Here is a 72,089-nt window from a genome sequence, read left to right as displayed (position 1 = left end):
ATGCCAAAGAAAACAAGAAAAAGTTGGACATCTTTGTTGATACGCAAAAGTATTTGACACAGTGGCTCATCAACACCTTCTCTGGGTACTAAGGAAACAAGGTCTGGATGAGCACATCGTGAACCTTATTAAAAACTCTTTTACTGGAGCTACAAGTTTCCAGTGTGGTGACAAACACACCAATCCCATAAAATTAGCAACGGGAGACAAACAAGGTGACCCAATGTCTCCTACCCCATTTAATATTGCAATGGACCCCCTAATTAACGAAATCAAAAAAGACAAGGCAGATACACAATAACGAAAGCAAAAACCTCTGCGATGGTATTCAATGATGACTTAATCATTATCAGCAATGATTGGAAGTCAATGGATCAATCCCTAGAGATGGTGCGCGCATTCTGTGATGTCTCTGGATTGAAAATACAGGCAAAAAAAATGCGACAGCTTCTTCCTTAGTCCTACGAGTGACTCATATGTTGTCAACAACTACCCAAAATGGAGCATTGATACGGAAGAGATCCTGATGGTAGAACCAGGCAATGTTGAAAAATACCCTGGATTTAAGATTGATCCATGGAAAGGGATTATCAAGGAGGAAATCAAAGACCAAATGGCCGAATGGCTGGAGAAGATCGAGCAGGCACCCCTGAAACCTCGACAGAAAGTCAAGTTCATTAACAAATTTGCGATGCCACAGATATTATATATCTTGGATCACTCAGAAGTCAGAACAACCTACCTCCAGAATATCGATGATCTCATGAGATCCACAGTAAAGAAGTGGTTACACCTACCCCAATTGGTAACCAACAGTACTTTACACTCGTGCTAGACACAGTGGAATAGGTGGGATATAGAGCGGCGTTCCAGCGGGACCAATTCGCTTTTGTAACCGACTTTGTATTAAATATGCATAGAATGAGAATGCACATTAGATTATTTGTTGTATTTCTTTGGTTGCAATTCAGGACAGGAAACTTTTAAAAATTTTATTAGCTAATAACCATAATGTTATGTTATTCATTTCATGTTTATTGACATTAGGTTTTTGTTAGTTCTTGAATGTTATGATATTGCTATTTTGCAGCTGTTGTTCACCACCCTGAGCCCTTCGTGGGAAGGCAGTATACAAATTTAATAAACTAAACTATATGCCTGGAAAAAGCAGTTCCGCGGATAAGACCAAGAAGACTGCATAGGTCAACCCAATCTGAGGGTGAAATAATTTGAGAGCTATGCAAAGCTGGATCTCTGCAAGACAAACATAGGAAATTATGGCAAACCCTGGATGGTATCATGGAAGAGATACCTGACATTTGGGAGAAGGTGAAGCCAGAACAAAAAAGCTGGTCCCAAACCAGTTGACCAATTATACTTGCTCCACAAAACTATAGGGATGCAGAATTCGAGAGGTAGACATCACTAAGCTGACAAGGCAGAGGCATAGAGATGTTCAAAAATGATACAATAAGTAACAGATGGCTAAGTATGAGCAAAAGAATGTTGGAAAGACAATATATCACATCCCTAAAACTGAGAGCAAACGTGCTCCTCACAAGGGAATTCAGTGGAAGGGAGATCAAAGATGCCCCAAGAAACTGCAGAAAATGCCCAGGAACAATGGAAACAGCCTCACATATTCTAGGGCAATGTCCAGTTCTACTGGGCAAGAGAGTTTCCAGGCATAATGACATTTGCTCTAACCTGGTATTTTTTTTTTTTAAGTTTTACTCAGTTCAGTTTATAGTTAACGATGGGGTCTTGTTAACATTCCTGCAAGTCATGACATAGTCAAAGAGTCATTAAACGTAATTAAACGTCAAAACGTAATTAAACGTCACAGGTCATTAAACGTAAGTGGACGGGCCATGGTGTGACCAGCCTCACTAACTCGAAACGGAACCCTCGGGTTTCTTTTCAATAGTTACTGGGGTAGTACTGTAGTATTAGAATCGTGGCCCCGCTGGAAACAGGATTATATCCTGGCTTAGTGCGAAGGTATCATAGGACAGCACAATCTGTGGATGAGACAATCTTAGGGGTCTGTAAAGCTGGTGATTTGGAAGAGAAACATAGAAGTTTGTGGATGGATTTGGATGGAATTATAGATGAAATCCCAGGTATCTGGCAACCAATACGGATGGAACATACGGATGTGTTGGATAGATGGTGTATGCCTAGGGTACCAATAAGGGTACCAGCTCCCCATAGTTATAAAGAGGTTGAATTTGAAAGATGGAGTTCTCTGAGCTGTCAAGGAACAGGTATTGAGTTGTTTAAAAACGATACAGTTAGCAATTGTTGGATAAGAAATAGCAGATTTTCAGAATGGCAGTTCATTATGGCTCTAAAACTCAGAGCTAATGTTGTACCCACTAGAGAATTTGTTGGACTTGTATTCTTATGCTAATAGGAGCTGCAGGAATTGTCCAGCTAGATTGGAATCTGCCTCTCATATACTGGGGCAATGCCCTGGTCTACAGAGAATGAGAATTGCAAGGCACAATGATATATGTATTGACTTGGCATTTGAAAGTAAGAAAAGAGGGTGGACAGTGCACCATGAGCCTCATTTTAGGAATGTAAAAGGAGAGTTAAAGAAAACCAGATTTAATTTTTGTGCAGGATAAAAAAGCAGTCGTTGTTGACGTAACAGTTATGAGTATAAGACGAGTGGTTTGGCAGAGGCGGCTATTCAGAAGATTCAGTATTATTCTGTTTTGAAGGATCAGATTTTAGCTAGAATGGAGGTAGATCAAGTTTGGCTTTTTGGTTTTCCTGCTGGTGCTAGAGGCAAATGGCCTAAAATAAACTATAAATTTCTAGACAGTCTGACCATTTCTAAAGAGATCCAGGCTGTGATCACCAAGAGGATCAGTGTGAGATCTCTGTTGAACTCTGCAGCTATGATGCAATCATTTATGACCAACAAGTAACCCTATTGACTTGGAAGAGATCCCTTAGGTATGTATAATGTTTGGCCATTTTTTTCTGGAAGTTTGATTTTTAATATTTTAATTATTTTCATATCATATCATTTTATTTAGTTTATGATTTTATTCATTTATATATACTATTGGTCTTTATAAATTTAATACATCTTAAGATTTACTAAAATTAATTAGTACATTTTATTTAGTTTATTTTTATTATTTTTAATATTTTTATAACTGGTGGTGGTTTCTCAGTTTTAAACCTTTTTATATATGACCAACTAGTATTTAATATTACATCTGGACTTATGGAATCTCATAATGATTACCACCTTTTGTGCACAATTTACTATGGTGCATAACTTATCATGACGCTGTCACATGACTTGACGTGGCTGTAAATGTAGATTGACTGTAAATGTAGGATTGACCAATCCTATTAACTCGAAAGAGGAAGCAAGAGAGCATCAGTTCCAAATAGTTACTGGGGTAGTACTGTAGTACAAGAATCACCGCTGCCTTGTAGCCCCGCTGGAAACAGGATTATATCCTGGCAAAGTGCGATTCTTACTACCCCCTCACAAAACAACATTGTCTTGGCAGAGGCTAGGCTGCAGCATGAATATGATGACCGGACGCTTAGGCATGAATGTGATGACTGAGCGTTTTTCTACATCCTACAATCTGTGCAGATTCTGCTGCCCCTACTATGATATGTGGGGCTCCACACTCTCCCTAAAATGGGAATGAAGTGATGGCCCATACATCCCGACATGGGCATTAAATGTTAATCCCAGACCGATGATCCTCCACAAACCGGCCGACAATGTCAGATCTATTGGCATTCAGGCATTTTGTGATACTGTGGAAGTTTCCTCAACTGAACAATTTGTGGAGCTGCCGAAGTCGACCAGACAATGGAGGACACTGGATGCAACAAGTCCATTAATGGTCATACAGACTTGGACAAAATATCCATTTGTGACAACCTTCCTGGAAGTGAAAATAGAGCTAGAGAGCCAGAGATACCCTCTCAGACAAGCAACACTGAGGTATGGAACAATCTCAAAAACTATCTGCCAAAGACCAAAAAGAGAACAGGAACTATCTAGTGCGGCTACCTGAGGCCGATCCCATATGCCCGATCTGTGGCGAAATTGTGGGGAAACCGACAGCACTAGCACTCCATCTACACGGTTCCCACGGTCCCATTCAATATGCCTTTGGATGCAAAGGGTGTGAATACAAGAACACTAACATCAAAGCCACCCTAATCCATGTTGGAAAATGCAAGGGCAAATCAACTGAAGATGCAAAGAAAGAACATCCTTGTGCCCATTGCAACAAATCTTTCCATACCAAAAGTGGACTATCGCAACATAAGCGGCATGAACATCCAGCCATTGGAAATGAAGAAACTATAGCTAAACTACCAACTAGCAAATCACAAAGAGGACTTCATTCATCCTGCTGGTCAACAAAAGAAGTAGAACTACTGCAAAGTCTTGAAAGGAAATTTGAAGCTAATTGCAACTAAAATGGTAGGCAAGACAGCTAAACAAATTTCAGATAAAAGAGCAGCTCTTAGAAAAAAATACCAAATGAAATAGATATTTATGCCACAATGACGCAACCAAGCACCAGACAGAAACAGGGTTTTAATTTGGCGAACAAATTCAGTTTATTAATACAAGAAAGGAAAATTAACTTTCCAATGCTAGATCCAAATGGCCAGATTATAAAAGCTTGGATTGAAGGAAGCGATAATGTTCAACAATTGGTTGAAGATCTAACAGTCAACTTCCTGATTCAGATGCTACCTGAATCAAATAATAATTCATCACAAACCAATAACAGCAATTCCAAGAAACAATTTGCCAATAAAAAACAGTGGATGTGGAAAAGAGCTTGAAAAAAATACAGTTGTCTGGGCGCGAGCCCCTGCGCGGCGCCCGAACTTGTGAAGCCGCAGGAGGATGCGGCGACGCCTGCTCTCCTGGAGGAGACGGCGCTCGGCGATCCGCCGCCCCTCCTTTCGAGCGGGACGCCGCCTCCCTGCCGCATCGCTGCACCGACCTGGGGACGTACCGGGAGGCCGATCTCCCGATCCGTCGATCCTTCGACAGATCAATCAACCGCCCCGCTGGCACAAACGCACCAGGATGAAGGAGTGAAGGGGCGGGGCTCTGAGCCCAGCCAGGCTCGCCTAGTCCCAGCTGAAGCTGATGAAGAGAATCAGAAGGGACAGCAGCTAGGATGAGGCAGGGGAATTGGAGGGGAAAGGGGATATAAGGGGGTGGGAAAGGATGCTCAGGGGGGTTGGCAGAGGGAAGAGGGTGGAAGGGAAACCTGTGAGGAGGCAGGGAAAGTGAAGTGTTTAGCCCAGAAGGGCAGGGAGAGGAAGGGTCCTGAAGCCCAGCTGTGCAGTAGAACAGGCTGGGAGACCAGAGCTGAGCCCCAACCCTGTGAGAGTACAACAGGGAAGGGGGAGTGGTGGGAAGCCTGGTAGGCAGACCAACCCTCGCTCAGTGAAGTGACAGAGCGAGGGGAGGAGTGCAGGGAGGGTGTAGGAAGGGTGCCAGGGCGCGCCAGAAGCTGAGGCGCCCTGCGGGCAAGACTATTTAAAACATCGTCTGGGGAGGACAGCCCCCAGGTAAAGGGAAGTGGGACGGCACACTCGCCCCAGGGGGACGAGCGGTCAGGGGAGGCGCCACAACAGTTATAAGAAAATACAGGAAATGTATAAACATAGGCCATCAAAGCTAACTAACTTTGTCTAAGATGGAGCTATAGAGAAAGAATGCCAAATCCCAGCATCTGAAATTTTTTAAGCCTACAAAAAGAAATGGAACACAGAATAAGAATTCACTAGTCTAGGGCTATTTCAACCATTTGAAATGGACGATAACAGCTGCTTTGAAGATCCTATTTCACAAGAGGAACTTTGGATGCACATTGAATCCATGAAAGAAATCAGTGACATAGGCCCAATGGAATATCAGTCTGCGATGTTAAACGCATGGGAAAAGATTAGCTGAACTTTTTAATTTATGGCTAATCACAGGAATAATTCCTCAAGCGAAATAACGGTGCAGGTCAATATTGATCCCAAAAGTTCAGAAGACCAAAAACCAAGATATTGGAAACTGGAGACCATTAACTATCAGTTCCACCATCTTAAGACTATTCTCCAAAGTCATTACTAAAAGACTGCAAGCAGCATGCCTTGTTCACCCTAGGCAATGAGGTTTCATTGCAGCCTCAGATTGCTCTAAAAATCTAGAAGTTCTTCAAGCATTAATAAGGGATCCTAAGAATAACAAACAAAAATTGGGAGTTGTGCTTGTAGATATAGCTAAAGCCTTTGATAAGGTGTCACATCAACACCTCTTTTGGGTACTAAGACAAAGAGGCCTAGATGATCATATAATAAAATTACCAGATCTTTAACCAGGGCAACCATTAAATTTAGGTGTGGAGATAAATATACAGGTCAGATTAAACAAAACACAGGAGTTAAGCAAGGAGACCCTATGTCCCCCATCCTATTTGACATAACGATGGATCCCCTTATTAGTAAAATTGAAAACATTAAAAATTGTTATTCGATAGGAGGAACTCTGGTGTCAGCAATGGCTTTTGTTGATGACCTAGCTATAGAAACCTAGCTATAGAGTTTGGATTTATATCCCCCTTTTCTCTCCTGTAGGAGACTCAAAGGAGTTTACAATCTCCTTGCCCTTCCCCCCTCACAACAAACACCCTGTGAGGTGGGTGGGGCTGAGAGAGCTCAGAAGAACAGTGACTAGGCCAAGGTCACCCAGGTGGCGTGTGTGGGAGTGTACAGGCTAATCTGAATTCCCCAGATAAGCCTCCACAGCTCAGGCTGCAGAGCTGGGAATCAAACCCGGTTCCTCCAGATTAGATACATGAGCTCTTAACCTCCTATGCCACTGCTGCTCCTGTTAAAAAGGGGATCCTGTTAAAAAGGGGGTCCTGTTAAAAGCCCTTAAAAGTCCAAACAAATAGTCTAATTTCTATCCAAGCAAGAGATGGAGGAATAGGACTCCCCTGCTTAGAAAAATTAATACCCCAAATGAGATTTAAAAGAATCCACAGAATTGCACAGTCAGATGACGAGGTTATTAGAGATATCTGCCAAACAAACTCCCTGTAAGACAGGCACAAAAAACTCTGGAAAGAACTTTTCCCGAGGAAAGGCCCGATATTTGGGCAACGCAAATAAAACAAAAGAAATTGGGCTGACAATAGTAAAACAAGAATACCAACAACGCGACACTATAGGGATGCGGAATTTGAACGTTGGAAATCGCTGGCCTGCCAGGGCAAAGGCATCCGGGCTTTCAAAAATGTTGCTGGCTAAATAGGAAAGGCCGGTTATCAGAGAAAGAATACATCACCTCAGTAAAGTTAAGAGCAAATGTCATGCCCACTAGAGAATTCATAGGTAGGAGAATAAAACAGTCTGCATAGGAATGCAGAAGGTGCCCAGCTAAATTAGAATCTACCTCACTCATTATTAGGACAGTGCCCAGCTACGCAAAAGATGAGGATAGTTAGACTCAATCACATCTGCTCTAAATTAGCAGAAGAGGGAAAGAAAACTGGTTGAACTATCCACCAGGAACCGCACTTTAGCACAGAAAAAGGGGGACTTAGAAAACCTGACTTGATATTTGTTCAGGACAAAAAAGCAGTAATGGCGGATGTTACAATCAGATACGAGTTTAAACAAGGTTGTCTAGAAGAAGCTACAAAAGGAAAGGTAGAGTATTATGAAAAACTGAGTGATCAGGTCAAATCAAGAATGGAAGTTGACACAGTGTCATTCCATGAACTCCCAATAAGAGTGAGAGGCAAATGGCCCTCTATTAACTATAAATGCCTTGATGAACTAAAGATTTCCTAGTCAACCATCCATCGCTAAAAGAATTTCTACCAGAGCTCTGCTCAACTCTGTGAACAAACACTAAGATGACACCCCTTTGAATACTGAAGATACTGGCACTTTGTTAATTTATTATAATATCACCTACTTCTGTTAAGCCTGTTATTTATTGGCAGTTGTGTTATTTAAATAAATAAACTAGGTCAGTGGATCTCTTGATGATTACATATATAATGACACTGTCACAATGATGCCTGGTCTTTAACTAAAAGTGGACAGGCCACGGAGGTCTGACCAGCCTCAGTAACTCGAAATAAGATCTTTCTTTATCTGGGTTCTCAATTCTTGATAGTATTATACCTTCTGCTCGACGGCCTTCTGTAGGCATTCTTGTTTTAATTCGTATCTTACAGTCACATCAACAACCACTGCCTTAAAGGTCAGCCAGTCGTTTTCCTCCCGGGTCCATCTTTTTGATATCTCGAACTGAGATCCTATCTGGGTCTTATGCGCTCTTCTCGTTCATAGCGTCAATGTGCATCCACACTTCTTCTGCAGAAATCAGTTCCTCAAAGCAAGTGTTGTCTACTGTACCGTACGGTTGGAATTGACCCAGATCTTTGATAGATTCGCAGCGGTGACTTCAGTCGATGCCGACCCTGCCAGTGAGGACATTATGACAAAAATGAGTGCGACAGGTCACTCAACAAACTTACCGGACATGACATAGATCCCCAAGAGGCTACCGAGAGCACTGAGGCGATAGTGGAACAGATAGAGTACAACCCCCCCGGTGCCACATCACCAACAGTAGAAGAGCAGCAACGGGCCCCAGAACAACCTAGAGAATTGACAGAGATGGGACAATGCCTAATCTTACTGCCAGAGGAGCGTCCTCCCTGTCCAGTCTGTCAAGAAATTGTGGGAAAGCCGATCACTTTGGAGAAACATCTGATTGGTACCCATGGAAGCACAGCTAGAAGATCTGGTTGCAAAAACTGCAACTTCAGAGGTATCAAGGCCATGTCGGTCCTCACCCACATTCCTAAATGCAAAGGCAAGGCTGCCAATGAAATTAAGGGCGACCATCAATGTGAATTCTGCCAAGATAGATTCACTTCTAAGATCAGGCTTTCTCAACACAAAAGAAACGCTCATCCTAGCGAGCGCAATCAGGAGAGAATGGCCGCAGAGAAAAAAGGGCCTACCAAAAGAGGAATGCACACTTCATGTTGGACGCCAGCTGAAGTGCAGCAACTACAAAGACTGACGGTAAAATACAATGGGCGAAAGGACATCAATAAGTGCACTGAGAAAGAGATGTCCAGTAAAACTGCGAAGCAGATAAGTGATAAGAGAGCCGCTCTTAGAAAACAAGAAGTCAAGGAAAGAGCAGAGGAAAAAGAAGACACAGACCTATATTCGACAATGATTCAGCCTTCAAGCTGTACGGAAAAAGTTGAAAAGCTGCCGGCCCATTATAGAAATTTGCTAAATGAAGGGAGATTGTCTGACATCAATCTCGATAATGCAGAACACATCCTTAAAACATGGAGTGAAGGAGATCAGGATGTTCATAAGCAGATAGAGGAATTGACGGTCAATTTCCTGATTCTGTTTCTAACCAAACCGAGAAACAAAGCTTTTCATAAGAGAAAAGGAAAGCAAAGATCTTGGATGCATAAAAGATCACAAAGAAGATACGATTATAAACGAGTTCAGCAACTCTACAAAACCAACCCCAAGAAAGTGGCAACCTACGTGTTGGATGGAACAAACGAGAAAGAATGCGATCTCCCAGTAAACAAGGTATATGAGGTATACCGAAGGGAATGGGAGGATGCCAGAGAAGTCAAAGATCTGGGTCAATTCCAACCGTACGGTACAATAGACAACACTTGCTTTGAGGAACTGATTTCTGCAGAAGAAGTGTGGATGCACATCGACGCTATGAACGAGAAGAGCGCATCAGGCCCCAATAGGATCTCAGTTCGAGATATCAAAAAGATGGACCCGGGAGGGAAACAACTGGCTGACCTTTTCAACCTTTGGTTGATAACAGGCATCATCCCTCCAGCGGTGAAAAGCTACAGGTCTATACTGATCCCAAAAACGGAAGATAATGAAAAACTAAAGGAGGTTGGTAATTGGAGGCCCCTAACGATCAGCTCCACCATCCTCAGATTATTCTCTAAAGTTCTCACCAAGAGACTAATGGCCGCATGTCTAGTAAACCCAAGACAAAGAGGATTTATCGCTGCCTCAGGCTACTCTGAGAACCTAGAAATGGTGCAAGCGATATTAAGAGATGCCAAAGAAACCAAGAAGCAACTGGGCATCGTCTTTGTCGACATCGCGAAAGCATTCGATACAATGGCCGACCAGAACCTTCTCTGGGTACTGAGGCAACGAGGCCTGGATGATCACATCCTGAGCCTTATTAAAGACTCCCTTACTGGGGCTACCACAAGCTTCCAGTGTGGCGATAAAAGGACGAACCCCATAAAGTTGGCAACGGGAGTAAAACAAGGAGACCCGATGTCTCCCATCCTATTTAACATTGCGATGGACCCCCTAATAAATGAAATTGAGAAAAGACAAAGCGGATACACAATAGGCAAGGCAAAAGTATCTGCAATGGCATGCGCTGATGACTTAGCCATCATCAGCAATGACTGGAAATCAATGGATCAATCCCTAGAATTAGTGCGTGCATTCTGTGATGTCTCGGGATTGAAAATACAGGCAAAGAAATGCTACGGCTTCTTCCTTAGCCCCACGAGCGACTCATATGTGATCAACAACTGCCCGAAATGGAGTGTTGATACGGAAGAGACCCCGATGGTAGAGCCAGGAAAGATTGAAAAATACTTGGGAGCTAAAATTGACCCATAGAAAGGGATCATCAAGGAAGATCTCAAAGACCAAATGGCCGATTGGCTTGAAAAAATCGAAAAGGCATCCCTGAAGCCTCGACAGAAAGTCGAGTTCATCAACAAATTTGCGATCCCACGTATATTATATATCTTGGACCACTCAGAGATCGGAACAACCTACCTCCACAATATCGACGATCTCATAAGATCAAAAGTCAAAAAGTGGCTATACCTTCCCCAGTCAGTAACCAACAGCTTGCTTTACACTCGAGCTAGGGATGGAGGCATAGGTGTGATATGCCTGGAAAAAGCAGTGCCAAGGATGAGACGGCAAAGCCTCCACAGGACAGCCCAAACCGAAGATGAGATCATTCGTGAAATCTGCAGAGAAGGAGGTCTGCAAGAGAAAAATAGAAAATTGTGGCAAACCCTGGATGGAATCATGTAAGAGATACTGGACATCTGGGAGAAGGCAAAACCAGAACCCAAAAGCTGGTCCAAAACCAGCCGCCCACAGACACCTGCCCCCAAAAATTATAGAGATACGGAATTCGAGAGATGGACATCACTACGCTGTCAAGGCAGAGGCATAGAGATGTTCAAAAACGATACGGTAAGTAACAGATGGCTAAGTATGGGCCAAAGATTGTCAGAAAGACAATATATCACCTTCTTAAAACTGAGAGCAAACGTGCTCCCCACAAAAGAATTCAACGGAGATCCTCTGGCTTGGTCGTGGGGGGGAGGGTGAGAATTTCCAGCCGCCGGTGTGGGAGGGGGCCTCATTGGCACCGGCCCCCTCAGTCCGCAGCCTGGTGGTCCACCTGGATTCGTCTCTTTCGATGGAGACCCAGGTGGCCCATATAACCTGGGTTGCGTTTTTCCATCTTCGGCAGGCCCGGCGGCTGGTTCCCTTTCTCTCCCACACAGACCTGGCCACTGTGATCCATGCAACGGTCACCTCCAGGCTGGACTATTGTAACTCGCTCTACGCGGGCCTGCCCTTGCGGTTGATCCGGAGGTTACAACTGGTCCAAAATGCAGCAGCCCGGCTACTCACGGGGGGCTTCTTCCGTGATCATATTCAACCAATACCGCGCTCTGCATTGGCTCCCCGCTGACTTCCGGATCATCTTCAAGGTATGGGTACTTACCTTTAAGGCCTTTACGCTGCCTAGGACCCCTCATACCTTCGGGACCCCAGACAATTCCATATGTCCCTAATACTTCAGGGCCTCTACACCAGCTGAGGCCACCGGTTGGTAGTCCCTGGCCCCTCATCGACGCGGGCTGGCTCTCCACGCTGCCGTGGACTTTTACAGTCCTGGCCCCTGCCTGGTGGGAACACTCTTCCTCCAGTTGTCCGGTCTCTTAAGGGATCTTGGTGAGTTCCGCAGGGCCTGCAAGACGGAGTTATTCCACCGGGCCTTTGGAGTGTCCAGCCGCTGATATAAGTGCCCCCCGCCTCCTCCTACATTTTGGGCCCATTAACATCTATGGGCCCACTCTTTTTCTCCCCTTCTGGGAGAGTTTAACAGGGATTGTTGCGGGCATTGCTGTTATTAGTCGTTCTTAATTGCTGCATTTTAACTTAAATTATTTACAGTCTATTATGTAACTGTTATTTTATGTTGTTCACCGCCCAGAGCCCTTTGGGGGTTGGGCGGTCTATAAGACTGAGAAAGAAATATAAATAAATAAATAAAATGGAAGGGGGATCAAAGACGCCCCTAGAAACTGCAGGAAATGCCCTGCAAAAATGGAATCGGCCTCCCATATACTGGGGCAATATCCAGTCCTACTGCTCAAGGGAATCACTAGGCACAATGAAATCTGCTCCAAGCTAGCAAAGGAAGCGAAACAAAGAGGATAAGATAATAAGGCAGTGGTCGTTGATGTGACTGTAAGATATGAATTCAAACAAGAATGCCTACAGAAGGCCGCAAAGCAGAAGGTACAATACTATCAAGAATTGAGAACCCAGATAGAGAAAGATCTTAACGTGAAAGTAGTAGTATTCTTTGGCTTCCCAGTGGGTGCGAGAGGGAAGTGGCCAACCTCCAATTATCAATGCCTCAGCAATCTCAGTGTTTCCAAAGAGGATCAGAAGAAAATTGCTAAAAACATCAGCATTCAAACACTGCTCTCATCTGTCCAGATGGTGCAGTACTTCATGAATGACGGACGTAAGTATAAAGTGGCGACAAACAATCCCAAACTGACAGTTCCACTAGCACGTTATTTGTTGGTTCCAGTTTATATGTTCTCTATGTTGTTGTTTTTTAAAAAGTTAACACAGTTCTGTTTACAGTTCACAGTGGGGTCTCGTTACATTCCAACGAGCCATGACGTAGTCACAGAGAGATGGTCATTAAACGTAAGTGGACGGGCCATGGGGGTTTGACCAACCTCACTAACTCGAAATAGGAAACCCTCGGGTTTCTTCTGAAATAGCCAAATGCCTCATCATCTAATTAGTGACGCGCATGAATGGATGAACGAGATTCCCACTGCCCCTACCTACTATCTAGCGAAACCACAGCCAAGGGAACGGGCTTGACAGAATCAGCGGGGAAAGAAGACCCTGTTGAGCTTGACTCTAGTCTGGCACTGTGAAGAGACATGAGAGGTGTAGAATAAGTGGGAGGCCTCTGGCATGTTAGAACAATGTAGGTAAGGGAAGTCGGCAAGCCGGATCCGTAACTTCGGGATAAGGATTGGCTCTGAGGGCTGGGCCGGTCGGGCTGGGGCGCGAAGCGGGGCTGGGCGCGAGCCGCGGCTGGAAGAGGCGCCGACCCCCCCCGCCCGGGGGGGGCGCGGCGGCGACTCTGGACGCGAGCCGGGCCCTTCCTGTGGATCGCCCCAGCTGCGGCGGGCGTCGCCCGGCCCTCCCCCTCCGCGGGGACGGGGCGGGCCGGCGTTCCGCCTCGGCCGGCGCCTAGCAGCTGACTTAGAACTGGCGCGGACCAGGGGAATCCGACTGTTTAATTAAAACAAAGCATCGCGAAGGCCCGCGGTGGGTGTTGACGCGATGTGATTTCTGCCCAGTGCTCTGAATGTCAAAGTGAAGAAATTCAATGAAGCGCGGGTAAACGGCGGGAGTAACTATGACTCTCTTAAGGTCTGGTTACTGAGGTAGTACTATAGTGTGGAATCACCGCCTCCACGTGGCCCCGCCGGGCAACAGGATTAAATCCTGGCTAAGTGTGATTCTTACTACCTCAATCAAACTTCCCTTGCGACGGTGTTGCTGGATAGAGTGTTGTGACCTGTGCTCCGTTGACTCCTGGTCAGAAATGTTTGGGTGGTGTGATGTTGAGTGCGGCGCGACCGCTTTCAATCTATGCAGCCCTAACTGCCCTTATTTTACCGTATGGGGCTCTACACTCTCCCTTGAATGGGGTAGAAGTGATTGCTCAAGACAATTGTACCTCCATAAGTTGACTAGTACTAAGAGATCAGTTGGTATTCAGGTCTCCGGTGAGGCTGAGATTGAGGTGTATAACGTCAATTCTAGTGGAACTGTTGAGTCGGTACCTTCTGATGATATAAGAGAGACAAACGATATCGGACATGACTCTATTTCGGATCCAACAGAAGGTAAAGTATTGGATTGGACAATAGGAAAGAATGAGATAGAGGATGTTATCAGTTGTGCTGGTGGTGAGGAAGGGATAGAAACTGATGTCGTTAGCGATGAGCAGGTTAATAGTGAGGAGAACATAGAAGTGGTTGATGGCAGCCAGGGTCTGTTGATTAATAATATAGATGAAGGCATCATACTGTTGCCTGAGGAGTACCCTGAATGTCCTTTTTGTGGGGACGTTTTTGGTAAGCCTTTAGCCCTGGAAAAACATCTTAAAGGCGCCCATGGTGAGGTAGTAATAGAATTTGGCTGTAAGAACTGTGAATTTAGGAAGGCTAGTGCTCGGTCTGTTCTGATTCATATCGGTAAATGTAAAGGCAAGAAAGAAATAGACAATAGTGGAAAGTATCAATGTGAGATTTGTCTGAGTAAGTTTGCTTCTAAAAGTGGATTGTCGCTGCACAAGAGGCATGTGCACCCAATTGTGCGTAATCAAGAGAGAATTGTGGGTAGTCAGAAAGGCCCATCTAAGCGTGGTGCACATAAGAGTTGTTGGTCAGAGGCGGAAGTCGAGCAGCTTAGATCGCTTGAGGTTAAATATGCGGGTAATTATGCCATTAATAAATTGATTGGGCAAGAGTTGCCAGGGAAAACAGTGAAGCAGATTGCGGATAAACGAAGGTTGTTAAGAGATATTGATAGAAAGATAGAAGTTGCTGAGGTTGATCTATTTTCCTGGATGGTTGAATCTGGTGCAGCTTGCAATAAAATTGAAGGGATCAAAGATAAATTTAGGACATGGATTCAGGAACAAAAAGATGGTGGTTTTTTGACAGGTTTTAGTGCTTGTGTGCTAGATGCTTGGTACTTGGGTAGTGATAAGGTTGAGAATTTGGTGGAGGATTGTACAGCTGACTTGATGATACAGTGTCTGGAAGAGCCGACAATGAAGAAGAGGGCGGATAGGAAGACCTTTCGAAAAAAATTTGTGAAGAAGATGCAGAATTGGATGCGAAAGCGTGCCCAGGAAAGGTTTGGTTATCGGAGAGTACAGCACCTATTTAAGACTGATCGGTCCAAGTTAGCAACATATATTCTAGATGGCATGACTGGAAAAACATGCGAGTTAAGTGTAGCCGAGATTATGAAGGTGTATCAGCAACGGTGGGGTGTTGCTAGGAAATTTGATGATCTAGGTCAGTTTCAACCTTTTGGAAAGGCAGATAACGGTTGTTTTGAAAAATTGATTACAGCTAAGGAAGTGTGGTTACACTTGGATTCAATGAAGGAAAGAACAGCCACTGGGCCCGATGGTATTTCAGTGAAAAAGTTGAAAGAGATTGATCCAGGGGGTAGCAGATTGGCTGAGTTGTTTAATATATGGTTTATAACTGGATCAATCCCCAGTGTGGTGAAAGCTTGTGGATCTAACTTGATCCCCAAAGTGGAGGATGAGAATAAATTGCAGGATATTGGCAATTGGCGGCCCATAACTGTTGGTTCGGTGTTGCTAAGGTTATTCTCAAGGATAGTGACCAAGCGGCTGGAAAGTGCCTGCCCGGTGAACCCAAGACAAAGAGGTTTTATTGTTTCTTCAGGTTGTTCTGAAAACATGGAAGCTCTTAAGATGGTAATTAAGGATGCTAAGGTTAGGAGAAAGCAATTAGGCGTTGTATTTGTTGATATAGCAAAGGCCTTTGACACTATCGCTCATGATCATATTATATGGGTCCTTAGAAATCGGGGACTGGACGAACATATAATAAATCTGATAAAGAACTCCTCGTCTAAAGCCACTACTTCCTTTAGATGTAGGGAAGGTAGGACGGATCCCATCGAATTTTTAACAGGGGTTAAACAAGGAGACCCCATGTCCCCGATTCTGTTTAACATAGCTATGGACCCTCTAATTAATCAAATAGAGAAATTAGGAGTTGGTTATGAGATGGGGAAGACTACTGTCTCCTCAATGGCCTTTGCTGACGATCTAGCAATTATCAGCAAGGATTGGAAGTCTATGTGTCAGGCGTTAGAAGTGGTAAGGGCTTTTTGTTTTGTCTCGGGTCTTAAGGTTCAAGTTAAGAAATGTTTTGGCTTTCTTATTAGTCCCACTACGGATTCTTATGCTGTTAATAATTGTGATGCCTGGAAAATTGGGGAGGAGTTGCTTGTAATGATTGAGCCGGGAAGTATAGAGCGATACCTAGGGGTTGGAGTTGACCCTTGGAAGGGTATAGTTAATGATGAGACTACCCTAGGGAAAATGGTTACCTGGTTAGATAAGATTGATAAGGCTCCTCTCAAACCTAGACAAAAGGTATGTTTAGTAAATAAATTTGCAATACCTAGGATATTGTACGCTGCAGATCATACCGAGGCTAGGAAAGGATTTTTGCGAACCATCGATGATAAGATTAGAGCCAAAGTGAAAAAGTGGTTGCATTTGCCAGCTTCTGTAACCAATGGAATACTGTACTCTCGCTCTAGAGATGGTGGTATAGGGTTGCTTTGTTTGGAGAAGTTAGTGCCAGAAATGAGATTGAGAAGATTTCATAAAACTGCTCAATCAACGGATGACACGACGGTGGAGATTTGTAGAGTAGGTGGTCTGGAGGAGAAACATAGGACATTGTGGATCGAGTTGGATGGGGTGGTTGATGAAATACCAGACATTTGGCAACCACTACCCAGAGTTATTGAAGAAGGTGTAGATAGATGGTGTCTGCCCAAGGTACCAATGGCGATAACCACACCACGTAGTTATCGGGATAGTGAATTTGAGAAGTGGTGTTCATTGAACTGCCAGGGTAGAGGAATTCAGTTGTTCAAGAATGATCCTATCAGTAATTGTTGGTTGAATAATAGTAGGTTGTCAGAACGCCAGTTTATAACGGCCCTTAAGTTGAGGGCCAACGTGGTGCCCACTAGGGAGTTTGTAGGACGTGGCGTCCCAAGGGCAAATAGATCCTGTAGAAAGTGCTCCGCCACGTTGGAATCTGTTTCTCATATACTGGGACAATGCCCAGCTTTACAGCGAATGCGGATTAATAGGCATAACAATGTATGTGCGTATTTGGCTGGTGAAGGCAAGAAGAGAGGGTGGACGATTCATCATGAACCCCATTTTAGAAATAAAAAGGGTGAGCTTCGGAAGCCCGACTTAATTTTTGTGCGAGACGGAAAAGCCGTGGTTGTAGATGTGACAATAAGGTTTGAGTATAAAATTGGAGGTTTGGAAGAGGCGGCTGCTCAGAAGGTACAATATTACTCACTATTGCGGGATCAGATTATGGAGAGGATGAAAGTAGATCAGGTCAGTTTCTTTGGTTTTCCGATAGGGGCCAGAGGGAAGTGGCCATTAATTAATAACAGTTGTCTTGGTAGCCTTGATATATCTAAGGAGATGCAGTTGTTAATAGCTAAACGACTGAGTATAAAGACTCTGGCAAGTTCGGTGAAGATGTTACAAACCTTCATGAGCGAAAGGTAACGACTTGACACGCGACCCACCGTCCGGTCATGACGTTAGGTCCTTAGTTGGATTTTTTCTTATTCTACTATAAGGGTTATTTCGTTGGTAGATCACCGATCTTGGTTGTTCATGTAACTAGTTGTTTTCTGCATATGGAGTTAGGGAAGGCCCTTGCTTGGGAAGTTTGACTTTTAATTATTAAAAAAAAATTTTTTTATTAAATTACCACTGATAGGTCCTTTCTTCTTGTTTAATTCTAATTTTAAAACATATAAATTCTATTTTGGTATTATATTTTTTAGTAATTTTAAGGTATATTTCTATTTTTGATATAAATTTTAATTATATTTTAATTTTTAAATTTTAGTTAAACCTGGACTTGTGGAAATATCTCGTAATGATTACCATCTGATATGCACAATACACAATGGTGCATAACTTCTCATGACGCTGTCACATGGATTTGACATGGTCTGTAAATGTGATGGACGGGCCATCAGGGTCTGACCAACCCTATTAACTCGAAAGAGGAAGCCGGAGAGCTTCAGTTTCCAATGGTTACTGTGGTAGTACGATATTATGGAATCAATGCCTCCTCGTGGCCCCGCTGGAAACAGGATGACATCCTGGCTAAATTTGATTCCTACTACCACCTCTCAAACACTAATTGATGGCTCAAATAGAGATAAAGCTATGGCGATGGATTTGTTATACCTGAGTGGTATTACGACTGAAGTCGCCGCTGCGAATCTATGCGGGCCATGCTGCCCTTATTATACCGCATGGGGCTCCACACTCTCCCTTGAATGGGGACGAAGTGATTGCCTGAGACCTTACCTTACTGAAAAGGGAACCGGCCATATCTCCGCGTGGGGTTGTGGAGGCCTCCCAAGACCCATGTTCCTTAATAAGCTGGCAAATGATCGTGTGTCGATTGGGGTGCAGGCGTCCGGTGGAGCTGCAGAGGAAACTCCAGAGAAATCTGTAGTGGAGACTGCGTGTGGAACTGTCGATGCCGACCCCGCCAGTGAGGACACTGATTTTGACAAAAATGAGTGCGACAGGTCACTCAACAAACTTACCGGACATGACATAGATCCCCAAGAGGCCACCGGGAGCGCTGAGGTGATAGTGGAACAGATAGAGTACAACCCCCCCGGTGCCACAGCACCAAGAGTAGAAGAGCAGCAACGGGCCCCAGAACAACCCCGAAAATTGACAGAGATGGGCCAATGCCTAGTCTTACTGCCAGAGGAGCGTCCTCCCTGTCCAGTCTGTCAAGAAATTGTGGGAAAGCCGATGGCTTTGGAGAAACATCTGATTGGTACCCATGGAAGCACAGATAGAGTGTTTGGTTGCAAAAATTGCAACTTCAGAGGTATCAAGGCCATGTCGGTCCTTGTCCACATTCCTAAATGCAAAGGCAAGGCTGCCAAAGAAATCAAGGGCGATCATCAATGTGAATTCTGCCAAGAAAGATACACTTCTAAGATCGGGCTATCTCAACACAAAAGACATGCTCATCCTAGCGAGCGCAATCAGGAGAGAATAGCCGCAGAGAAAAAAGAGCCTACCAAAAGAGGAATGCACACTTCATGTTGGACGCCAGCTGAAGTGGAGCAACTAAAAAGACTAATGATAAAATATGATGGGCAAAAGTACATCAATAAGTGCATTGAGAAAGAGATGCCCAGTAAAACTGCCAAGCAGATAGGCGATAAGAGAGCTGCTTTTAAAAAACAAGAAATCATGGAAAGAGCAGAGGAAAAAGAAGACACAGACCTATATTCGACAATGATTCAGCCATCAAGCTGTTCGGAGAAAGTTAATAAGCTGGCGGCCCATTACAAAAATTTGCTAAAAGAAGGGAGATTGTCTGATATCAATCTCGACAACGCAGAACACATCCTTAAAACATGGAGCGCAGGGAATCAGGATGTACATAAGCTGATAGAAGAATTGACGGTCAATTTCCTGATTCCGTTTCTAGCCAAACCGAGAAATAAAGCTTCTCATAGGAGAAAAGGGAACAAAAAGAAAGGAAAACAAAGATCTTGGATGCGCAAAAGATCACAAAGACGATACGATTATAAATGACTTCAACAACTCTACAAAACCAACCCCAAGAAAGTGGCAACCTACGTGTTGGATGGAACAAATGAGAAAGAATGCAACCTCCCAGTAAACGAAGTATATGAGGTTTACCGGAAGAAATGGGAGGATGCCAGAGAAGTCAAAGATCTGGGTCAATTCCAGCCATACGGTGCAGTAGACAACACTTGCTTTGAGGAATTGATCTCTGCAGAAGAAGTGTGGATGCACATTGACACTATGAACGAGAAGAGTGCATCAGGCCCAGATAGAATTTCAGTACGTGATATCAAGAAGATGGACCCAGGCGGGAAACGACTGGCTGACCTTTTCAACCTTTGGTTGATAACAGGCATCATCCCTCCAGCAGTGAAAAACTGCAGGTCTATACTGATCCCAAAAACGGAGGATAATGAAAAACGAAAGGAGGTTGGTAATTGGAGGCCCCTAACGATCAGCTCCACCATCCTCAGATTATTCTCTAAAGTTCTCACCAAGAGACTAATGGCCGCGTGTCCAGTAAACCCCAGACAAAGAGGTTTTATCGCCGCCTCAGGCTGTTCTGAGAACCTAGAAATGGTACGAGCGATATTAAGAGATGCCAAAGAAAAGAAGAAGAATCTGGGTACTGTCTTTGTTGACATTGCGAAAGCATTTGATACAGTTGCTCACCAACACCTTCTCTGGGTACTGAGGCAACGAGGCCTGGATGATCACATCCTAAGCCTTATTAAAGAGTCCCTTACTGGAGCCACCACAAGCTTCCAGTGTGGCGATAAAAGGACGAACCCCATAAAGTTGGCAACGGGAGTAAAACAAGGAGACCCGATGTCTCCCATCCTCTTCAACATCGCGATGGACCCCTTAATAAACGAAATTGAGAAAAGACAAAGCGGATACACAATAGGCAAGCCAAAAGTATCTGCGATGCATTCGCTGATGATCTGGCCATCATCAGCAATGACTGGAAATCAATGGATCAATCCCTAGAATTGGTGCACGCATTTTGCGATGTCTCTGGATTAAAAATACAAGCAAAGAAATGCTACGGCTTCTTCCTTAGCCCCACGAGCGATTCATATGTTGTCAACAACTGTCCGAGATGGAGTGTCGATACAGAAGAGATCCCGATGGTAGAGCCAGGAAAAATTGAAAAATATTTGGGAGCTAAGATCGATCCATGGAAAGGGATCATCAAGGAAGACCTCAAAGACCAAATGGCCGATTGGCTGGAAAAAATCGAACAGGCTTCCCTGAAGCCTCGACAAAAAGTAGAGTTCATCAACAGATATGCGATTCCTCGCATATTATATGTTTTGGACCACTCAGAGGTCGGAACAACCTACCTCCACAATATCGATGATCTCATAAGATCAAAAGTCAAAAAGTGGTCACACCTTCCCCAGTCAGTAACCAACAGCTTACTCTACACTCGAGCCAGAGATAATGGCGTAGGTGTGATATGCCTGGAAAAAGCAGTGCCAAGGATGAGACTGCGAAGGCTTCATAGGACAGCCCAAACCGAAGATGAGATCATCCGTGAAATCTGCAGAGAAGGAGGTCTGCAAGAGAAACATAGAAAATTGTGGCAAACCCTGGATGGAATCATGGAAGAGATACCAGATATCTGGGAGAAGGCAAAACCAGAACCCAAAAGCTGGTCCCAAACCAGCCGCCCGCAGATACCGGCACCCAAAAATTATAGAGATGCGGAATTCGAGAGATGGACATCACTACGCTGTCAAGGCAGGGGCATAGAGATGTTCAAAAACGATACGGTAAGTAACAGATGGTTAAGTACGAGCCAAAGATTGTCAGAACGGCAATACATCACCTCTTTAAAACTGAGAGCAAACGTGCTCCCCACAAAAGAATTCAATGGTAGGGGGATCAAAGATGCCCCTAGAAACTGCAGGAAATGCCCTGCAAAAATGGAATCAGCTTCCCATATACTGGGGCAATGTCCAGTCCTACTGGGCAAAATAATCTCTAGACACAACGAAATCTGCTCCAAGCTAGCAAAGGAAGTAAAACAAAGAGGATGGACGGTCCACAACGAACCACACTTCCGTAATGCAAAAGGAGAACTGAGAAAGCCAGACCTGGTTTTCGTGCAATACAATAAGGCAGTGGTCGTTGATGTGACTGTAAGATATGAATTCAAACAGGAATGCCTACAGCAGGCAGCAAAGGAGAAGGTACAGTACTATCAAGAACTAAGATCCCAGATAGAGAAAGAACTCAATGTGAAAGAAGTAGCATTCTTTGGCTTCCCAGTGGGTGCGAGAGGGAAGTGGCCAACCTCCAACTATCAATGCCTCAGCAATCTCGGTGTCTCCAAAGAGGATCAGAAGAGAATTGCTAACAACATCAGCATTCAAACGCTGCTCTCATCTGTCCAGATGGTGCAGTACTTCATGAATGACGGACAGTAAGTATAAAGTTGCAACAACAATCCTGAAATGACAGTTCCACTAACACGTTATTTATTGGTTCCAGTTTATATGACTTGTATGTCTCAAAAAAAAAATTGTTAACTAACACAGTTTTGTTTATAGTTCACAGTGGGGTCTCGTTACATTCCAACGAGCCATGACGTAGTCACAGTGAGATGGTCATTAAACGTAAGTGGACGGGCCATGGAGGTTTGACCAGCCTCGCTAACTCGAAATAGGAAGCCCTCGGGTTTCTTCTTAAATGATGGTTACTGTGGTAGTATGATAGTATGGAATCAATGCCTCCTCGTGGCCCCGCTGGAAACAGGATGACATCCTGGCTAAATTTGATTCCTACTACCACCTCTCAAAAACGAATTGATGGCTCAAATAGAGAAAAAGCTATGGCGATGGATTTGTTATACCTGATTGGTATTACGACTGAAGTCGCCGCTGCGAATCTATGCGGGCCATGCTGCCCCTACTATACCGCATGGGGCTCCACACTCTCTCTTGAATGGGGACGAAGTGATTGCCTGAGACCTTACTTTACCAAAAAGGGAAACACCCACATCTCCACGTGGGGATGTGGTGGCCTCCCAAGACCCATGTTCCTCAATAAGCTGGCAAATGATCGTGTGTCGATCGGGGTGCAGGCGTCCGGTGGAGCTGCAGAGGAAACTCCAGAGAAATCTGTAGTCGAGATTGCGTGTGGAACAGTCGATGCCGGCCCCGCCAGTGAGGACACTGATTATGACAAAAAATGAGTTCGACAAGTCACTCAACAAACTTACCGGACATGACAAAGATCCCCAAGAGGCTACCGAGAGCGCTGAGTCGATAGTGGAACAGATAGAGTACAACCCCCCCGGTGCCACAGCACCAACAGTAGAAGAGCAGCAACAGGCCCCAGAACAACCTGGAGAATTGAGAGAGATGGGCCAATGCCTAATCTTACTGCCAGAGGAGCGTCCTCCCTGTCCAGTCTGTCAAGAAATTGTGGGGAAGCCGATCGCTTTGGAGAAACATCTGATTGGCACCCATGGAAGCACAGCTAGAACATTTGGTTGCGGACTAAACAGTTGGTTCCGGTCGGGCTGCCGCACTGATCGGACGTTATCTGTGGGGCTCCTCCATCTTTTTAAGATAAGTTCTACATTTTACTCCTTAGTTTTTATCTCTTGGTATTTCTTTTTAATCTCTGGGATGTTTTGTTGTTCCAAGGGGAGAGCCTTTTAATATTTGAGTGTGGAGCTGAGCATCCTCCCAGCTGTTTTTTTTTTCCTCACTGCCTAATTCAGAATGCCTGCTGATAAGGAGGCTTGAATTGACTATATTCTTGGAGTCTGAATTGCAGAGAACTCAGGCCGTAATTTGTGAGCTCGTTTTAAATCTTGTTTTAACTGTATTTTAATGGGATTTTAACAGGGTCTTATAGGATTTTAAGAGGTTTTAGCAGAACTAACAGATTTTAACTCCCCCCTTCTAGGACCATTTTCAAGATGGCGACGGGACTGGACTGGTGATAACACAGTTCCCTCAGATACTTCCTCTGGAGTGATAAGAGTGACTCCAGCAAGGAACATAGGACTGCTTAAACACAGTCGGGGAATTACAAACATTTCCTGACCTGCAACAACATTAAAGGCTTCTATGTCAACACTCAGGAGTTTCTTTCTATTTTGGAAATAGGCTGTGATAATAGGGTCATAAGTTAAGTTCAAGGTTTTAAAGACTATTGTTAAATTTTAATTGTGATTTTTGGTTACTCTCTTGCTGTGGGATAGAACTGAGTGGGGGTGGCTGGAAATAGTTGCAAACTGCCAGCAGGCATTGGAAGGTTTTGTAAATGACCTCCAGCAAGAGGCAGCGAGAGATTGAAGACAGCTGCTCTCCACCGGCCAGCAAACAACTTAAGATAAATGACTATTTTACAACCAGAAATGTAAGAGATGCTTCAAGTGATGAGTTTAACGTGCCAGTGTCAAACCGCTATGCCCTACTTGACCAAGAGCTTATGGAGGAAGGGGCAAATGCAATGGAGGATACTGCTCCTACCCCCTACCCCTTCAAAAGCAGAGAACAAACAGAGCAACTACCTGACAGCATAACGGACCCCTCAAGGCTTTGCAATCTGATAGCAGTCTCCCTCCAAGAGATATTTAAGCGCCTAAATCACCTTAACAACAGAGTGGACTCGTTGGTGGACTTAATTAAGGGGGAGAACACAAGAGGTAGAAAGCAATCCTAAGTGGTCCCCAACGAACCAGAGAACCAGGAGGAAGGGATGGTACTGCAAGCAGAGCCGAGACACTCAGCCGGTAAAAGATACCCAGGAAACAACCTATTCACAAGATACAGTGAATCCTATTTTAAATCCCCAAACCTGCAGCCTCAGGCTGTCTGATAGACAGATTTGCCTCTCAGCATATCAATACAAGGGAACCCGACCTGTATGGAATACAGTAGCTTCAGTTATAAATAACTTGGCCACCTACTCCAGGCGCTGAAAAAAGCAGCCTTGATCTGATATCGGGTGCAGGTGTTGGACTCAATACGCTTTCTCTCTCATTGGCTCCCACAAAGATTGCTACTAACTTTTTTGGATCATCTCAAAAGCCCCATCTCAAATTTTAAATAGGTATAATAAGGAAAACTGGAAAAGAAAGGGGTCTTTGTTACCAGAGTTTTCCAGGATATTCGGATAAAGGCACTTCTCGACTGCAAAGTCAGCCAGGTACAAAAGCGATAAAACCCTCCAGGAAAACAAACAAGTCAGCATGGCTAATTCTAACCAAGCCAATTCCTCAGTAGCCTTGGGAGCTCTTGCTACTGGTGGAAACTACAGCACAGCTTGTAAATTCAGAAGTTGTCCCACAACGCACAGCTAGTGACTTCTCATTTTACACCCAGATCCCTATCTGATGTCCCATGAGGTAGCATGTATTACCTCTTCCCCCATAGAAAGGAGAGACACTCTATCAATGGTGAGGAGCCTTTCAGCCAAGGACACAGCCAAGCAAAACTCCTGACAAGTTCAGAGTCATATGAAAACGGCCACCACTAGTATCCACTGAGGTGTCAAACTGCATGCAGATTAGCATAACCCAGGAGGCCTCACGCATGAACTTCACCCAGGATCTAAAAGGAGGAGGTGAGCTGGAGCTCGATCCACCAGCACTTAGAGCTATCTACAACCGCTCATCTCCAGCTGGTCCAACCTGGGCCCAAGAGTTACTCAGAGTTGAAGCAGAAATAAACATCACCCCAAAAGAGATCAAATATAGACCCTGAGGGAACTGACTTACTGCCAACATGGCGCAAATTGGGACTGATAAGTGCTCAAGACGGCTGCATGTTACAGACTCTAAGGTCTGCTTAACCAAATGGGGTTAGCTCTCACCAATCATCTCCATCTGAGCAAATCGCCATAGCCCCTAGCCTTGGAATACAAACTGCGCTTGGAATACAGCTACCAAAAGCTAAATGACTAAATACAAGTGCAAAAACTCTGTTCATATCGTGGAACATAGCTGGTTGGGGTGGGAAAGCATCAAATTGCTACTTTTTAAAATATCTTAAAAGTGCATCGGTCATTGCTCTCCAAGAAACTTGGGCCTTAAAGGGTGTTGACATTCCCGGGTACTGTACATTTAACCTATTAGCAACTAAATCTAGGACCTTGGGTTGCCCCGGGGGGGGGGGGGGGTTGGCCATCGCTGTTTCTCCCAATATAGCTGTCTCTAGTTTATTCAACCTTTCGCCACTGGCACAGGCTGTCCTGCTAACCTTTACAAATAGGAAAATAGTGTTTGTCAACACCTATATCCCAGGCAGCCTGGGAAAAAATGCAACAGCTGATCATTGGGATAAACTAACATCCTATATACTAGATCTTAAGGCCGAGTACCCCTCTTGTGATTTCATTTTAGTGGGTGACTTCAATGCTAGGGTAGGTACTAGCTTGACGAACTTGATGAGAGAAGAGGGTCTGGACGAAGACCCCTTCTATTCCTTATTGACACCAGAAGCCCGTCACTCCAAGGATCAAATATGCAACCAAGCTGGGTAATGCTTGATCAGGACGGCCACACAGCTTAACCTGTTCTGGCTAAATGGGCTCATTCAGTTTCCAAACTCTGGAGAATACACCTTCACTTCATCAAGGGGATCCAGCGTAATAGACTACATTTTGATCTCACCCCTCACAGCAAGCTGCATCGATTCATTTGTTGTAGACAATTACTTGCTGAGCGATCATTTACCCCTTCTCCTTACCCTGGATCTGGATAGAAGCAACACTTCTGCACTTGAACAAATTTACCCACAATACATTAGACTGAAGTGGAGTGCAAGGCTGGAGGGGGTGTGCCTAGATATACTTGGCTCTCAAGAAGCTTTGACCTTGAAAGATAAGATAATTGAGAACTCAGTCCTGGAGGAGGCGATCACTGGGTTTGAATCTCTTGTACAATCTATTTTCTCAATACTGCATGATTGGCAAAGAACGATGAGAAAATCCAGTGTCAGGCAAGCTGATTCGATAAGGGGGAGTGCATAATAATAAACAAGCAGATCCGCTCTCTCTCTACAAGGACTATGCGCTACACACATAACAAACTCCTCTCCTCACTTAAAAATTGAGAATCCAAACAACAACTCCAATTACTTATGGGTAAAAACATAAAATCGCATCATAGCGACTGGGAACTGCTGCTAGGAGGTCTCCCAAAAAACAAATGATGCAAAGGAAATTCTGGCCAATAGTTAACAGGACAAACTACCCCCAGGGACCATCCAGGGTAGATATCACCTTAGAGAGATGGAAGTACTTTTTTTGAAAGTGTTTGCTAAAACAAAATCCCACCCAAGCAAATGGTGATAGCGAAGCCCAGTGGGACCAAGCTGGGATCCGTGACTTACCAAGAGATCATCCCTTGATACAAAACCTGAAGTCAAATATAAGGCCCCAGGCAGCGATGCCATCATCCCTGAAATTCTGAAAGCAAACCCTCTATGGTGGGCAAATTTACTAGCTAATCTTTTACAAGGATCAATGAAAGGGAATAATGCCAAAGGCATGGACTTCCTCCGTGCTGGTCCCAATATTCAAAAAAGGAGACCAAAATGAACCAGCAAACTATCGACCCATTAGTCTGCTTTCTATCATTGGGAAGATTTATGCCAAAACTTCTCCAAATCAGACTAGAGACATGGGTCAAGCAAAACAATATTATTGGTCCCGAACAAGTGGGCTTCTTCAAGGGGAAATCAACATTAGACCAGGTTCATGTTCTGGCCCACTTAGCTCTACTAAATTAAGTGTGGCCTTTTTGGATCTTAAGGGGGCATTTGACTCTGTGAACAGAGAAAAGCTCTGGGGAAAACTTGCTGCCCTTAATATCGATCCAAGACTTCTTTTTCTGATAAAACAACTGCACACCCAAAACTCATGCCAGGTAAAAGACCACAGGGGATTTTTGTCAAACCCGGTCCAGGTAAAGGGGGAGTCAAACAAGGCTGTGTACGAAAGCACCCTTATTATTTAACATTTTCTTTACATGACCTCCCCATAGCCTCTGGCCTCGAAAGGTGGGATGGTACACAGCCCCTAAGATTGGCCCAAAGCACAAGCTTGTCCCTCTCCTTGTTATTTTACTGCAGTGATGCAGCCCTCCATTATCCCTTCTCACCGTGTGGGTCTAACAATAAGACTCCTGCATGGATTCATTGGACTTTTGTGGGGAGACAAAATGATCTGCAGGTGAATTATGACAAACCTTAAGATCCTGGTTTTGGAAAAAAAGCAGTAAAAAAAAAAAACAAGTCTGGAAGATAAAGAGGCCACTACATTTCTGGAAGTGAAAAATTTCAAATATCTAGGACTCTGGTTTAGCAACAACATGTCTGTCGGTCCACTCCATCAAAAAATATATATTGGCTCGGGCCCAGTCAAAACGCATAAATGCCACTAGGAGGTTCTATCAATCTCTAGGGGCAACCAATATATTCCCCCAGCTCTGCAAGTTTTCAAAGCAAGGGTGAGAGCACAACTGCTTTATGGAAGTTTCCATTTGGTTAACTTACAATTCCAGCTTAACAGTACCATCAGATCATTCCACTCTAAATTTCTGTGTATAAATTATTTACGCGTGCAACCAAACATCGTCCCATTCCATATACAGTTCTATGCCTAGAATCATGGCCAATACTTCTATAGAGGGCCTACTATCTGGTTAAACATCATAAAATTTTTGGCTGCTGCATGTTCATTATCAAAGTTCCGACAACTCACTTGATGCTAACTCACCCAGAGAGAACTCCATCACCTCTAAAATGGTGCAACACTCAGTTATAAATAAAAGATTGAGGGAATTGGGCTATGATAGTGACCCTCTGGACATGCTAACCCTTACTGAGACATTTGCCCTCACCAAAGAGCAGCTACTAGCAATGGATTATCAACAACTGCAGAGCTTGGCCAACAAATCCTTGTTAAGCCAAATGAGCCATTGGTAATTCCATTTGTGCAGGGAAACCCAGCCTACTATATTGCGGAGTGCTTACCAACCCTATATATAGGAGAGAGCCTACATGCTGGCTAGATTTAACATTATGCCATCCCCACTCCATAGAGGGAAGACTCAAGGGTCTTACCAAACGATAAGAGGCTTTGCCTCCCTGCAGTCCAGGGCAGTTGGGATCTCCATTAGCGCACATTCTCCTCCACTGCCCACTTTTACCTTAGAATCCAAGATCCAGCTTATTACAAATCATTGACTCTATGAAAACCCTTACAGAGCTTGATAAAGTAAATATGCTCTTAAACTGTAATGGTACCTTTGACTGTTGTCCTCTCGCAGAGTGGCAAAGTTTTCTGGCTGAGGTTTAGAACTGATGATCCAGTGTGGAGTTTTATCTAGTAATTTTAATTGTATTTATACTGTATGTTCTGTATGCCAATAAAGGCTTATTGAATTGAATTGAACATTTGGTTGCAAAAACTGCAACTTCAGAGGTATCAAGGCCATGTCGGTCCTTACCCACATTCCTAAATGCAAAGGCAAGGCTGCCAAAGAAATTAAGGGCAACCATCAATGTGAATTCTGCCAAGATAGATTCACTTCTAAGATCAGGCTTTCTCAACACAAAGAAACGGCTTCATATCCTAGCGAGAGCTGCAATCAGGGAGAGAAATTAGCCGCGAGAGAAAAAAAGAGCCTACCAAAAAGAGGAGGAATGCGTACACTTTCATGTTGAATGCCAGCTGAAGTGCAGCAACTACTAAAGACTGTGACGGTAAAATGTTACAATGAAGGCTTAAAAGGACATCAATAAGTGCATCGAGAATGAGATGTCCAGTAAAACTGCGAAGCAGATAAGTGATAAGAGTGCCGCTCTTAGAAAACAAGAAGTCACAGGAAAGAGCAGAGGAAAAGAAGACACAGACCTATGATGGAAAGAGCCAATGATTCAGCACTTCAGAAGCTGTCTGAAAAAAAAAGTTGAAAAGCTGGCGGCCCATTATAGAAATTTGCTAAAAGAAGGGAGATTGTCTGACATCAATCTTGATAATGCTGAACACATCCTTAAAACATGGAGTGAAGGAAATCAGGATGTTCATAAGCAGATATGGAGTGAATTATTGACGGTCAATTTCCCCTGATTCCAGTTCCTAACCAAACCCGAGAAACAAAGCTTTTCATAAAGAGAAAAGGGAACAAAAAGAAAGGAAAAGCAAAAGATCTTGGATGCGTAAAAGATCACAAAGAAGATACAATTATAAAATGAGCTTCAACAACTCCTGGCCAAAATCCAACCCCAAGAAAGTGGCATCCTACGTGTTGGATGGAACAAACGAGAAAGAATGCAACCTCCCAGTAAATGAGGTATATGAGGTATAAACGAAGAAGGAAATGGGGAGGATGCCAGAAAGAAGTCAAAGATTCTGGGTCAATTCCAACGATGACGGTACAAGTAGACAAAACTTGCTTTGAGGAACTGATTTCTGCAGAAGAAGTGTGGATGCACATCGATTACTCCACTATGAACAAGAGCGATCCAGGTCCCGGGAGCAGGGATCTCGAGTTCGATAGCAAAGGAGAATGGACCCAGGAGGAAAGCGACATGGCTGACCTTTTTCAACCTTTGGTTGATAACAGCAGGCACTTCATCCCTCCAGCGATTGAAAAGCTACAGGTCTATACTCTGGATCCCAAAAAACGAGGAAGATAATGAAAAAACTAAAGGAGGTTGGTAATTGGAGGTTCCCCTAGCGATCAGCTCCACCATCCTCAGATTATTTTCTAAAGAAGTTCTCACCAAAGAGACTAATGCAATGCGTGGTCCAGTAAACCCAAGACAAAGAGGAAGGTTTTGTCGCTTCCAGGCTGCTCTTGAGAACCTAGAAATGGTAGTGAAATGGTTTGTATACCAAGAGGATGCCAAAGAAACCAAGAAGCAACTGGGCATCGCCTTTGCTCGAAGGCATCAGCGAAGCAAAAGTATTCCGATACAGTGGCCCACCAGCACCTTCTCTGGGTACTGAGGCAACGAGGCCTGGATGATCACATCCTAAGCCTTATTAAAGACTCTCTTACTGGAGCTACCACAAGCTTCCAGTGTGGCGATAAAAGGACGAACCCCATAAAGTTGGCAATAGGACAACCCTATAGAAAGGACAGCCCAAACCAAAGATGAGATCATTCGTGAAATCTGCAGAGAAGGAGGTCTGCAAGAGAAACATAGAAAATTATGGCAAACCCTGGATGGAATCATGGAAGAGATACCGGACATCTGGGAGAAGGCAAAACCAGAACCCAAAAGCTGGTCCCCAAACCAGTCACACACAGAGATAACACCTGGCCCGCCCCAAAAAAAACTATAGGGATGCTGGAGTTCGGAGAGGATGGACATCACTACTGGCTGCTAAGGCAGAGGCATAGAGGATAAGTTCAAAAAACGAGCACGTGTGGCAATAGGATGGCTAAGTATGAGCAAAAGAATGTCGGAAAGACAATATATCACATCCCTAAAACAGAGAGCAAACGTGCTCCCCACAAAAGAATTCAATGGAAGGGGGATCAAAGATGCCCCTAGAAACTGCAGGAAATTCCCAGTGGGTGCGAGGGAAGTGGCCAACCTCCAACTATCAATGCCTCAGCAATCTCGGTGTTTCCAAAGAGGATCAGAAGAAAATTGCTAAAAACATCAGCATTCAAACACTGCTCTCATCTGTCCAGATGGTGCAGTACTTCATGAATGACGGACAGTAAGTATAAAGTGGCGACAAACAATCCCAAACTGACAGTTCCACTAACACGTTATTTGTTGGTTCCAGTTTATATGTTATCTATGTAAAAAAACACATCCTTAAAACATGGAGTGAAGGAAATCAGGATGTTCATAAGCAGATAGAGGAATTGACGGTCAATTTCCTGATTCCGTTTCTAACCAAACCAAGAAACAAAGCTTTTCATAAGAGAAAAGGGAACAAAAAGAAAGGAAAGCAAAGATCTTGGATGTGTAAAAGATCACAAAGAAGATACAATTATGAACGAGTTCAACAACTCTACAAAACCAACCCCAAGAAAATTGCATCCTACGTATTGGATGGAACAAATGAGGAAAGAATGCAATTTCCCAGTAAACAAGGTATATAAGGTAAACCGAAAGAAATGGGAGGATGCCAGAGAAGTCAAAGATCTGGATCAATTCCAACCATACGGTACAGTAGACAACACTTGCTTTGAGGAACTGATTTCTGCAGAAGAAGTGTGGATGCACATCGACGCTATGAACGAAAAGAGCGCATCAGGCCCCGATAGGATCTCAGTTCGAGATAGCAAAAAGATGGACCCAGGAGGAAAACAACTGGCTGACCTTTTCAACCTTTGGTTGATAACAGGCATCATCCCTCCAGCGGTGAAAAGCTACAGGTCTATACTGATCCCAAAAATGGAAGATAATGAAAAACTAAAGGAGGTTGGTAATTGGAGGCCCCTAACGATCAGCTCCACCATCCTCAGATTATTTTCTAAAGTTCTCACCAAGAGACTAATGGCCGCCTGTCCAGTAAACCCAAGACAAAGAGGTTTCATCGCCACCTCAGGCTGCTCTGAGAACCTAGAAATGGTGCAAGCGATATTAAGAGATGCCAAAGAAACCAAGAAGCAACTGGGCATCGTCTTTGTCGACATTGCAAAAGCATTCGATACAGTGGCCCACCAGCACCTTCTCTGGGTACTGAGGCAACGAGGCCTGGATGATCACATCCTAAGCCTTATTAAAGACTCCCTTACTGGGGCTACCACAAGCTTCCAGTGTGGCGATAAAAGGACGAACCCCATAAAGTTGGCAACGGGAGTAAAAACAAGGAGACCCGATGTCTCCCATCCTATTTAACATTGCGATGGACCCCCTAATAAACGAAATCTGAGAGAAGAAAAGACAAAGTGGATACACAATAGGCAAGGCGAAAGTATCTGCAATGGCATTCGCTGATGACTTGGCCATCATCAGCAATGACTGGAAATCAATGGATCAATCCCTTGAATTAGTGCGCGCATTCTGTGATGTCTCGGGATTGAAAATACAGGCAAAGAAATGCTACGGCTTCTTCCTTAGCCCCACGAGCGACTCATATGTGATCAACAACTGCCCGAAATGGAGTGTTGATACGGAAGAGACCCCGATGGTAGAGAGCCAGGGAAAGTATTGAAAAAATACTTTGGGGAGCTAAAAATTGACCCACATGGGAAAGGGATCATCAAGGGAAGATCTCAAAGACCAAATGGGCCGCATTGGCTTGAAAAAAAAAAAAAAATCGAAAAGGCATCCTCTGAAGCCTCGACTAGAAAGTCGAAGTTCATCAACAAATTCCATGGCGCATCCCCACGTATATTATATATCTTGGACCACTCAGAGATCGGAACAACCTACCTCCACAATATCGACGATCTCATAAGATCAAAAGTCAAAAAGTGGTTACACCTTCCCCAGTCAGTAACCAACAGCTTGCTTTACACTCGAGCCAGAGATGGTGGCTTAGGTGTGATATGCCTGGAAAAAGCAGTGCCAAGGATGAGACTGCGAAGGCTTCATAGGACAGCCCAAACCAAAGATGAGATCATTCGTGAAATCTGCAGAGAAGGAGGTCTGCAAGAGAAACATAGAAAATTATGGCAAACCCTGGATGGAATCATGGAAGAGATACCGGACATCTGGGAGAAGGCAAAACCAGAACCCAAAAGCTGGTCCCAAACCAGCCGCCCACAGATACCTGCCCCAAAAAACTATAGGGATGCGGAAATCGAGAGATGGACATCACTACGCTGTCAAGGCAGAGGCATAGAGATGTTCAAAAATGATACGGTAAGTAACAGATGGCTAAGTATGGGCCAAAGGTTGTCAGAAAGACAATATATCACATCCCTAAAACAGAGAGCAAACGTGCTCCCCACAAAAGAATTCAATGGAAGGAGGATCAAAGACGCCCCTAGAAACTGCAGGAAATGCTCAGCAAAAATGGAATCAGCCTCCCATATACTGGGGCAATGTCCAGTTCTACTGGGCAAGAGAATCACTAGACACAATGAAATCTGCTCCTAGCTAGCAAAGGAAGTGAAACAAAGAGGATGGACAGTCCACAATGAACCACACTTCCGTAACGCAAAAGGAGAACTGAGAAAACCAGACCTGGTTTTCGTACAATACAATAAGGCAGTGGTCGTTGATGTGACTGTAAGATACGAATTCAAACAAGAATGCCTACAGAAGGACGCCGAGCAGAAGGTACAATACTATCAAGAATTGAGAACCCAGATAGAGAAAGATCTTAACGTGAAAGAAGTAGTATTCTTTGGCTTCCCAGTGGGTGCGAGAGGAAAGTGGCCAACCTCCAACTATCAATGCCTCAGCAATCTCGGTGTTTCCAAAGAGGATCAGAAGAGAATTGCTAAAAACATCAGTATTCAAACGCTGCTCTTATCTGTCCAGATGGCGCAGTACTTCATGAATGACGGACAGTAAGTATAAAGTGGCGACAAACAATCCCAAACTGACAGTTCCACTAACACGTTATTTGTTGGTTCCAGTTTATATGTTATCTATGTAAAAAAAAAAAAGTTCACTAACACAGTTCTGTTTATAGTTAACAGTGGGGTCTCGTTACACTCCGACGAGCCATGACATAGTCACAGAGAGATGGTCATTAAATGTAAGTGGACGGGCCATGGGGGTTTGACCAACCTCACTAACTCGAAATAGGAAACCCTCGGGTTTCTTCTGAAATAGCCAAATGCCTCGTCATCTAATTAGTGACGCGCATGAATGGATGAACGAGATTCCCACTGTCCCTACCTACTATCTAGCGAAACCACAGCCAAGGGAACGGGCTTGGCAGAATCAGCGGGGAAAGAAGACCCTGTTGAGCTTGACTCTAGTCTGGCACTGTGAAGAGACATGAGAGGTGTAGAATAAGTGGGAGGCCCGCCCGGGCCGCCGGTGAAATACCACTACTCTTATTGTTTTTTCACTTACCCAGGAAGGCGAGCCCCAAGGGGCTCTTGCTTCCGGCTCCAAGCACCTGGCACAGGCTGGGTGCAACCTGCTCCGGGGACAGTGTCAGGTGGGGAGTAATTATGACTTGTTGTATGTCTGGTTATTGAGGTAGTACTATAGTGTGGAATCACTGCATCCACGTGGTCCCGCTGGGCAACAGGATTAACATCCTGGCCAAGTATGATTCCTACTACCTCAATCACACTTCCTGGACTTGTTGTGGTATTGCTAGAAGGACTATTATATTGCACTCCGTTGTCTCCTAGCTAGCAAGACAGAGAGGATTTATAGCCTCTTCGGGATACTCTAAGAATCTCAAAATGGTGCGATCTATATTAAGAGATGCCCCCCAAAAAAGTTGGGCATTGTCTATGTAGACATTGCGAAACCATTCGACAAAATGGCTCGTCAACACCTACTCTGGGTCCTAAGAAAGAATTGACTGGATGAACACATTCTGAACCTATTAAAAGACTCCAATGTGGAGACAAATACACCGACCCCATAAAATTAGCAACAGGAGTGAAGCAAGGTGACTCAATGTCTCCTTATCCTGTTTAATATAGCAATAGACCCCCTAATCAAGGAAATCGAAAAAATGCAAGGTGGATACACAATGGGCAAAGCAAAAATCTCTGCGATGGCATTCGCAGATGACTTGACCATCATCAGCAATTATTGGAAATCTATGAATCAATCCCTAGAGATGGTGTGTGCATTTTGTGATATCTCTGGATTGAAAATACAGGCCAAAAAAATGCTACAGCTTCTTCCTTAGTTCCACTAGTGACTCATACGTTGTCAACAACCGCCCGAAATGGAGTGCTGATACAGAAGAGATCCCAAAGGTAGAAACAGGAACTGTCAAAAAATACCTTGGATCTAATATCGGTCCATGGAAAGGAATGACCAAGGAGGAAGTCCTGTGGCCGATTGGCTTGAAAAGATTGATATGCCTGGAGAAAGTAGTACCACTGATGAGATTTAAAAGGCTTACATAAAACTGCTCAATGCAAATTTTCGTACAAAACAAACCAGACTTGGTTTTCGTACAAAAGAAAAAAGCAGTGGTTGTAGGTGTGACAGTAAGATACGAATTCAAAAAAGACTGCCTAAAGAATGTCGCTGAAGGGAAAGTACAATACTACCAAGAACTGCAACACCAGATAGAGAGAGAAATGAATGTGGATGAGGTATTGTTCTTTGGCTTCCCAGTGGGTGCGAGAGGAAAGTGGCCTGCCATCAACTATCAATGCTTTAGCCATCTCGGTGTTTCCAAAGAGGATTAGAAGACAATTGCTAAGCACATCAGCATACAGAGACCGCTCACCTCTGTTACGATGGTGCAGTATTTCATGAATGACAAACAGTAAGTATACAAGTTGTGACAAACTTTACACACGACTGAATTACTAACATATTCATGTTTTGTTTTACTGTTGGTTCCAGTTTGTTAAAAAAATTAACTCAGTTCAGTATACACTTAACAGTGGGACTCGTTAACACTCCTATGAACCATGATGCTGTCACAGAGGTGGTCATTAAACGTATACATCCCAGGAGACCTCGTGAGCCCCAAGGTCTCCTGGGAACTGTAGTTCCACAGGCTGTTTTTGAGCCTGAACTGTAAATAGGCCGCTTTTTTCAGCCTAAAAAAAGTACTAGAAAAAGAAAAGGAACTAAGGTAAATGTGGGAAGGGGGCGGGGGCATCGTTGGGGGCTGCGGAGGTCGCAAGGAAAAAGGGAGGGGCCGGGGAGCGATTTTCCGCCCCCCAAGTGTGCGCCTGGTGCGCAACACACTCCAGCCCCCTTGCCGCTCTGCCACTGTCCCCAGCCCTGTAAAATAGTTTCTGTCACAGCCAGCATTCCGGTTCAGTCCACCAAGGGACAACTCGTTTGCAGCCTACTGCTAAACAACCATCACTGGAGATCTCACCAAAGAAGTTTTATGTAGCAGTTCAGACTTTCAAATCCAGAATGGCATGAACATCCTCGTTCCTCTTAGGAACTAAGAAGTGAATGAAATATCTTTTGGTCCTCAAGAACTGGCTCTATAGTCCCTATTGCCAGCAGCTTTTCTATAGCTGACATCCAGAACCACTGTTTGAGAGGACAGCAATGCTTTGGAAGCTGTAAAAATCTGCTTGAAGGAGATTTAGCTTCAGGATGGATCACCAGTGGAAAGTTTCCATGGGCTGGTGAAGGACTTCAGATGCTCCCCTATGCCTCTGAAGATCTGAAAAAAGGGCTTACTGAAGATAGCACTGGAGTTTTCAGTTAAGTTTGCTGTAATCAATTTTCCGCATTGGATTTGAAAGATCTGACATTAGAATTAGGTCAGGATGCTTGAAAAGAGTGTAACCTATTTTGGGGTTTAGTGTCCCTTCTTGCAAGTGAGAAGTGCCCTTTTCTTGTCCCTCACAAAGTATTTATCGATGCTGTCTCCCAAGAGGCTTACATCTCTCAGCTATGGGGGCAAGCATTCCTCCGGCCATCAGTACCAAACGATCCAATGCCCAGAAATATTCTACCCTGGAGAAAAGGGAGCTTGTCTGCTGAAGTCTACAGCATCATTGCCAAGACACTGCAGAGGCAAATATATCCTGTTGTCCCAGGGGCCCACAGAAAGCTCTGGCTTCAACATGGATCAGTATGTTGGAACTTAGTTCAGCCTCGGCAGCATCTACCACAGCAAGCTTGAAAAATCCACCAACAGAAAGCACAGGAAGCCATAGGGTAGCTGCCTTTTGGTGTAACTGGAACCTCCCAGTCTGCTTTGACCATCTTACCAACTACAGAAGGGAATGGTATTCCTAGAGAGGAGGTGCCCATATAAGGGAAGGTGTATGCTGTTCCCATTGGACAGGCCAGATTGTGTTCCTCCACCTTTTTCTTGTCGTGGGAGATCTTAAGGATGCACCAAACAATGGGGGGGAAAGGCATACTAGTCGCAACAAATTCTTCTGCCTCTGAAAGTTCCCCCTCTCTGGCCAAGGAGGAGGTGGGAAGCCCCATCAGGGGACCATGACACCTGGATTTAGATGTCGGTGGGGATGCACTGTCATGATCTAGCCCTGTTCTGGCTGATCCTGTCATGTTTCTCAGGCAGGATTCTCTCTGGAACTGCTACCTCTTCCTTGCTCTCAAGTTTTGCTTTTAGGCACAGGCTAATCTGCTCTTTTCGCACCCGCTGGCTTCTACACTTCAAAGCAGTGGGGAGTATGGGTTGTTTTTCTTTGGCGAAGGCTGTGCCTTCTCCTTCCCATTAGAATGGACGGGTGCCATTCCCCTCTTAGGAACTGGCACCAAAAGTTGCTGTCAAGTGATGTGGCAGGGAATGGAGTAGGGTATAATGGAAGCTGCTTTGGCGCTTAATCTTTAGCTGTGTCAATGGAAGTCTAAATGCTCAATCCTGATGCTGTTTTCAATAAAGGAAATCATTTGAACATGAAGTCTCATTATTGAACAGTCCAGGGGCTTAACACTCACCCCTCTCCCCAGCCCTAGCCACTGACCCTCTAACCACCCCAGCCAAGTCTTGGAGCAACTGGGGAGGTTCCTGGCCTAGGAACAGGTTGGCTAGCCCTCTTCCCCTTTAAGGAGTACTGGGGGGGAGGAGGGAATCGACTCTGGAGGAGGTGACCCTGCCTGAACTCAGGCAACAAACATGAAGTGCAGAAAACCCTCTCTGACAACACAGGAGGGAAGAGGAGGAAGAAAAGGTTAAGAAGTCACCATAAGAAGGGCTGAGGACAACCTGCCTGCCACCCAGAAGGGCCCAAACTGGGTGATTGAGCAAGAAGGCCCAACCATCAGAAGTCTTTCTTTGAGAAGGGCTCTTTTGATTAGTGAAGACAGTCCCATTCTAGACCACCAGAGAACATTCACACTAAACATTCTGAATACAACTTTGCCTTTCATTTCAGTTATTCCAAAACACTGAAAGTCAAAACAGGGTGTTTTTTTCCCTGTATTCCCAAAAATTCAGTTTTTCTCCCAGTAGGAAAACAGAAGAGATCCTCAGTCTTCCTCACCCTATATGTTTGAAAGGTATGAAATACAAAAAAAAAAAAGTAGTATTGCGTAGGTTTACTTTTTTTTCTTCAGTGTTTCCACAAAGTTCCTCCAAGAAAAACTGAAAAACGTACTCAATGAAAAATGGGGGATATTTCCTGCTCAGGCGTTCATATCTCTTGAAGCAGATGCACTGCAGCTCCCTTGCTCACAATGAGAACAATTGCCAAAAATAATTCTTTAACTTAGCTCCATACGGTTCCAGTTAGTACTTCATACAGGCTCAACTTTCTTTACTTGTGTCTCAAAGAACATCATGACTGGAACAGTTAGCAGAATTCCTGCAAGGGAAAAAGGCTGTGTAAGTGTGTGTCACAATACTCGCATCCCAACCTGATAAGATGAAACAGAAGCTAGCAATCTAATGGGGAGATAAAACTACAACCTTTACTTGATACCAAGATATTCAGAGAGAGAGAAAGAGGCAAAGGGAACCCTAGCCCAACACCAATTTTAAGAGATTCCTGTTAAAAGTCCTTCCCCCTTGCAGTGGAGAGGTGAGCACCAACCAGGTCCTTCTCCAGTGTTGGCACTTTGCCCATGGAATGCCATCCCACCCCACTGCAGGACCAATATTACAGTTGCCTTGATGAGTCAAGCCAAAACTTTGTTGCTTCTTAGTTGTTTTGTGGTCTCATCTGTGTTTCCCTTGCGATTTTTTCAGGACAAGTCATGTTTTTAAAGTCTTTGTCTTGTTTTTAGAAGCTTGTTTTATTTGTAAGATCAAACTGGAGTCTGGAATGGCAGCAGCCACACTTTCTGAATTAATCTCACATCTAAATCATTCCATAGAGCTGTTTAAAAAGAAAAATGAAAGGAGGGGCCGGTCCAGAAACACACCCCAGCCGAATCACCTTAGACTAGCTGACACATGCACGGGTATTAGAGAGAAAATGGTAGTGGCCTTCCTTTCAGAGCTGGCGTGAGATTCAGTGAGGGGAAAGAGAACTATACAGACCAGCACATTCTCCTGAGCTGCACTGAGGCTTTCAAAGCAAGTGTAGAGTTGACTTCACAAATCCTTTGGAGAACTACAACAAAAAAATCCCTTAAATCTAACCTGTCTAACCTACTTCCTACATGATAGCATGTTATGTCAGGCCTTAGCCAGTTTTTTGTCTAAGGCAAAAAAGAATTCTTTGCTGTTGGATTTTTATATATTGTAATTCATATTAAGTCACAGTCTGAAAGGCAGACCATAATAAATGAAGCAAATAAACCAGCTGCAAGTAACAACCAAGAAAAACATTTCACGTTCTCCCAGGCCCATTAGAATTTGAAAGAGAGCATTCAAAATGCCCTACTCTCCCACCTCCAGCATTTTGTTAAAATGGTTCAGCAGAAACAGCAACCAAGGAAGACAGTGTGAATGGGGTTCACAGAGACCACTTTTAAAGAGTCAGCAGCTGTGTTGGGGATGGCACCTAGTTGACTGAGATGCATTCCTAACTCCACGGCAGAGTACCTATGACTAACGTTTGTTACTGGGTATGCACGATAATGGAATTGACGCCTCCACATGCCCCCTCCCCAGTAAACAGGGGGTCAGCTAAGTGTGATTCCTGCTGCCCCACCAGAGGTAATGTGTACAACACTGCCTTTCTACCAAATTTTTATGCTAGGTGGCTTACCACAGATTATAAAGTTAAAACCATCAACTCATACACAGAAATTACACTTTAGAAATTTCAAAGCACCAGAACAAAGATCCTGAAAGCAACACCTCTCAAAGGGCAGTATCAAACACCTAAATTAAAAGACACCCCCAAAACAATACAGATTAAAAGTATCCCAGTCTACTAAAAAACAGGAGCACTAGTTCAACTCCCAAAGACTTCTAAGAATTATCAAAAACAATTATCAAATTTTCTTTTCCTATTATTTCCCACCTCTCAAGAAGAAGAAGAAGAGTTTGGATTTATATCCCCCCTTTCTCTCCTGCAGGAGACTCAAAGGGGCTTACAATCTCCTTGCCCTTCCCCCCTCACAACAAACACCCTGTGAGGTAGGTGGGGCTGAGAGAGCTCTGAGAAGCTGTGACTAGCCCAAGGTCACCCAGCTGGCGTGTGTGGGAGTGTACAGGCTAATCTGAAGAGATGTGAAGATTGTGCCCAAAAGTCAAATGTAAGAATAGCTGTACATTTGCTATACAGAAAGGGTACTCGAGTTGAAAAAACATACACAAAGTATTATTGGCATATATGGTTGGATCTAAATTCCTGCTTTCCTTCCAAAAATATGCAAATTGGTGCTTTTGGCACAAGCAGTTGCCCTGACAGCTGGTTTCTACCTGAGGTGGAATACCTATTTGGATGAACAGATTGTCAGATAGCTAGAAATATTCCTTGAACAGCACTTCATATCCCACTGCAATTATTTCCTAAAGTGCACTGCCCCCTCCCATACAGATTCCAACCAGCTTTGTGTCAGCAAGCCTGTTGGTGGTAGGAACCACAGTGACATGAAGAACAGGTTCCAATTTCAACCCTATATGGGCAAGAATTCAAGGAATATTTACTCAAACACGTGCCTGAGTTCCCATTCTAACAGGCGTGTTAACAACTTCCCAAAGACTCCTTGGCAGTCAGTCCCCCAATTTCTTGAAATACCACGAAGAAAGGTTAAAAGAAAAAACTGCTAGAAGGCCTCCCCACAGACAACAGCCTCCCAACCTTAGAGGTAGTGAACAACACACTCTTCTTTGCAGGAAAATTGATTCACCTGTGCCCCGCCTGTCTCCCCAACAGGGACCCAAAACAGCTCACATACTGCTCTCCTCCATTTTTCTCCTCACAACAACTCTGTGAGGTAGGTTAGGGGCTGAGACTGTGTCACTGGCCCATGGTAACCTAGTGAGCTCCCAAATAACAGTCTGACACTTGTAACCAACCACTGTACCAGTGGTTCTCAACCTGGGGGTCGGGACCCCTTTGGGGGTTGAATGACCCTTTCACAGGGGTCGCCTACGACTCTCTGCATCAGTGTTCTCCATCAGTAAAATGGATAAATGTTCAGTTTGGGGGTCACCACAACATGAGGAACTGTATTAAAGGGTCACGGCATTAGGAAGGTTGAGAACCACTGCACTACACCATACTGGCTCTGGTTTGCAGAACACTTCACCAGCAAGACTGCAGAGCAGGGTTTCTGGCAAAGAGAGAAGAAAAACTGGAGCCATAGAAGGCGTCAGCTGAGGAGACTGTCTCCTCAACTTTAAACCACCACCACCACCACTTGCAATTTGCATCAGCAACAAGTGAAACTGGGCAAGGCTAATGAGAGGAAAGTAGAGCCAGCAAAAACAACCACAAGCACCCCTCCCTGACACACTTCAAGCATCCTATGAAAATAAGGCAGAACCTGGCACAAGCTTCTTCTTCACCAGACCAGACTTATATGCCTTTCTCCTGGCCACGCTCAGACAGACGTCGCTGCCTGTAGGGTTTTGGTGCATCCAGCACAGGCTGTATTCCATTTTAAGGGCGCTACAAGCATTTTAGTTATTCCCTCAAACCTCTTCTTCTCTTTTTGCAAAAGAGGTAAAAGCAGAGAGCACAACCCAGAAAAAACTGGGAGGCCTTCAATCCTTTCTCCAATGCCAACACTGACAGGTCTCAAGGCACATACACCCCATCTTTAAACAAACTCTCCTCCAGACACCAACAGCACCCACCCTCATCTGGCTGCCCTGTCACCACCCCTCCCAAAAACCAACTGCATCCACACATGCAGCAAACCCCCTGTTCCCTCTCCCACCCCAATGACACATTTGGTGTTCCTGCAAAGGGACAGTCTAGAAAAGACTGCATTTGCAAAAGGTAGCCCTTCCATAGTCCTGGCTGCCTCAGTGCTGCTGCTGAAAGGAAGGGGAAGTCTAGTGAAGAGGGGCCTTGGGTGGGCCCTGGCCTGAAGAGGGAAAACAGAAAGCCAGCGAGCATCCCCCACCCGCCTCAGCAGCTGCTGTGAAACTAAAAGAAGCCAGGGAGGACACCCCCCTCACTCCCAACTGAGACTACACCAATGAGAAGAGGCCACTTTGAACTGACCGATCAAGAACAGCAGCCTATTACTAACGCCTATATGTTTCTGTTCTATGCCATTTTACCTTTTTAAAATGAAAACACAGCAGCCGGAAAACCGCACTTTAAGCTACTGTAGTATCACACTGCAGATGGGCTCTGGCTTTTGGAGGGTGGGAAAGCACTACCAGAAGTTGGCAAGGCAAGAAACCAGAATGTGCTTGACTCTTCAGCGTTTCAATCATTACTGCAAAAGCAGGGTCTTGAGACAGAATCTATCCTGAAGGAATCTTGCAGCCTGAGTTCTTTCCCTGTCTACTCGTCAGCAGCAGGTTCTGAGGCCTGCTAAATTAGCTCATCCAATTCAGCTGTGAAACTGCATGGGAGGGGGAAGTCATTCCTTCCCGGTTAAGTTCCGTGTGTGGTGCCCATGATTGGGTGGAGAGATCAGGAGGCTATGGGCAGGTTTTTTCCTATATGTGTAGCTAGAAGGGACACATCCCTGATCCCTTTACCTTTCCCACACATCCCTCTTTGCAGCCAGGAAGATACTTATACAACGCTCTGGAAACTCTTTGCCTTAAAAACCAAGTGTGCTGTGAGTTAGGACTCCGGTATGGCAGTGGGGTAACATGATGCACTAGTTAAGAGCAGCACTCTCTAACCTGGTGACCCATGTTTACTTCCCCGTTCCTCTACATGAGCATTAGACACTAATCTGACGAAGAGTTTGGATTTATACCCCACGTTTCTCAACTGTAAGGAGTCTCAAAGCAGCTTACAAACTCCTTCCCTTCCTCTCCCCACAACAGGCACCTTGTGAAGTAGGTGGTGGTTCAGAGAGAACTGTGACTGGCCCAAGATCACCCAGCAGGCTTCATGTGGAGGAGCAGGGAAACAAATCCAGTTGAACAGGTAAGAGTCTGCCACCTGTGTGGAGGAGTGGAGAATCAAACACTGTTCTCCATCTTAGAGTCCACTTGCTCTTAACCATTATACAATGCTGTGTAATTCCTGGTCCATTAATGAGACTGCCATCCTGGGTAATTATTTTGCATGGCAAAAAATGAGACTGAGATCTTGAAATAGTTTCCCCCCGCCCACCCAGGTATCTTTGTCCTTCATCAGTTGCACAGAAAGGGTCGGGGGTGGAGGAGTGGTGATGTTTATCCAGGAGGCTTTCTCCTTCAGGGCATTCCCTGTCCCAAAGATGCCAGTGTTGATTGTGTGGGCCTGGCGTGGGTCACTAAGGAGAGTTTGGCTTTCTGGCTGGTGTACCAGCCGCCTAATGCACCAGCAGATGCCTTGCCAAGCCTGCTGGAGATGGTGGCAGATTGGGCCATGAAATTGCTCAGGATGATCATGCCAGGGAACTTCAACATTCATGCCAATGATGCCACTTCCACTCAGTCTATGGACCTATGGAAACAACCAAGTTCTCCAGATTAGAGTCCACCGCTCTTAACCACTACACCACACTGGCTGTCAGTGGGAGAACCGGATTTGTTTCCCTGCTCCTCCACATGACACCTTGGGCTGGTCACAGTTCTCTCAGAATTCTCTCAGTCCCACTTACCTCAAAAGTGTCTGTTGTGGGGAGGGGAAGGGAAGGCAAATGTCAGCCACCTTGAGACTCCTTAAGAGAAAAGATGGGTATAAAAACCGACTCTTCTTCCTCCTCCTCTTTATTTTTGTGCTTTCTGCTGCCATTTAACTCAATGCCTTGTTTTTATTATCTTTTTTAAGTTTCTTCAGTAAAGCATTCTTTTGCTTTACAATGTGTGCTACTCAAGGATTTACTGGCACCAAACCCAGGAGAGTTTGGTTGCATTACTACACCACAGCAGTGTCAGCCACAATACAAGAGATGCAAGCTCCAACACATATCCCAGAAACATGACAGCTTAGCGGCCGTGCTAGGAGATCCACATCCAATTTTCATAGTTGAAAATGGGAAGAATATGTAAAGCCACCTCTGGTGTTCTCCTTGCCCATTTCTTCTGGCATTTCTGCACACAACACGGAAAGATGATGCATGTACAACATCTGGGGCAAAGCAAGCGCCATCAGAGTTACTGACAGATGCAGCAAGAGAGACTGCTAAGAAAGCAGAGCATGAATGGGGGTGGGAATAACAGGGGCAGAAGGGGGCCCATGGAAAGATGCAGAGAGGCAAGGGGCAGGGAGAGAAAGGACTGCAGATACTGAGGAGCCAGAGTTCCCAAGACACATACAGCAGGAGGTAAGGAAGGCCCGTGTAGGCTTCTCTACCATCATAGGACTTCTCTCTCTCTTTCTGAACATACCAGAAGAACACCTACATGTTGCTGCTTCTTCCTTCCATGACTACCAGGGTTCGGCAATGATACAGAAGCAGCTGGCAAAGGGTGGCTCCCACCCACACCTTATCTGAGACTGCCCAGTACACAGCATGCCACCCAAAGAGCTTTCTGAAATTAACTTACTTCTTCCAAAATATCCCACTCATTACTTCAATGAAAAAAAATTGATACCTGGAAAACAGAATTGTCCAAATTTATATGGGCAGGAAGAAAACCTAGAATTAAATATAACAACTTAATAGATACAAAACTTAGAGGGAGCCCGGCAGTACCAGATATCAGATTATGCCATGATGCAGCAGTAGTTATGTGGATAAAACACTGGGTAACCCTAAAAAATAATTTTGTACCAAAAATGGAAGGCTTCAATTTAAATAAAGGCTGGCACAGCTATTTATGGACTAACATCCCAGGTAAAACAGAAGGTGACAAGACAATTAAAAATCATACTGTTAGGAATGCCTTATTAACAATATGGCTGAAATACAAGAAAATGTTCTATATAAGGATACCAATATGGCTATCCAGAATGGAAGCCTTACAGTTACATGATAATGTTAATAAAAAGTCATGGTTAACATACTCAGAGGTACTATGGTGGAAAGACAATAACCCTAACTTAAACCTACAACATTAATGAAAGTAGAAGAATACCAATGCCAATGGTTTACTTGCTTCCAATTAGGAGACAACTTCACAATAGACCAAAAAAACTGGGGGATATCCAAAAATTATAATGAAATCAGACATCGGACTGTTGCATGAAGGTCCAAAAGAATTAAGTAAGCTGTATCAAATCCCGCTGAAACAAAACACAGAAACTGAAGTAGTGAAAAATGCAACAATCAAATGGGTGGAAAATACAGGTAGGACTATAACATTAGAACAATGGGAAATTTGTTGGAAGAATGCATATAAACATTCTCTGAATACAGACATTTGGAAAAACAACATAAAGATGTTCTATAGAACACCTGGCATCAATAAAATTGTCAAAATATCAGAAAGGATACCTACCTCAGTGCTGGAAATGTAGGAAAGCTGTTGGCTTGGCTCCTTTTTCCATAATGTGGTGGTCCTGCGAAAAAGTTAATACTGGAATAAAATTCATGAACAAATCTAACACATATTAGAGATAAAATATTTTTTTAAACAACAGCCTTGACTTACCTGCTAAGCCAAATGTTTGAAGGAGACACAAAGTTGAAGCCACATTTAAATCTGTTCTTATATATGATTACAATTGCCAGGATCGAGTTAGCGAAGAACTGGAAATCCGAAAACTTAGCATCAGTCAAAGACTGGCAACTGAAGGTCCAAGACTATGCCACTATTATATATTGTAAATTCTACAATAATCCTGAGACCTGGTCTCATTGTTTTTTCTATCTCTGATAGAATAGTGTTTCTTTTTAAAATTATTTTCCTCTTATGCCAATAAATGAAATGAAATTATTTTCCTCTAACTAGTAAAATTGAGTACAAACTAGTATTAATAATCATGAGTACACTTAGCATAAGGAATTCTGTAGGGGAAGTTCAGAGAGGGAATTTGTTGGAGGGAAGGGTAACTTTTTAAAAACCTGAAAGTGATCTCTATCCCCTCTCAGTTCAGTTTATTATTAGGGCCTTTAGGCCAGCCAATAATTTAAAGTCAGAATACATATAAATACATAGCATTCCATTTGTACAAAAATTCTATCTCCATTCCATAGTTGTTATTTGGTTGACTAGTCTGGGGGGCACGTTAACTCAGCCCACATCAGATTCTGAAAAAGCTTACGTAGGCAAACACACACCGCATATATTTCATCCTTACCCCCCCCCCCCCATTTCCCCATGCCATTACAACCACCACCCCTTTTTTTTCTCTCCCTAATCCGCCTCCTCCCCCTCTCCCCACTGCGCTTCATGCTCACCTCTGGCGAGAGGGTTCCTGGCGATGGGAAGAGCGCCAAAGGTCAATGAGGGGGGGCTGACTGCTGGCCCTACGAGGCCCAAGAGCGCCCCCCCCCCCCATCACGCTCCCTGAGGGCAGCGGAGAGGGGACACGGAAGGGAACAACCCCAGCCAGAGAAAGGGGCCCACTCCCTCTCCTCACGCTGCCCTGCAAGGAATACGATTGGGGTGCGGGGCGGCCTCTTGGCGGGGCGCAGCACGAGGGAAGCACGTGTTGCCGCCGGTGCCTCTTCTTTCCCTCCAGCGCACGCAGGAAGGCGAAACACGTGTGCTCCACCACCCCCGCCCAGGCGGATGGGCGCTCAGTGGAGCACGTGCGGGGAGAGCCTCGCTCCGGTCGCTTTGTGTCCCCGGATGAACTGCCTCTGGCGCTGGAGGTTCCAGTTTGTCCAAAGACTCACCAGGCTACGCGTGTGGAAACCGAAAGGCAGAGATGGGTTCAAATTGCAGCGCAGCTCGAGGCTTGCTGGGCCACGTAAGTGGCTGGTAGTGGCCTGGAGGCTGGAGTCGTGGCTCTGCACCTTTCCCAACACTGCAGTAGTGGAAATTTGGGTCGAAGCTGTCCTGCCTCTTGGAGAGAAATGGCCGATGTTGAGGGGCGGGGAAAGAAGCTTTTTATGGCCAGGAGCCCAGGCATCTCTCCCGCCCCTGGCTGCTAAGCGAGCGGGTCTTAAAGGGGCGGATAAAAGATACCTCCACCCCTGCACTCCTCAGCTTGTAGTGGAGACTCGAACCCAAGTCTCATTTCTGCAACACGACTCCTGAATTTGGAGGAACATCTCCAGGCACAAAGGAACAAAAGAAAACTATGCAACCGGGGGGGGGGGGGGCTGAGTCAAAATGCTCCTGGCTTCTCCATCAGTCTGCCTGGCTGGTGGGCATTTCTTTGTAGGTACCAGGTGTGGCAAGTTCGAGCTTCCCCTCTCAAAAGGCACCAATGCTCTGGGGGCTGTGTCCTACGAGTGCCAATTCCAGACTGGAATATTCCTAGAGAAGCAGGAGCCCTGATTGCCCTGCATGCATTAGCTAAAGGAATCCCTGGGGGGTTGGTGTTTGTAGGGGGGATGGCATGGCCTGTGGGTTGATAACAGGGCTGCTGTGTGGTCTCTGTCCCATGGCTGGCAACTCCAGGCTTGGACATTCCTGGAGAAGTGGGGCCCCTGATTGCCTTTGGTGGATTAGCCAAAGAATTCTGCGGGGTGGGGTATGAGATGTCCTTGGGGTGATAACAGGGTTGCTTTGTGGTCTGTGTCCCATGACTGCAAACTCCAGGCAGGTGCATTCCCAGAAAAGTGGGGGCCCTGGTTTTCCTTCAGAATCTCCCTGGTGTCTATGTTGGGGGAAGGGGGTTGTGTTATGGGTCATTAAATGCAGTAAGCAAGTCACTTCTCCAGAAGTGGATGGGTTGTCTGCAGAACCATGTGTCTGCACAAACACATATCTCTGCAGGAGCGTTTTTTTTTCTATTTGGCCAACTATTGAAATCTCCAGGCAGAGCTCCTCCCCCTCTGCTTCCCCCCACCCCGCTTCATTGCCAGCATGCCCTGGGAATGGAAGGGCAGGAAGACAAGGTTGACCTCCTATTGCAGTCCGTTTGCCAGCAAAACTCCAGCTGCTTGCTGATGGGCAGCACTCGCCTCCTGGACTCTTTGGGAGAATGGCTTTGTGTGCACGCCTGGACAATGCAGGACAAAGTGGAAGGCCCTTAAGAAGGGCTTGTATGATGCCATGGACAGGCCGCCCCCCACCCCTGCACTACCAAGATTTGGGGGAACTGGGGAGAGCTGCAGGGGAGCCCAGTTGGACAGACAGGTGGCCTGAAAGTGAACCTCTCTTCTCATTTTAGCTGAGTGTTTGCCCATATCCCCTTGCAGCACACTGACTGATAGTGGGTGTGGCAGTTTGCTGGCTGCTTTAGGGGAGTATGGGGGATGATGCATGGATGTGATCATGTTGGAACATTTTGCCAGTCAGGTGAGCAGGAATTTGTGTCCAATAAGCCGCTTTGCGGGAATGGAGTCCTGGGAGGTGCGGGGGGGGGGGGGGTGTAGTGTGTGTTGCAGTGGAAGATGCTCCATTCAAAGGTTCAGTGATATGTGTAAAATGTACACATCCAACTGTGAGCCCCTTTTGTTGTGGACAGAAATGTTGGAGCAGCCTTCCTGACTAACGTGCATTATACTTGCACAGCCCCCCCCCCCAACCCAGGTGTTGCCCAACCTTTGGGAAATTGTGCCTTTTAATTAGACAAAACAGTTCAATGGAAGGAGGAGGAGGAGGAGTTTGGATTTATATCCCCCCTTTCTCTCCTGTGAGGAGACTCAAAGGGGCTTACAATCTCCTTTCACTCCCCCCCACAACAAACACCCTGTGGGGCTGAGAGAGCTGTGACTAGCCCAAGCGAAGATCTGAAACTAGCCCAAGGTCACCCAGCTGGCATGTATTGGAATGCACAAGCTAATCTGGTTCACCAGATAAGCCTCCACCACTCACATGGCAGAGCGGGGGCTCAAACCCGGTTCCCCAGATTAGAGTGCACCTGTTCTTAACCACTACACCACATCGGCTTTCCATGCATTGTAATGATCCCACTTTCTTTTGCCCCCCAGCTGTGATGAGAGGGAGGAGGCCGGGCAGCAGCTGCTTGGCGATGGCAGGCACATTATGGGAAGGGCCTATCCCTGTCCTGTTTGTATGCAGGTCACACAGTCCATTTGGACATACAATTTACCCTCATAGCAGCATGTAACACCATGTCATGCCATGCCATGGAATGACAGAGGGGATGACCCGGTGTTCCAGTGCACAGTTGGCATGGTGATAGTAGAATATGTCTGGCTGCATACAAATTTTCAGTGATGGCATATACATAGTCCAGTAATGCACTAACATCCTGGCTTCCCCACACAGAGTCTGCAGAGATGGCCCTGGGGGATGAGCCGGGTAACACCACTCCCTGCCTCAAACAAAATTGACACCCCTTCCCACCATGGTGATTTGAAGACTCAGTGTATGCTCATGCACCAATGTAATCTTGTTGCATTTTTGTCTCAGGGCCCTTGGCAAACCTGGCAAAGCCACAAGACCCATCTGCATTGGGGGAGCCATCCCCAAGAACAGCATCACTGCTGCCCCTGGAGTTTCAGGATAGGGGCCTGGCCTTCTTTAAGTTGCAAGTTGCTGGTGGTCAAGTAATAGGCAAGTTTTTCAGCTGTTTAACCAACCTGTTTTGTTTTTACAGTGAACAGCCTCCACTGCCACAAGAGGCATATGGAGAAGTAGGCCAGGACCCGGGGCACCTCATCCAGGACCACAGAAAGGCAATGAGTGTCTTCCAAGGGGAAAGAGGCATGACTGTAAATAATTAACAGTTGTGTTAAGAGTTGCCTTTTCATAGTCCTTCAGAACTATTTTCTACTGAGAAAGGACACACTTCCCGCAGCATTATCAATCGCACTTTTATTTTTCTGTGAGGGGCTTCTGTAAAATTGTTTCTGACAACTTTTATTTATTTATTTACTCTCTAGAAGACATCACGGATGTTTAGTTTTACATTTCTCAAAACTGAATTTGTGACTGTATAGATAACATGTCTCTTCTTCACAGCAAAAACGTAGTAAAATTTACACAGAGCTGAGAAAAAGATATTTGCCCCATTGTTCCTTGCAGATTTGTACACACATTGAACCAACTTCTTACCTCTAAAGTGCTATGTTTATAGATCTGCACAAGGAGCTCAGTGTGTGGAGGAAGCCATGAGCAGTAAAAATGAAAGTGAAACCTTTTGTGCAGAATACTCCACAGGTTTGGGATCTTTGTGTGCATAGCCTGAAGTTTATTGCGTACTTCTCTCCTTAGAGGAGAAACCCTATAATGGCAGCAGACCAGTTTGGGAATGTTTCAGTGAAGTTCCTCCAGTAAGGCAGGCCTATTGCGTGCCAAATGCAAACGCTGCAGCCCATAAAGGCCTGGTGGCCCAAGTGGAGCAACGTCATGAGAAGTGGTGTAACGAAGGTGGCAGAAGGGAGATATCTGAAGGGGCTGCTGAAGCTGAAGTTCCCCTTCGGCGCTTTCTCTCTTGATTCCGCCTGGCTTCCCTCGGGAGACGCTCTGGACCATCTCGCTTTCGGAGCAGAAGCTGCAACGCGGCTGTGGGGCAGAAGGGGGGGGGGGTGGACCGTCGTTTTAAGATCAAAAATCACTCAAGCACCCCCTCCTCCTGGGCGGCCGCTTGCCTTTCCACGGGGCGACTCTCCCGGTGTTCACCCCCGCCCCCCTCCCCCCCGCGAGCGCGCTGGAAGAGCCTCTTGGGGGAAAGACCGACCAGTCGCCGCCCGTTCCCCAGGAGACTCCCCGCGCTCCGCAGAGGGAAGCCCCCGGAGCCACGCGCCTGGAGGAAGAAGAGGCGACGGGCCCACTCCCGCCCTGCTTCATCCGCCGAGCTTCCAACACCACGGCGGCTCCCCACCAACCGCGGCCTACCCCGCCTCCGGGCCAGGGAAAGCGCGCCTGATAGGCTGGCGTTTCGACGGGGCGGCGGGTTTTGGCGAAGAGTGACAAGGCTTTCCACCCATGGACGGCCCCCATGGCCATTGCCACGCGCGCCTCAGCGGAGGCGACTTGCGGGAACGAATGGGAAGCAAGCCGGTCCGTGGAGTAGCGGCGCGAGTAGCCAACCGGAGGCCGGGGGGGGTGAGGCGTCGGGCCGTGGGGGCGGGGCAAGGAGAGGCGGGGGTCGGAGGCGCGCCGGGAGGAGGCCGGGGGGGCCGCCGATAGTCGCCCGCCGCTGCCGCCATCATGTCGCTCCACGGGAAGCGCAAGGAGATCTACAAGTACGAGGCGCCCTGGACCGTCTACGCCATGAACTGGAGCGTCCGGCCGGACAAGCGCTTCAGGCTGGCGCTCGGCAGCTTCGTCGAGGAGTACAACAACAAGGTGGGCCGCGCGGCCCCGGGTCCCCGCCTGTCTGTCTCCCCGGCTGCCCAGGAGGCGTCGCTGCCGGAGCGCCCTGAGGAGGGGGGCGCCGGTCGGGCCTGCCGCCCGTGCCTGTGTGAATGTGTGTGTGGGGGGGGGCGGGGTTTACAAGCGGCCTTCGGGGGGGCGGGGCCTGCCTTGGCTGGGGTTGGAGGCTCAGCGAGCGGCCCCGCCGGGTGGGCCCAGACCGGGAGGGCGGCGCGGCTTCGCGGTGGGAGGCGGCGGGGGCACCGGCGGGAGCCCCCCTTCTGCCACCTTCGGTCAGGCGGATGGCCACGATGCCCCTCGGGAGGGCCGGGAGAGGCCTGGACCCCGCTGGCAGCCGGCGGCGCGCCTCGCCTGGGCTCCCTGGAAGCCTCTCCGGTGACCGCGCCACCGGCGTCTCGCGGGGCGGGGCGGGAATGCCAGTCGCTGGGGGCAGGAGTCCCGCAGGGAGGGTCGGCTCCCGTGGTGGGCTGATAGTGCCTGGGCCTGGCGCCCGTTCTCTGGGACTGCAACGGCGCTCCCTGGGATGATGGGGGGGGGGGGGGGGTTCGCACGATGTCAGGTCTCGAACCTTGAAGCCATAAACGGACTCTGTATTGTTGATCAGCATCGTTTATTGATCTGCATCGAAACACCCAGCTTGGCAAAACCAGTTCTGGGGAGCCTCGTTTTTCCTACCCGCTTTATTACAATGTGGACCCCCCCCCCCTTCCCTTTTCCCCAAGGAATGTGAGAGTTAGTTTGGAGAGAGTCACCTGGCATCCTACCTGCTCAGGTCAACGGAAACAACCGTGTTTCCCATGAGGCTAAAGTGTCAGGGGAAAGCCTAGTTATCTACTTGGTAATTGAAGCCATAAGATGGCATGAGAAGCCATAAAGGAAGAATGTCCAAGAATAGCAGTGATATGTCATATTGGCTGGTTACCTATATCTTGTAGCGAGGAAGTTACATATATCTTGTAGAAGTCACATTAGGTTAGGGATGCATCTCAGTCGCTAGATACAATTCTCCTGACACATGAACTGCTCTGGGGCTGGTCCCTGGGACTGGGATGGAGGCCCCCAGATTGGAATGTTGTTCCCTGGGCTTAGATAAATAGGTCTGCAAATGGGGAAACGGCCCTCAGAATGCAGGGGGGCTCTGGGAGGAGCGTTAGTGGGCTGGGACTGGAGCAAGCACCTCCCAGATGGAGTGGAATGGGGATCCCTGGACCCAGAGAAACTGTGCTGGGACTGGAACAAGGGTTCCCAGAGTCAAATGACAGTTTGTACACATAGCAGAAGTCTTCTGGCTCTAGAAAGGTGGCCCTCAAGACTGGAATCAGGTCCCTGGAGGTAGCGTAAGTGCTCTACCACAGATACGGGAAACCCCAGAGTGAAGTGACAGTCCCTAGGACTGGTATGGCAGCTCCCCGAATGAAGTGTCAGTCCCTGTGATCAGGTCATGAGATGATGGTCCATGAACCAGACAAACTGGCTTGGGGTTGAATGATAGCCCAAGAGTAGAATGAAATAAATTTGATTTAATTAGATTTAATATGACACCCCTCACCTTTCCATCCAGGAGCGACTTACAGTATTTGTTTATCATATTAAAACATTTAAAAGCCTTACAAATAAATAACGTTACATTCATACATTCCCCCAAGATGGTTATAAACAACAAACAGATCCATTGAGGAATCAACCGTTGGACTTGATGGAAAAGGGGGAGGCTCGATGGTACCATTGCTGCCTGAACCATATGCCTGGTGGAACAACTAGTTCTTGCAGGCTCTGTGCATAAGATTCTGCAGGGCCCTTGTCTCATTGGACAGAACACTCCACCAGACCTGGGCCAGAGCTGAAAACACCCTGGCCCTTGTTGAGGCAAGCCAGACTGCCTTTTGGCCAAGGACCATCAGTTGATTACTATTTGCTGATCAAAGCTCTCTTTGGGGGATGTATCAGGAGAGGTGATCCCATAGGTATGTGGGTCCCAGACCATTTAGGGCTTTGTACATAAGTATAAGAACCTTGAATTTGATCCAGTAGTCCACCTAGAGCCAGTGTAGCTGGTTGAATACTACAGAGTCCCCATAAAGTCCCTGCTATGGAGTCCCTGTAAAGACTCTAGCTACTGCATTGTGGACCAGCTGGAGCTGCTAGCAAATTGCAGTCGTCTAATCTGGAGTTGGCTGTTGCATGGATCACAGCGACAAGATCAGCCTGGGAAAGATGGGACGCCAGCTACTTCACCTGGCATAGATGGTAAAATGCTGTATGAGTCATGTGTGCCCCCCGGGGCCTCCAGAGTTAAGGAGATATTCAAGAGCATACCCAGACTCTTCATGGTTAGATCAACATTTAGCTGGACACCATCTAAGGTCAGCAGCCTGTGTTCCCCATCCAACCCACATTGGTCCAATCACATGACCTCTGTCTTCGTTGAATTCAACTTCAACTTCAGTCAGCTTTCTTTCATCCATCGCACCATGACCTCCACACAAATGACCAGAACTGCTGAGGCAGCCCCCAGATGATCCTCCAGTAACAGGTACAACCGAGTGTCATCAGCACACTCTGGATTAACCCAGTGAGGCGTCGCGTATAGATGTTAAATAATATTGGTGAGAGAATCATCCCTTGCGGGACCCTGTACATCATTGAATGGTGGATGGAGGTTCTCTCATCAATTGCTACTCTATTCCCAGCCCTGGATAAATGAGCGTAGCCATTGTAAAGCCTTAAATCCCCATGCCAGCAAGGTGGTTGGCCAAGTTATCATAGTCAACCAAGTCAAATGCTGCTGACAGATCTAGTGAAATTAGCAATGTTGACACCACCACCCCTTTAGTCTAGGTGTCTCCAGGGGTCATCTGTGAGGACAGTCAGAGCCATTCGCACCCCATGGCCAGTGCAGAAACTGGGTTGGAAAGGATCCAAGGCTGATGGATTCAGAAACCTCTGGAGCTCCTGTGCAAATGCTCTCTCAATTATCTTGCCTTGAAATATTGGACACTGGGAGGTAATTGGAAGGATCTCAAAGATCCAGCAATGGCTTTTTAAAGAGGGGTCTCACCATGGCCTCTTTCAGTCCCCCAGGGAAAATTCCTGAAAATAAGGATAGATTTATAATATTCTCTAAGAGAGTCTGCACCTCATTCTCCCTGGCTTTTGCCAGCCAGCGTGGGGCACATGATGGGCTTTACAGCCCTTCGAATTCTGTCTAGAATTCTAGATCATCCTGAGAGAGTCAGCTGAAGTCCCAGAGCACTGATTTCAGTGTCAGGTGCCATCATTCCACTGTGGCAGCTGTCATTCAAGTAGCAGAAAACTAATGTCACTACCAGGGACCTTTATTCTAATCTGATGATTATTCCAATTCCAGGGGCCATCATTCCAATCTGCGGATTGTCGTTCCAGTCCCAGAATGGTTATCTAATTCCAGGGATTGTCATTCCACTCTGGAGGCTTGTCAGTCCAGGACCACAGCAAATTATCTGGTCCTAGGACTGTCGTTCCAGTTCAAGAGCTCTATTCCACTCCCAGGGATCATAATTCCAGTCTGAGTGTGGGTTTCTCTAAATCTGTTCTGCATTTAGTTTTCAGCTATTGGATGCTGTAATGTCTTTCAGTGGAGACTATGCAAGTTAGTACTCCTGGCTCCCATTAAATCTGGTAGCTTTTCTGTCATCTGTTTTAGTACATCCCTGAATTTTTGCTTAGCACTTCCTGGAATCCAGGGGGCTGTGCAGTTTAAAATATTGAATATTCAGAGAGGTTGAAATGTTCCAGTGCTGTTCTCTGAGTGTTTTAAGCTTTGTCCATTTATTCAGTTTGGCCAACATAAAATAGCAGAAGGTCATTATTGCTTGAGTGTGTATGGAGTCCAGTGTGTTTTAGAGCCTAGTCCCTGACTTTATAGTTATGTTGGGTGGCCTGTTGTTGCTAAATGGGTGAGGGTTTCAGGTTGTGGCACTGTCTGGAATTAAGAATTGAACTAACCTGCTCACTCTAGGATGGGAGAGAAAGGGAGAGATTGTAGATATTTAGTTATCTGTGTCATTTATATGAATTTGTAAAAGTGTGTCCATGTTATATTTCCTGAATGTTGTATAAAAACTGGTTATCTAATTCCAGGGATTGGAAAATGACGTGTGGCCAGAACTGTGAATAAGAATGATATCTTCTTCTTATAGGTTCAACTTGTTGGGCTAGATGAAGAAAGCTCAGAGTTCATTTGTAGAAATACTTTTGATCACCCATATCCTACTACCAAGTTAATGTGGATCCCAGACACCAAGGGGGTTTATCCAGATCTTTTGGCAACCAGTGGTGACTACCTGCGTGTATGGAGAGTAAGTTGGCTTTATGGAATGCATTTTTATTCATAGTTCCTGGATTGACAGTGGGTAGCAGCTAAGCACTGTTCAGAGTAAAAGGCAACTTCTCTTTTCAGATTAAAAGTTACCTCCACGGGGGAAGTCCCCGTCAATTTGATTTTTGGGTGCTTTAGTCAAAAGAGCAGAACCCCTTATCTTAATGTAATGCAGAATTCTTGTGAGCTTGCATTGAAACCTGCAGCTTTCTTGATGCAACAATACCTTAAGCAGCAAAGAAGCCTGAAGTCATACATTGGGCCTTCTTTCTGTCACCTTTTGAAAGGCCTTTAAGAGTGTTTTTTATTAAGATTGAATGTTAGACTTCTCTGTTTCTGGTGGACAAATATATTCATTTGTCTCAGATTATTGAAAGTATTGGCCACTAATGAGGGGTTTGAATGTGTGCTCAAAATTGGACTGAGTTTTAATCTCTTTGATTTTAAAATCTTTTTAGCAACTTGAGCCTTTGGGAAGGGCCAGATAAAAATATTTTTAAATATTGCCTAAGATAGCAAGATGTGGAACTGCTTTTTCCCTAAGTGATAAACTTCTTGAGTATATTCATGCTGTTAAATGGACAAGTAGATTAGTTTCAATGGTCAATGTAACATATACGTTTCTTGTTGCAGGTAGGTGAAACAGAGACCAGACTAGAGTGTTTGCTGAACAACAACAAAAATTCGGATTTCTGTGCACCACTGACATCTTTTGATTGGAATGAAGTGGATCCTTATCTGCTGGGTAAGACTGAAACGTTGCACAAGAGAGGGAGATATACTCAAATTAGAAGGTGTTCCTTACTACATTTAGCAGAATTCATTTTAAAAAAACTATGACAATGTCTGGTTGTACTTTCCATCACAGAATAGTCATTTTGTTGTGAGGTTTGATGGCAGAGTAACAAAACTCTATCTTGGTATGAGGATTTTATCATAAGATTTTACTCTTGAGTTTGAGAACGTGCCCAACCATGGAAAGTACTAAAAACAAAAAAAGTTGTTCTCAAATTAATGTCTGCAGACACCCAGGAAAGGTTAACCTTAGTTCTTCTGAGACATCCAAATGCATCCTTCCATGAATGAGTGACAAGCTGAAGTGGTTGTTAGGCTTTGTAGGTGAATCTGTTGTTCAAAGTAGTGGTTTGTTCCTTCATTTTATGGCCATCATTCTACATCTTCCAGCTATGTACGAAAAATTAAGATTCGTGGATTATAACTTAAATGTCTGATCTCATCGGAACTCAGAAATTAAGTAGGATGAGCCTTAGTACTTAGTTGGGTTGCTATGCAGAGGAAGGCGATAGCAAACCACTTCTGTTCATTCCTTGCTTTGAAAACCCTTTAGGGCTGGTGCCGGTCATCTGTTACTTGATGGTATTATTCTAACTGCTGATTAACTTTGTCATTAGGATAGTGTCAACTATTGTTGGTTGTCAGCCTTTCTGATGGTAGTCAAATATTCCGCAAATGAGTTTGTATAGTGACAGTGTTAATTATGTCATGGGAGTGGGGACATTCCTTCTTCCTCAGATTTGAAGAAATTAGAAGTGGGTGTGCCCTTATTCTTCATCTTTGCATCAGAGTTGGAAGGGGTCATATAGCATCTAGTCTAACCTTTTGCTTAATGCAGGAACAGTTCAGAGCATCCCCGACAAGTGTTCGTTCAGCCATCCCTTAAAGACTGCTAGAAAGGAGGAGCTCACCACCTGCCTAGGCAGCAAATTCCACTGCTAAATTACTTATAATGTGTTTTTTCCTAATATCCGTACGATACCATTCCACCTCTAATTTATACCTATTACGTGAGTCCTATCCTCTGCTGCCAACCTGGAGACTCCCTGCCCTCCTCTATATGACAGCCTTTCAAATATTTAAAGCAATCATATCCCCCCTCAACCTCCTCTTTCCCAGACTGAACATTCCTGAGTCCCTCAGCCTTTCCTTGTAGAACTTTGTCTGCAGGCCTGTGATCATCCTTGTCACTCTGCTCTGCACCCTCTACATTCTGTCCACTTTTTTTTTAACAGTGAAGCCTTCAGAAGTGCACACAGTACTTCTAGTGTGGTCTGGCCACTGTGACATCAGTGAGACTATGACATCTTGCGATCTGGATGTTATGCCCCTATTGATACATCTCCCAAAAAAATTAGTCTTTAGCAGCAGTGGCGTAGTGGCTAAGAGCAGTGGCTAAGAGCAGGTGCATTCTGATCTGGAGGAACCGGGTTTGATTCCCTGCTCTGCCACTTGAGTTGTGGAGGCTTATCTGGGGAATTCAGATTAGCCTGTACACTCCCACACACGCCAGCTGGGTGACCTTGGACTAGTCACAGCTTTTCGGAACTCTTTCAGCCCCACCCACCTCGCAGGGTGTTTGTTGTGAGGGGGGAAGGGCAAGGAGATTGTAAGCCCCTTTGAGTCTCCTACAGGAGAGAAAGAGGGGATATAAATCCAAACTCCTCTTCTTTTTTGTTGCTGCCTCACACTGGGTGCACATATTCAGCTTAAAGTCCACCCATGTCCATAGGTCTTGTTTACATAACATTGTTACTCAGAAGTGTATCCCTGTATGCAAGAGTTGTATCATAGTTTCAAACAACACTATCAGTGGAAACACTTCGTGCAAGAAAAGATAGATCATTCATAGGTCTTGTTTACATAACATTGTTACCCAGAAGTATGCAAGAGTTGTATCATAGTTTCAAACAACTCTATCAGCGGAAACACTGCCTGCAAGAAAAGATAGATCATTCCCTCAAAACGAAAACACCTGGAGGTTAATTTGAAAGCAGATAAGTAAGAGTAGGCAGGATTTTGGTTTGACTCTAGCTGGGAGCTAGAGGGCAGATTGCCCTGGGTTTGTTTACTTACTCCACGTTTTCACCCAGCTGTGGGCCTAGGGCCTCTTTTACATTTCATTTGCTCCTTACATATGTGAAGAAGCTTTAGATGTTTTAGATAGTCTCCCTTAAACTCAATTAAATCTGATTTATGTCTTGTTCAAGCTTCTCCTCCTTTTTAAATGTTGCACTATTTGGGCTATCTCTGGGCTTCAGATAAAGGCCACTAGCAATCACTTAGTTAAATATTATTTACATTTCACTTTCATACATACAATACTTGCATAATATTAGGGTAGAATCGATTTTTTTTTGTTTCCTAACCTTTTAAAATTTGTGAAACATTAGTACTAACAAATTAATACTTATAAATATTAGACAGATGTAACTGTAGTGCTCAGTGTGGGCCCACTGGATTTTCAATTCACCCAACACAGTGTCAGGGTGGTGCTTATCTGGGCATGATGGATATACCCTTGAATCAATGTAACTAGCTGTGGAGATGCAACTCAATGCTTCTTTCAATATAACGTAACCAGGTCTGTTATATGTAACTACTGCCATCTGTGCATTCTTTCCCTCACCTGCGCTTTATGGCTTTGCATGCTTTGTGGTGAAGTAGGCCTCCCCTGCCTCGCCGGTCCCGTGAGAAAAGTTAGGACTGTTATCTTGTTGTGGGCAGGAGACCAGGTGGCTCCTCTGCTATCTGTTGTTGACCTTGGGGCTGGGTACACTCGTAGCCCAGGCCCAGAGGCTTTCTTTGGGAATCTGGGAGGGGGGATTCTTGGAGGGATACATGGGACCTGAGATGTCAAGTTCATTAGAATGGACTTTGCTAAGTATGGTGCTTTACTGCCTCTTCAATAAACGCTGCTGATTATAACTTCGGAGTCCGTTTAGCTGGTTAAAGTTCCAAGACCTAACGCACCGTCACTATTTTTTCACTCGTGTTGTTTTATTCACCAGTCCACACACCTGCAGGTGTGGTTCACTTCACCCCTTCCCTGGGTTTTATTGTACTACATAGGAGAGCCCCAGTGCTGCAACTGGCCCACTTCTTCTCTCCTTCCGCCCTCCTCTGCTCCCTCCTGGCCCTCCTCTTCCTTGTTCCATGATCTTCCCAGCCACTCCTTGCCTTAAACCACCTGGGCCCAGAAAGCCACTTTTCTCTTGTGCAGCCTTGTTCACTACCTGCACTCCCTGGGGCAAACTTTCAAAGCTGCCCTGTTGTTGAAGCTATCTTGACTGCCACTTTCATCCCCTGGCCCCACCCCCTGTTCCACTCATGTGAGCCTTGCTGCTGATCCCAGTGACTTCTCTGCCCCACCAGGTTTGCTGCTGGTAACCAATGCTAGAACTAGTTTATTCTTAAACTGACAAACTTTGTGGTTCTGATTTTAGTGGGTCAGGCTTTACAAGTATGCCATAATGTATCTTCTGTTCATTGCACATAAATACAGTGGGTTTGTCTGTATGTAATTGATTTGAGGTTTTTTCCCCCTTCTGCTCCAGGCACCTCAAGCATCGACACAACCTGCACAATCTGGGGTTTGGAGACCGGCCAGGTCTTGGGGAGAGTGAATTTGGTGTCAGGCCATGTCAAGACCCAGCTGATTGCTCATGATAAAGAGGTGATGGTGCATGTTTTGTCTCCATTATGCTGAGGGGAAGGAAGGGAAAGGCGCTTTTAAGCCACCTTGCGTCTCCTTACAGGAGAAAGAGGTGGGGTATAAATCCAAACTCTTCTTCTACTCTTCTTCTTCTTCCATTAGGTCCTTTGAGCTTCTGAGGTTAATAGAACTTGATCTAATCTATGCAACAGGACTAGTGATATGTGTGATAGTGGGCTGTCAGGGTTCTGTCACAACTTCAGAGTTGGATTCACCTCTATCGTAGCAACTCTTTGGTTTTGGTATGAGAGCATAACAAAGATAGCTAAGCATTTTGCAGAAGAGTACTATTGTTTGTGAAATTTTGCTGAGGGAACTGTCCTCAAAGGCAGGAGTAGGTTTGTATTTAATGCCAGCGTTGTTCTCCTTGTGGGTACTTTGGGAGTTTGTGTAACAAGACTTACAGAAGAAGACAGTGATTTTGGAATAAATGCCATGTTGTTATTATCATATTTTCTGTTTTTGGCATACGAACAGGTATATGATATTGCATTCAGCCGTGCAGGAGGCGGGAGAGACATGTTTGCTTCTGTTGGTGCTGATGGCTCAGTAAGGATGTTTGACTTGCGACATCTGGAGCACAGCACTATTATCTATGAGGACCCTCAGCATCACCCACTGCTCCGCCTTTGCTGGAATAAACAGGACCCCAATTACCTTGCTACAATGGCCATGGACGGCATGGAGGTGAGGCTGTGTTCCTTGAGGTCTTATACTGGGGAGTATATTGACTCATTTTTAGTCTTCATGATCAGAAGGCCACGGGGTTCTATTCTTTCCTTCAGGGATTCCTTATAGCTGTCTGGTCTGTTCATAGTAGGGCACATACACATTTATTTATCACATTTATGTCAAGTGAGTCAGAGCAGGCAGGACTGAGATACTGATAGCTATACCCTGTCTCACCAAAAGAAAAAGCCAAAATTGTAACTTAATTTACCACATGCTGAACCGTCTTTGTTTTAGAATGCTCCATTTGGGTCCCAGAACAAGGTAGGCAGTAGGACCCAAAACAGTGCATTCTAAAACAAAGTCTAGCATGTGGCAAATTAAGTTACAATTTTGGTTTTTGCTTTTGGTGAGACAGAATTTACCCATGAGCACGCTGTACCTGGAACAAATGATGACACACCTCCCCCTCTATTGTAGCATATTGGAATAGCAACTCTGGAAGACTGGACCTGAGACCTGCCTAGTCCAACATCCTGTTTTACACAATGACCAGTCAGTTGCACCAGAAGCCTACAAATAGTACATGGTGGGCAAGATCCTGCCCTGATGTTGCACCCCAGCACAGGGTTTCAGAAGTCAACTACCTCTGAACGTGGGGGTTCCCTTTATTCACCATGGCTGGCGGCCATAGATAGGTCTGTCTTACAAGAATATCTCTAACCCTCTGTTGAATCGTCTATGCTGGAAGCTATCACAACATCCACTGAAAGTGAATTCCACAATAACTGCTTGTTGAGTAAAGAAATAATGCCTTTTGTCTGTCCTAAACTTGTTGCTCATAAACTTCATTGGGTGCTCCCAAAGTGTAGTACTTTTTTATTTTATTAGATTTGATATCCTGTCCTTTCCTGGCTTAAGGAAGAAAAGCTCGCTCTATCCACTTCTACCTCATGCAAAATTTTCTAAATAATGCCCCCAGTCATCTTTTTTCTAAACTGAAAAGTTCCATAATCTTTCATCTTTCCTGAAAGAAAATGTTCTCCCAGTCCCTTAATTATCTTAGTTGCCCTCTTAGGTACTTTTTCCCAGCTCCTCCAGATCTTTTTTGAGATATGACAGCTAGATTGGTACACTGTATTCCAGCTTGGGGGCACCATTTCTCTGTACAAGGGCACTACAATGTTGCCTGCTTTATTCTCAGTTATTTCCTAATCATCCCCAGCATGCAGTTTTCCTTTTTCACTGCTGCTGCACACTGAGCCAACATTTCTATCATGCTTTCCAGTACATCCCCAAGATGTCTCAGTTTTGGTCTCAGCCAGTTCAGAACCTATCAACATATTTAAAGCAAGAATTTTGTTCCAGTGTACATCACATTCACCAATGTTTGCCACCTTGTTGCCCACTCACTTGATTTAGAAAGATGCTCTTGGAATTTTTCATAATCTACCCAAGTTTTCACCATCCGGAATAGTTTGGTATCAGCTGCCAACTTGGCCACTACACTTGGCACCTCAATTCCAGATCATTTTTATGAACAAATTCAATATCACTGGGCTTAATACCAATCTTTGTGGAATCCCATAGTTTACTTTCTTTCATTGCAAGAACTGTCAGTTCTTGCTTTCTACTTCCTGTTGCTTAACCAATCTTTAATCCATGAGACATCAAGAATCAGCCAGGTTTGTCTCCCCATCCTTACACATGAAGCCTGCTGGGTGACCTTGGGCTAGTCACAACTCTCACAGAATTCTCTCAGCCCTACCCACCTCAAAGGGCATCTGTTGTGGGGAGAAGAAGGGAAGGAGGTTGTAAGTATGAGACTCCTTATGGTTGAGAAAAGCAGGGTATAAAAGCCAACTCTTCCTTCTTGCCTCATGTCTTTTAAGCTTACCCTTTGCCGTGGTACCCTGTTAGAAACCTTTTGGATGTCCAGGTATATAATTTGTATGTTGCATTAAATGCTGTCTCATGTTTCAAGATTAAGAACATAAGAAAGCCTGCTGGATCAGTCCAGAGTCCATCTAGTCCAGCGCTCTACTACTCGCAGTGGCCCACCAGGTGCCTTTGGGAGCTCACATGCAGGAGGTGAAAGCAATGGCCTTCTGCTGCTGCTACTCCCGAGCACCTGGTCTGCTAAGGCATTTGCAACCTCAGATTAAGGAGAATCAAGATTTGTAGCCATAGATCAGTGACGGCGAACCTTTTTGAGACCGAGTGCCCAAATTGCAACCCCAAACCCGCTTATTTATCGCAAAGTGCCAACACAGCAATTTAACCTGAATACTGAGATTTTAGTCTAGAACAGTGACGGCGAACCTTTTTGAGACAGAGTGCCCAAATTGCAACCCCAAACTCGCTTATTTATCGCAAAGTGCCAACACAGCAATTTAACCTGAATACTGAGGTTTTAGTCTAGAAAAAACAGTTGGCTCCGAGGCCTGCGTTACTCAAGGGAAGTAAGCTTGGTGGTAGTCAGTGGCTTGGCTTTAAAGCAACACTGCAACTCTTCTAATGGGTGAATCACAACCCTAGGAGGGTTTACTCAGAAGCAAGCCCCATTGCCAGCAACCGAGCTTACTCCCAGGTAAAGGATGGCGCTTTAGTTCTTTACATGAAAATCAGTGGGGTTTAACAGCACTTAACAGGGTTACCTACACTGCTTCCCCAAAACTAGGTCTTAGATTTAATGCTAATAATCGAGCCCAGCAGCCCAGGCCAGCCTAGATGTTGGGGGGGGGGGACTCTGTGCGTGCCCACAGAGAGGGCTCTGAGTGCCACCTCTGGCACCCGTGCCATAGGTTCGCCACCACTGCCATAAATCGACTTCTCCATAAATCTGTCCAAACCCCTTTTAAAGCTATCCAGGTTAGTGGCCATCACCACCTCCTGTGGCAGCATATTCCAAACACCAATCATGCATTGCGTGAAGAAATGTTTCCTTTTATTAGTCCTAATTCTTCCCCCCAGCATTTTCAATGTATGCTCCCTGGTTTTAGTATTGTGAAAAAAAGAAAAAATTCTCTTTGTCAACATTTTCTAACCCATGCATAATTTTATAGACTTCAGTCATATCCCCCCTCAGACGTCTTCTCTCCAAACTAGACTCTCCTCTCCAAACGCTGCAGCCTCTCCTAAGGAAGGTGCTCCAATCCCTCAATCATCCTCGTTGCCCTTCTCTGCACTTTTTCTATCTCTTCAATATCCTTTTTGAGATGTGGCGACCAGAGCTGAACACAGTACTCCAAGTGCGGTCGCACCACTGCTTTATATAAGGGCATGACAATCTTTGCAGTTTTATTATCAATTCCTTTCCTAATCATCCCCAGCATAGAGTTTTCCTTTTTCACAGCTGCCATGCATTGAGTTGACACTATCAACTAAGATGCCCAAATCCCTTTCCTGGTCTGTGACTGATAGCATTGACCCTGCAGCATTTATGTGAAGTTTGGATTTTTTGCCCCTATGTGCATCACTTTACATTTTGCTACATTGAATTGCATTTGCCATTTCTTAGCCCACTCACCTAATTTATAAAGGTCCGCTTGGAGCTCTTCACAATCTTTTGCAGTTCTCACCACCCTACATCATTTGGTATCATCTGCAAACTTGGCCACCACGCTACCCACCCCTACTTCCAGGTCATTTATGAATAGGTTAAAGAGCACTGGTCCCAAAACGGATCCTTTTAAGAGTATGTGATTGAAATAAGATTACTTTTACATTTATATCCACATTATAAAAGTAAATTTAACTAAAATAACTAAAGCATAATTCTGATGTGTTGTCATTTTTGTTATTATACTAGATATCCAAAATTGTGATCAACTACATAGCATGATGTATGTTCTTCACATGAGAGGGATGCCTTGTAAACTGGTTTTTTAAAGAAACTGCAAGAAAATGGCACATGTGACAGTTATGTACATAATTTAATAAGACAGTCTGAAATTTGGTTGACTGTCCCTAAAATTTCTTTTCTCATGTTCCATTATTTTTTTCCATTTCCAAGGTGGTCATTCTAGATGTCAGAGTCCCTTGTACTCCTGTTGCCAGGCTGAACAACCACAGAGCATGTGTGAATGGCATTGCTTGGGCACCCCACTCGTCTTGCCATATCTGCACAGCAGGTGATGATGGATATTTCTTATCACTCAATTGGGCATATCATAACATGATGGTATCAACTGTTTGCTTAGAATGTTCTGGGATTTGCTTCTACTACAAAGTAAGCCCAGTATTAGTCCAGTTAAATTATGCACTCAAAAGAAGCGTAATCTACTTTCTTGCTGAAATTGACTTAGTGTTATTTACTTTAGTTATTGTTCACCTTACTCCCTGAGACTTGAAGTGTTATCTTTTCTGCCATTTGGAGAACAAGGGAATCATTTCTCTAATTCAGGACCCACTTCTTAAGTGTTCTGAAATTTTACAAGCTGCCTTTTAATGATAGCATCCTGTCAAGTCTCGCCAACAGTGTGGTGCTGTGGTTAAACTGTTGAACTGGGTTTGATTTCCTGCTCCTCCACATGAGTGACAGACTCTAATCTGATGTACCATGTTCAATTCCCCACTTTTCCACGTGAAGCCTGCTGGGTGACGTTGGGTCAGTCACAGTTCTCTCCAAGAACTGACACACACACACACACACACACCTTCAATTTACATTTTCAATGAACTTTTTTGTTTAAATGTAGATAATTTTGGTGCCGATATGCTGTAATGTATTTAACAATAATATATTATGAAAGATTTCAGTGTTTTCAGTGGCATACATTTTTTACTATTCAAATATACTGGTACTCCTACTTATTGAGAGTGTTTCTGTCCAAACAGTACACTTAATATATAACTTGTTCTTTCCTACCTCTCTGATGGCAAAATTGAGATCTATGTGTTACAGCAACATAAGGTGCAGCAGTTTGCAACTCTTTCTCAAGAATTGGGTACAGATGCAATTTTTATTATAAAAAACAGACACACTTTTACATTCCATACATGTGCCGAATAGTACCCTTTTTATGTTAACCAAGTTGCAAATGATGCCTTTTAAATTTGATGATCATAAAGTGCTACCAATTTGCTACCCTTTATGGGGTTGTCAAGGCAGCAGATGAGGAGAGGTGGTTTGCCTTCCTCTGCGGGGCAACCCTGGTCTTCCTTGGTGGTCTCCTGTGCAAGTGCTGATCATGGCCAACCCTGCTTAGCTTCCAAATGCTGATGAGTTTGAGCTACCTTGGGCTATTCAGGCCTCCTGATAGAAAAGTAAGTATTGAATATATATGTCCATTTTTTTTCTGGAACCAAAAATGGGAAAAATGGTTTTTCTATGGCTTTAAAAAAAACATCTTACATTCCCGCGTGTGACTTTTTAGCCCTCAACTGAGTCACTTAAGAAGAAGAAGAGTTTGGATTTATACCCCCCATTTCTCGCCTGTAAGGAGACTCAAAGGGGCATACGAACTCTTTTCCCTTCCTTTCCCCACAAGAGACATGTGAGGTATGTGGGGCTCTGAGAGCTCTGTATGAACTCTGACTAGCCCAAGGTCACCCAGCAGGAATGTAGGAGTGCGGGAAAAAATCTGGTTTTCCAATGGATGAGCAATGAATCAAACGTAGTACTCCAGATTAAAGTCCACCTGCTCTTAACCACTACACCATGCTGGGTTTCAGTTATTAAGCATTATCGTAAGCATTGTAGTAAACAGTTCAGTGTGTTGCAAGTTTTAGGAATCTATTCCCAGAAAAATTATATTTTATAATGCTGATCTATGACCATAATGAACAATTAATTTTTTTCATTTAAAAAGTTGTCAGTTCTATATAGGTAAAGGTAATCTTCACCATTATTATCTTAGCTGGAGTGTACAATTTTCTCTTTTATCCTTATATCTACCCTGTGAGTGGGTTGGGTTGAGTGTGTGTGACCAGCTAGGAAACTTCATGACAGTGCTGGGATTTGAATCCAGGACTCCCAGAACCTAGTCTGACAGTTTAACCCCTACACCACACTTTGGAATTGCATTTAATCCTGCTATCAGGTACAGGAAGGCAGAGGTGCAGATGGTATACATTTTATAAATTTGGTATCACCAGCATAAGTTGATTGGGGAGTGGGAATCGGTACAAATTTATTCTCATTCTTCAGATCCTGCTTTTTCTCACTTCCTTCTGTCTGCCAAAAACCTGGATTTCAACTCTTAATTCTGCTTTCTTTCACCTTGTGCAGCGGATGACCATCAAGCTCTTATCTGGGATATCCAGCAAATGCCTCGTGCTATTGAGGACCCAATATTGGCCTACACAGCAGAGGGAGAAATCAACAATGTACAGTGGGCATCAACCCAACCAGACTGGATAGCAATTTGTTACAATAACTGTCTCGAAATCTTGAGAGTGTAAAAACTGCTGGGCCATAAAAGAAAATGAAGCAGGACTGTCCCACCCTCTTCCCGTTCTCTTCTAAAGCTGAGCAAAACATCATGTAGGTGGTGCCAACAGCTCTCATCAGTTTGTTCTAAGACTGACAATTGGAGTTGATGGGTATGTTACAAGCAATCTCTCCCCTTGTGTGAAACGAAAAAGCAAAGGTGTGTTGAGCCTCTTGGCCCTTGTGGAGTTTTTAATACTTCTTTCTATCAAAGTCGTGTATATATGACCACTGTTAAGTGAGCATTGTGTTAACCCTCACCCTAACATTTACCACCCTAACAGAAATAATTTGTTACTACTGATGTTGTAGAACTGTTCGATGTTTTAGTGGTGGAATACTTAGATAACTTTCTGTAAGAATTCAACTTTTTTTAAAGCTCTTCTCCAACTGTCTGCCCATCACTCACTTTTGATGAGTGTTGTAAATGTAGCCTCTGCATAAAGGTTATGAATAAAACTGTTGAACAATATGCAAAGAATTGTTGATGTTGGAAGCGCTGTTGCAAGAAGTTTCTTTTTCAGAAACTCAAAGGGCTTTGCAGAATCTAGCTGCCCCTCTTCCCCCCTGCCTCCACCAGTAATTTTTGTTCTCCCTTGCTAGCAGACCTGTGGTGTCTTCCTTAAAGTAAAGCTTAAAGTTGGCTGTCCAATATCCAGTCTATTTTCTGCAGTCCTCTCCCTCTACTTAGAATCCTCAGTAAAAAGCAATGTATAATAGTGTGTAGGTCTCAAGCCTCTAAATAGAGAAGTACGCTGTTGAAATGCACATGCATTGCTCACATTCCTCCTTCCTAGTTTTTAAAAAAACCTCTCTAAAAAAAATAGCAAACTCCACCAATACCAAAACACCAAGCATTTTCTTAAGATGTATTGCCTTTAACTTTTGAGGAGTGACTTTCATCCCAAGACTGTTTTGTTGTTGTGGGAAGTATTCAGCGAAATTCAAAATTTCTTTCTTAAAATAGTATATGCGGAGGTAATATGTTGACAATGATAATATAGAATAGTATTGTGGTCTCTTAGAGACTTTGTAATATGACCAGCCAGTATAGTTCACAGGCTTCTACAGGTATTCCAGACCGCTTCTTCAAAAGATGCCAGGGCTTCAACCGTATCAGCTTTGGCCATCGAAACACACAAATATTTGTGCTGTCAAACCCTTCACAGCTGGAATCAACCAGCAGTTGGGAGTGTTCCAGGCTGTGTGGCCATGGTCTGGTGGTTTTAGCTCCTAATGTTTCGCCTGCATCTGCTGCTGGCATTTTCAGAGGCATGGCGCAGTAAGTTGTGTTTCTATCTGTGGTGCAGTTTCTTTCTGTCCATGCTCTGTCAGGGAGAGACACACAACTCACCATGACATTCCCCTGAAGATGCTAGCTGCAGATGCAGGCAAAATGTTAGGAGCTAAAACCACCAGACCACGGCCACACAGCCTAGATATCCCACAACAGCCGCACAAATATTTATTTGTGATTTCTTTTTTTATCCTTTCTCAAAAGCTTTCACCCAGCCGGCTGGCTTCTTTAAACATCAGAGAAGAGATTAAAAATGGTTCCACGTGTAACCTTCTGAAACGGACATATGACAAGAACACCGACAATATACACATAGTGACAAACCTGTTACTGTTTTGTAGTACTTAAGTATAGTGGTGGGGAAATGTGGTGATGTGTATCAAATATACTTGTTCATACAGTACTGGCTTATCTTGCTTCAGTTTAAAGTGTGGAGATGATCATTCTCCCCCTCCTCTTCCCATCTCCAACTAGTTAAGGCATATTTAATACTTCTAGGTTGATACAGAGCTACAGAAGCGACTAGATTCAAACAAGTTTGTTTGTGCTGGTTAGTATGTACTTGGGGAAGGAGCTAAGAGCTGCAGATTTATAGTGTGTGCAAAGAAAGATGACAGGTGGTATACATCATATGGATTAATCTGAGCTGAAGCTTTTCTATAAACCAATGCTAATGTATATAATGTTTCTTCTGTACTTCCTCTGTTGTGGTGACTTCCTGAAAGTGTGAACTTAGTTGCATGATTGTATAAGAATCCTGGATTACTTGTCCTTTTCAAATAAGCAATAGTGATCTTACGTTTCTTTTCTAAGTCTAAGGTATTGCCTATATTTCCTTAGCCAATAGCATTTGATAAAATTATTGCTGCACTAGCTTTAATAGTACTTTTATGTGGCAAAGAGTGGTTAACATGTTATGGTATTCCTTTTTATTTCTATGAAAAGACTATATTTCATTTTGTCTTGGTTTTGAGGATCTGATTTCTAGAACTGTATCAAAAGTCTGTATTAAAATTAATGTTTTTAAAAGGCTTGAAGTCAAATGCAAGAACTTAAATATTGTTCTGCTGTAGACCATAGCTTGTTAAACTCCTGTATATTCTGCCTTACTCTTAATTAAGTGGAGCATTTTACAATTCTTCCTATTACATAAAAATATAAAAGAATGTGGCAACATTAAATTTTTAAAACTCAAAATGACTTGGTGAAACCTCACTTTTGCAAGAAAAATGTATTCCAATATTCCTAATTAAATGAAAAAGAGCTCCCCATTTTTAATTTGAAAATGTGTCCTATCTCTCCAAGGCGTGAAGAAGGTTGCAGTTGTAACATATTAAAGTTCAGTATTAGTAAAATATCCAGTATTAGTAAAAATGAGGTCAGCTGTTGAAAATAGCAATGGGTGGGCCCTACTGGAGAGGAAGTCAAAGCCTCAAACATCATCGCATGCTGATGGCCGGAGGGAACGAAGCATGGCTGATCTGCAGGTCTCTCTAGGGCCGGCTGCAGCCATGAGGGAACAGCGTAAGAACATATTTCATATTTCAAGTGACCTAATGAGGTTGCTGGGACAGGGCCCAGTGTGTTCCATAATGAGGTTGAAAGCCCAATTAAAGAGGCAAGTGAAAAGTCTTTCTGGTACAATGGGAGTTGCTCTACCACATAATATTTAGCTATCATACCATGAAAAGGGAAATTAAAAACTTACCTACAGTTGTCATGATTTTCCTTCTCAAAGATGTGTTTTCCAGCATTGATCTTTCCGCTGACTGTTCTGGTACTCTTAGAAAGATGAGATTCAGCATCTCAGAGCATCAAGCGGGTTCTATCGTATGCTCTGTCAAATTCAGTGGCTGTCTTCTTCCTGCTCTCTTAAGACTAGCTAACTCCTACTAAACCAGGGGACTGGAGATCTCTGAAATGAGGTGAGAGGATGTGGAGGAAGGACCTGGCCCCAATAACCCAGTTCCAGGCCTCTAGTGTTACTGTTGAGACTCCCATAATCCATCAGAGCAGTTTGGAAACTAGTTGGTTCTGTAAAGCGCAAAAGGGGGATCATTTTGATTGGTCCCTTCCCAAGTGGGAGAGCTACCACTGCCCACGCCTTAACCTAGGGAGCCCCAACTTTTATAAGCCTGTGGGTACTCTTGACATTTTTGGAGCTGGCCATGGGCACCACCACAAAACAATTTCTTCAAGGAGGTTGCCATCCATCCATGATTCAGCCCCAGTGTGCTGCTGCAGCGTGTCCTTTGCACCCTGTCACACAGGCTGATGGGATAGCCCAGAGGTCTGCAACCTGCGGCTCTCCAGATGTTCATGAACTACAATTCCCATAAGCCCCTGTCAGCATGGCCATTGGCCATGTTGGCAGGGGCTGATGGGAATTGTAGTTCATGAACATCTGGAGAGCCGCAGGTTGCAGACCCCTGGGATAGCCTGTTAACTAGAGATTCTAGAGACTTTGCACACATACCAGATTCTTTACCACCATAGCCATAGTTATTCGTGATGTAACATCCCTATGGGAACTAAATGACATTTTCAGTGGGTTGCAAAACCCCTTCTAGTCTGTGTTCTGTAATAGCATTCCTAAGCATA

At 44.8% G+C, this 72,089-nt stretch overlaps 1 protein-coding gene across 1 annotated transcript; it reads left to right on the top strand.

Moving 5' to 3' along the window:
- The first annotated feature begins 51,976 nt into the window (after positions 1-51,976).
- Positions 51,977-70,685, top strand: DCAF7 (DDB1 and CUL4 associated factor 7). Its single transcript, XM_048517544.1, has 7 exons — positions 51,977-52,195; positions 56,401-56,559; positions 57,213-57,324; positions 60,932-61,050; positions 61,567-61,776; positions 65,774-65,891; positions 67,991-70,685. Exons 1-7 carry the CDS (start codon positions 52,058-52,060, stop codon positions 68,161-68,163), a joined length of 1,029 nt encoding a protein of 342 aa, XP_048373501.1. The 5' UTR covers positions 51,977-52,057; the 3' UTR covers positions 68,164-70,685.
- Positions 70,686-72,089: the final 1,404 nt, after the last annotated feature.

This window comes from Sphaerodactylus townsendi, linkage group LG15, assembly GCF_021028975.2.
Source record: "Sphaerodactylus townsendi isolate TG3544 linkage group LG15, MPM_Stown_v2.3, whole genome shotgun sequence".
NCBI classification, from domain to species: domain Eukaryota; kingdom Metazoa; phylum Chordata; class Lepidosauria; order Squamata; family Sphaerodactylidae; genus Sphaerodactylus; species Sphaerodactylus townsendi.
This window is presented reverse-complemented; position numbering and strand designations above follow the sequence as displayed.

Coding starts and splice junctions, on each gene's coding strand:
- DCAF7 (XM_048517544.1), top strand. CDS start 52,058: ATGTCGCTCCACGGGAAGCGCAAGGAGATCTACAAGTACGAGGCGCCC. Junction 61,777..65,773: donor TGGCCATGGACGGCATGGAG/GTGAGGCTGTGT, acceptor TCCATTTCCAAG/GTGGTCATTCTAGATGTCAG. Junction 65,892..67,990: donor TTGCCATATCTGCACAGCAG/GTGATGATGGAT, acceptor CACCTTGTGCAG/CGGATGACCATCAAGCTCTT.